Genomic DNA, 67,566 nt, shown 5'->3' with positions numbered 1-67,566 from the left:
GTTCAGTGGTTTAGAGCAGAGGACCTGGGCTCAATTCCCAGCAGCCCTGTAGAGACTCACAACTGTCTGTACCCCAGTTCCAGGAGATCCTATGTCCACTTCTTTCCTTCAAGGGCATCAGACACACATGCAGTGCACATGCATACATGTAGGCAAACACTCATACACATAAGCTTTGTTTTTTAAAAGTTTTACACGGGGTGGTGGCAGCGCACACCTTTAATCCCAGCACTTGGGAGGCAGAGGCAGGTAGATCTTTGTGAGTTTGAAGCCACCCAGTCAAGACTACCCAGAGAAACTCTGTCTTGAAAAACAAAAAGCAAACCAACCAACCAAACAAACAAACAAAAAATTATTAAGCCAGGTGTGGTGGCGCATGCCCTTAATCCCAGCACTCAGGAGGTAGAGGCAGGCAGATTGCTGTGAGTTTGAGGCCAGCCTGGTCTACAAAGGGAGTCCAGGACAGCCAAGGCTACACAGAGAAACCCTGTCTCGAAAAACAAAAAATACAAAAACAAAAAACCCAACTTTACTTATTATGTATTTGCCTGCATGTGTGTGTGTGTACCATGTGCATGCCTGGTAACCAAGGAGACCAGAAGACAGCACTAGATGTGGAACGACAGGTGGCTGTGAGCCATTGTGAGGGTGCATTAGTTTTCAACCCTAGCAGGATCAGGCCTGTCATAGTAATACCCCAATTATGGCCCCAACTTCTACCCTAGTTACTTTCCTGTTGCTGTCACAAAACTCCACCACTAAGGCTATATGTAAAGTGCTGTAGGGCATGGTGGTGCACAACTTTAATCCTAGCACTCCAGAGGCAGAGACAGGTAGATCTCTATGAGTTCAAGGCCAGGCCGGTCTACATAGTAAGTTTCAGGGCAGCCAGGGCTCTGTAGAGAGACCCTGTCTCAAAACAAAAACAAAAGCCGGGCGTGGTGGCACACGCCTATAATCCCAGCAGTCCGGAGGCAGAGGCAGGTGGATTGCTGTGAGTTCAAGGCCAGCCTGGTCTACAAAGCGGGTCCAGGACAGCCAAGGCTACACAGAGAAACCCTGTCTCAAAAAAAACCAAAACAAAACAAGAAAGAACATTCGCTTTCCCCCCAATACCATTTGCTGCCCATGAGTCCTCAGAGAGCGAGCGCTGGATCTTGAGTCCTTCTTCCTTTTATAACTGAGTGTTGACTGTCTCAGTCTTGTGCCTGTCTTGTGCAAGCAATCACAGCTTCGGAGGGTTCTAAAGTGCAGCGGCCACGTCCCAGCTGGAAGACAGCCCCCACGCCACTGTCGCCTTCCTTCAGCTCTTGGTTTCCTTCCACATCCTCCTCTGTGAGAGTCCCTGAGCTTGGATGTGGGCTATAGATAGAGATAGATATCACATTTAGGGCTGCCCATTAAAATCAAACGTATTCTCTCCAGCCGCTTTTCTCTCTCCACTATAGAACACACACACACACACACACACACACATGCCAACATTAAAGAAAAATTTCTGATCAGTCCTGAGAGAAGCAGTAATTTATGGGCATAAGTAGGTGTACCTTTTAAGAAAGACTTATTTAATTTTGTATATAAGCACTCTATTTGCATGTAATGCTGTATGACAGAAGAGGGCATTGGAGTTCATTAAAGGTGGTTGTGAGACACCATGTGGTTGCCGGGAATTGAACTCAGGACCTCTAGACAAGCAGCTAGTGCTCTTAACTGCTGAACCATTTCTCCAGCCCATAGATGTACTTTCTTTTTTGTTTTTTGTTTTTTGTTTTTCGAGACAGGGTTTCTGTGTGTAGCCTTGGCTGTCCTAGACTCACTCTGTAGACCAGACTGGCCTGGAATTCACAAAGCTCCTCCTGCCTCTGCCTCCGGAGTACTGGGATTAAAGGCGTGTGCCACCACGCCTGGCTTAGAAGTACTTTCTTTCTTTCTTTTCTTTTCTTTTTTTTTTTTTTAGATTTATTTATTTATTTTCTGTCTGTATGTACACCTGCGTGCCAGAAGAGAGCATCATATCACTTTATAGATGGTTGTGAGCCACCATGTGGTTGCTGGGAATTGAACTCAAGACCTCTAGAAGATCAGACAGTGCTATTAACCGCAGAGCCTTCCCTCCAGCCCCTAGATGTACTTTCAAAATCTATTTTTATTTTGGTTTCTTATATATCCTTTCCTTTCAGCCCCCCAAACCCTGCCAATACCCCAGTACATGGTAGGAGAGAAAGAAGGTCAGTGGGGAGAAGGGATGTGGTTCTCCTTGGCTACTTCCTGATGGTTAGGGTCATTGGGCTGTTTGGGCAGTACCAATCCCGGCATCAGGATGTTCAGCCAGCAATAGCAAGTGCCGCAGCAGCCTTCTCTCTCTCCTCCGACCATCTTTCCACGTGTTCTCACAGCTCTCCTCTCTCTCTCTCTCTCTCTCTCTCTCTCTCGTATTTTTTCCAACTGACAAAGACAACACTTCTGCATGAGGCAGTTTCCTATTGACAAAGATCACAGGCCACCTCATGAGGCTGTTATCAGCTGTGGACAGACTGGAGGAGCCCCCATATCCCACACCTGGGATTAAAACAAAAACATGTTTACATAACATAACTGAGTTTTAAAAGAAACCAAAACTCCCACAACACATAAGCATACATATTTAGAAGGCACTGTGACAGGCACATCGTGCCCACTAACAAAACATCAGACACCAGGTGTGGGCTGTTGGATGCACATGCCTTTAATCCTAGCACTTAGGATGCAGAGGTGGGTGAGGTTCTGTGGTTCTGAGACCTTGTGGTGGCTTGAATGAGATGGCCCCCATCGGGCTATATATTGGAATATTTGATTCCCAGTTAGTGGGTTGTTTAGGAAGTATTAAGAGGCGTGTCTTTGTTAAAGGAGGTGCGTCACTGAAGGTGAGCTCTCTCTCTGACTGCTATGCACAGATCAGGATGTAAAGTCCTTACCTACTGCTCCAGGGCCATGGCTGCCAGCCAGCTGCATACTCTCCACCATGATGGTCACTGACTAAAGTCCTCTGGAACTGTAAGCAAGCCCGCACTTAAATTATTTCTTTTCTAAAGGCTGCCTTGGTCGTGGTGTCTCTTCACAGCAGAAGAACAGTAAGATGGATGCAAAGAAACAAACAACTTCTGCAGTAGGGCCTATGACATTCCCATCCTCATGTTTTTTTTTTTTTAAATCAGGTTTACAGTACATTTATGTATTTATTTTTATTTAAAGATTTATTTATTATGTATACAACATTCTGTCTGCTCACCAGAAGAGGGCACCAGATCTCATTATAGATAGTTGTGAGCCACCATGTGATTGCTGGGAATCAAACTCTTGACCTTTGAAAGAGCAGTCTTAACCTCTGAGCCATCTCTCCAGCCCTTATTTATTTGTTTTTCAGGGGGGTCCTCTTATAGTTCAGGCTGGCCAATGATAACCATGCATCACTCAGCTTTATTGCCTCTACATCCTAAGTGCGGAGATTACAGGCATCTAGCACCATATGGGTCTACGTGGTTCTTGGGATTGAACCCAGAGCTGTGAACTTGCTAGGCAAGCACTCTACCATCTGAGTGACAGCCCCAGCCCTGATCCTGAATTTTCTTTTAATTTTAACTTTATTATCAGAGTGTGTGTGTGTGTGTGTGTGTGTGTGTGTGTGTGTGTGTGTGTGTTTCCTGGCAAGTACATCCTACATCATGTATATGGAGGTCAGGGGACAATTTTTGGGAGTTGGGCTTTCCTTCCACTGGGGGGATCATGGGAGTCATCACAGGTTTTCAGCCTTTTATCTGCTGAACCATCTGGATGACCCTTATTCTCCTTTTTGTTTTTTTTTGGGGGGGGTATTTATTTTGTTTTTTCAAGACAGGGTTTCTCTGTGTAGTCTTGGCTGTCCTGGACTTGCTTTGTAGATCAGGCTGGCCTTGAACTCACAGCAATCGCCTGCCTCTGTTTCCTGAGTGCTGATATTAAAGGCGTGTGTCATCACTGCCTGGCCTTCTTTTTTGTTTTAATTACATTTTAAATGTGTCTGTCTGTCTGTCTGTCTGTCTATGGTCACATGCTTGACTTGGAAGGTATGTGGAAGCCAGAGACCAGCTTTCCAGAGCTGGTTCTCTTGTTGTTCCATGTGAGTCTGGGAGCTAGACCTCAGTAGCGGCGGGCACTTTGCCTGCCGCACTGTCTCACGGGCCCAGTTCGACTTGTCACTGGAGGAAGCTGGGGTTATGTGGCAAGGATGCAGCCACAGAGAAGGAGAAGCTCAGGGGTCGTGGTTGCGACCAATCCACCACAAGGAGTCTAGGTACCATTTTAAACATGGTGCATGCTCTTGATTTTTCTGAAGATAAGCGTGTGACTTCAAGGCTCTAAAATCAACCTCTTCTAAACAATGACACAAATTAACAGTTTTCCATGAGGACTGTTTAGTTTTGGGGGTCATGCCCATGATCAGGTAAGTCTCTTGTCTTATTTACTAAGAAAGTTTGTGATGGGTGTTGACTCTCTTCACCACGTGCCCTTCATCTACAGAGGACACGTGGTTTTCTTCCTTATCTGCTGCTGTAGAGAGTGGCAGTTTTCCTAGTAGTACAGACTGCACCACCTCACACAATTAGGACAGCATTAACTGGTGCACTGATCACACTATTGAATTTGATTCATTGGTATTTTAGGAGGGCTTTTAGTTTTATTGTTGTTTTTGTAAATAAAATAGCTGTAGTTTTACTCTCTTAAAAATATGTGAGAAGGTCTGGAGAGATGGCTCAGTGGTTAAGAGCGCCGCCTGCTCTTCCAAAGGTCCTGAGTTCAATTCCCAGCACAACAATCTATATAATGTGATCTGATGCCCTCTTCTGGCCTGCAGGTGTACATGCCAACAGAACACTGTATACATAATAATAAATTAATCTTCAAAAAAATATGTGAGAAGATGGGCTGGAGAGATGGCTCAGGGGTTAAAAGCACTGGCTGTTCTTCCAAAGGTCCTGAGTTCAATTCCCTGAACCACGTGGTGGCTTATAACTACCTATAATGAGATCTGGCCTGCAGGCCCACATGCAGGGAGAATACTGTATAAATGATAAATAAATAAATCTTAAAAAAAAAAAAAACAATGTCAGAGCTGGGCAGTGGTGGCACATGCATGCCTTTAATCCCAGCACTCAGGAGGCAGAGGCAGACAAATCTCTGAGTTTGAGACCAGCCTGGTCTACAAAGCGAGTCCAGGACACCCAGGGATGTTACACAGAGAATCCCTGTCTCAAAAAACCAATAATGATGATGATGATGATGATGACGTCAGGAGAGCTGGGGAAATGGCTGAGCAGTTGAGAGTACTGGCTCCTCTTGCAGAGAGAGGGCCCAGATTTGATTTCCAGAACCCACATGGCAGCTTACAACCATCTAGAAATCTAGTCCCATGGGATCTGCTGCCCTCTTCTGGCTTCCACAGGCACCAGGCACTATTACATGGTGTACTGTCATACATGAGAACATCACATTCATACATATAAAATAAAATCGCTGTGAGTTCGAGGCCAGCCTGGTCTACAAAATGAGTCCAGGACAGCCAAGGCTACACAGAGAGACCCTGTCTCTAAAAACCAAAAACCAAAACCAAAATAAAATGAATAAATCTGAAAAAAAATATTTGAAGGACAGGGGCTGGGGAAACAACTCAGTGGGGAAGGGCTTGCCATGTGAGCATGAAGGCCTGGGTTACATCACCAGAGGCCAGTGACACTGGGCATAGCTTGTGCCTATAGCCACAGCACTGACAGAGGATGGAGAAAGGAAGATCTCAGGAGGGTCACTGTTTAACAAGTCAGTCAGTAGTAGACTCAGCCAGTGAGAGACCCTGTCTCAATAAAAAGTAAGGCAGAGGTGTTGGGGACAGGGCTCGGCTAAAGTGTTTGTGAGGCAAGCAAGACCAGAGTTCTGATTGCCAGAACAGGAGCTTCCAGGTGTAAGTCCAGCCTTGGGACGAGGCAGGGTATTCTAGGAGAAAGCTGGCTACTGTTCTGGATTTCTTTTAGAACTTCTGCCTCAAAGAATAAGGTGGAAGGGTTGAAGAGATGGCTGAGCAGTTAAGAACATTTGCTGCTCTCACAGAGGACCAGAGCTCTGTTTCTAGCACCTACATGAGGCGGCTCACAGTTGCATGTGTAGGGCCAGCTTCAGGGGCTCTGATGCTGTCTTCTGGCTTCTAAGGGTACCCGCATACACAAGCACATTTTAACAAACACATAAATTTAAAAAAGAAATTTTTTTGTTAAGGAATAAAGTGAAAGAGGAATTAAAATTCTAGATATTAATCTAGGGCCTCCACAAGCACTTGGCCATACATATTAACACACACACACACACACACACACACACACACACACACACACTATACTCAAATACACATTAAAAAAAATTAAAAAGGAACAAATAAGAAAATAAAGTAATTGACAGAATACACACAGTGTTGACCACTGACCCGCCCCCCCAAAAGATATATACATAGACACTTTAAAAAAAACACTGCAGGAATGGAGAAGCATGGTGGGGCATAGCTGTATCTCCCCATGAGAGGGTCAAGGTCATCTTCAGCTCCATAGTGAGCTGAGGACAGCCTGGGATCCATGAAATCCCATTTGAGGATCCATCTCTAGCACCAGGTAAACAGGGCTTGGTGGTGTGACCTGACCTTGAGAGATGAAAGTCTCTGGTTGTGGTGGCGCACACTGGTAGGATTTGCTGAAGGAGGCAGAGGCAGGAGGATCACGAGTCTGAGAGATGAAAGTCAAGGTCATCCTCTGCTAGATACTGAGTTTAAGACCAGACTATCGCACAGGACCCTGTGTCTCAAGACATTCTGAGACCGAGCTACACCCAGGGTCTCAGTGTTTTCTAGCGTGTTCCCTGGCTTGCCCACTCTTCCTGCCCACTGCTGTGGACAGAGCCCAGGGCCTTGCTGAGCGCGCACTTCAGTACAAGCTACAGTCTCCTCATTTGTTCTTTTCTTTTTCATTTGTTTATTTATTTATTTTTGAGACACTGTCTCATTATGTAGTCCTGGCTTGCTGGGACTAGTGTAGATTAGGCTGGACTCAAAGTGTTGGTTTTGTTTTTTTCTTTTTTAGAAAAACAGGCAGGGCTGGAGAGATGGCTCAGAGGTTAAGGCACTGCTTGCTCTTCCAGAGGTCCTGAGTTCAATTCCCAGCAACCACATGATGGCTCACAACCATCTATAATGTGATCTGATGCCCTCTTCTGGCCTGTAGGTGTACATGCAGGCAGAGCACTGCACACATAATAAACAAACAAACAAATCTTTAAAAAAAGAAAAAAGAAAAGAAAAGAAAAAAAGGCACAGATTTTTAGTCCCAGCACTCAGGAGGCAGAGGTAAGCGGATCTCTGAGTTCGAGGCCAGCCTGCTTTACAGAGTGAGTTCCAGGACAGCCAGAATTACCCCCAAGAAACCCTGCTTTTGAAAAACCAAGAAAAAGGAAATAAAAGAAAAAAAGGTACAACAAACAAAAAAGTCGCACATTCATTAAGTAGCCATAGCCTATCAAGCCCTGTTCACCTGCTGTTTCCTCTTGTTTCCCATGAGGGGCTCTGTGCACAAAACCACACAGTGGGGGACACAGAGCTGATGCGGCTTCTCTGCATGGCCTTCTTGCCAGCTATGGGGCCTCTTTGCTGCCAGAGATTTGTGATCATGAGCTTGAGTTTCTTTTGTCTACTGATAGCTCTGGATGGGGCCCTGGCCCAGCTCTGGCCCCTCCTAGACTTTAGTTTGTTCTGCCCTGTGCCAGCCAGGGCTTCTTGAGCAATACAATGGTCTCTGGGCATCTTTGGCAGTCTAGTAGAGACCATGTGCCATGTAGTGCTCCTCCCATAGGAAGGCACAGAGCTTGTCAGGGATGAGCACTCCCTGCCCAGTGATGGCGTAAAAGAAGTAAGAGTTGGCATTTCCTGCACAGACTGAAAGGTGCCACGGGCCAGGGAAGAGCAGGGAGTAGACAGTGATGCACTTAAGACCAAAGATGTTCCCCGTCTGGATGAACATGGAAAAGATGAGCCAAATGGAAGAAGTGAAACGCGTGGCCCAAAGGATGCTGAAGTGTTCCAACATTTCTGCAGACAGCCCAGAAAAGCCTGATGTCTGGCGCAGGATCTGGACCAGAAGGTGGGGAACTGAAGATTGCAGGGGACCCAGGAGCTGAGAGGAAAGGGGGACAAGTGATCACACACTATGCCACGCTCCCAAGAGAAAGGCCAGAGGCTCTGATTGGCTCCCACAGGTCTGTGCTGCCCCTGGAGGGATAAAGAATTCCTGGGATAGTACTTGGGAGGCAGAGGCAGGTGGATCGCTGTGAGTTCGAAGCTAGCCTGGTCTACAAAGGGAGTCCAGGACAGCTAAGGCTACACAGAGAAACCCTGTCTTGAAAAACCAAAAAACAAAAACAAAAAAAGAATTCCTGGGATAAACAAGGTGTTTGGTGGCAGAAACCGGTATCTTTTTTTTTTTATTTATTTAATTTTATCATATATACAGGCATTTTGCCTGCATGTACACCAGAAAAGGGCATCAGATCTCATTATAGTTGGTTGTGAGCCACCATGTGGTTGTTGGGAATTGAACTCAGGACCTCTGGAAGAGCAGACAATGCTCTTAACCGCTGAGCCATTTCTCCAGGCCCCGATATGTTTCTAAGGCAAGAAAAATAACATTGATGACAGCACTAATTAATATCAAAGTGTCAAATTTTAAAAAATAGTGAGGGTGTTGTGAATGGCACAGGTAGACTTGGCAACACAAGACAAGGCCGTGTAGGAATTTAGCAGAGGCAGGGGGATCTCTGTGTGAGGACAGCCTGAAGCAAAGAACAGGGCCACTTTCTGAATGACATATTCCATTTCCACAGGAGTTCAGCCAAATCTGGGACATGCTAGTCCAGGTCTAGAAAGAGTTTCTGCTTTTCTTCCCCCTTAAAAAATTATTTGGCCAGGCATGGTGGCACACGCCTTTAATCCCAGCACTCGGGAGGCAGAGGCAGGTGGATTGCTGTGAGTTTGAGACCAGCCTGGTCTACAAAGTGAGTCCAGGACAGCCAAGGCTACACAGAGAAACCCTGTTTTGAAAAACCAAAACCAACCAAACAAACAAACCAAAAACCCCAAAGTATTCTATGTATGTGAGTATTTTGCCTGCATGTATGTCTATGTACCACTTGTGTTCCTGGTGTCTGGGGACCCAAGGAAAAGAGAGCTCTATTCATACGCAGAAGAAGGCATTTGGGCCTCTGACCATCACACACTGGCTTTACCAAGTTCAAAGTGACGTATCAGACTTGAGAAGATGCAAAAGACACAAGGCCACATGGCCTGAGTTCCACTTGTGTCTGTTGCCTCAACAGCTCTTTCTTAACTCTTGGGAGTTTCCTGTGACCAACTAATGGAGAAGAAGAAAACGTCAGGAAGGGTGAGCAGAAAGCAGAAGGAACCAACAGCGGTCTGCTTGGGTTCTTCAGTCTCACCCAGAGCAAGAAACAGCAGTGAGGAAGAAAATGTTTACAAACTTCAAGCAACAGACTTGACCACCTGCTTAGTGTGGAAGGAGAAGCAAGTGACCTGGAAGAGGGGTCACTAAGCAGTGGTGAGCACAGGTGGCTAGTCAGGGGCCTGCAAGTGCAAGACAGAGAGAGCAGAGGCAAGTGGACATGGGGAAGAGCTACTCAAGGGGATCTGGGAAAGTGGGGACAAAGTGTGTGCACGCCTGGGTCTCATCTGTTAATATTGTGAGTGCTGGCCAGCTTTTGTGTGCATCCACACCAGTGATGCACAATTGGTCCACAAGTGTAGACACAAGAGATGCAGAGTGTATGTGGCTTTGGTTACAGATGGTGGCAAGCTAATCACATTGGAAGTCCCTTCTGCTCTAGGTTTCTGTGATTGGTTCATATTGGATCCAGTTGGTTCTGGGTATGTGGGGAGTGGAAGAAGGCCTGAGTGACTGTGTACTGCTGTCATGGGCATGGCCACCACTGCCTCAGGCCCATGGGAAGATGGCAAAGCCTTCTTACTCCACTAGGGAGGCGCAGGGGGATGACAAGCCTTCCTCTGCTCCACGTGCAGATGTTGACAGTGTGTGCAGAAAACAGCCACTATAGCTCTCCCCCACCTCCCAGATAGTTACCGCCTACTACTGCTCTCTGCAGAGACTACTCCTATTGAGACAAGCTGTGTGCCATGAACCCCACCTCCTCGATTCAGCTGCAGGCAACAGCCCCGCCTCTCTGCTCAACTGTATAAAATACACCCTCTGGGCGCCTGTCCGCGGTGCTGAGGCTGCTTCTGGGGAGCCCAGCGCACTTGATCCCAGACTGGCTGCCTGTGGAGTCTTCTTTCCTCCATTCTCTTGCTGCTGTAGCCAAGTCAATCCCCAGAGCCCCACGAGGCCTCAGCAGGCCGTGGACACGCCTTCCCTGCTTGTATGTTTTTTTGAAGACTTTCCTGCTCTGCCAAAGTGGCATTGGTTTTTTAGTTTGTTCGTTTTTTATTTTTGTTTTTACAAAAGCACACGGCGTCACAGGAACCACTCGCACAGTCATGTACAGCGCTGCCCCAATTGCTGCTGCTGGCTTGACTGGCTGCTGGAGTGACCTAGGCTGGAGAGCTGAGGTGGCTATCTTGGACGATCTGCGCTGCCTGTACTTAGAGATCTCAACCCTCCTGGATGACTGCTCCTGATGGTGGGGTGGGAGACGGGGGTGGTGAGGGATGTTTCTACCCAGGACGAAAACAAGATTCTGCCAAGGAGCCCATGGCTGCCACTTTGTCATGCTAAGACCCTCAAGCCTAGTAGCCAGGCAACCAGCAGCTAAAGAATAGCTATTCTGGGTTTGGAGGGACAGTGCAGGGGTTACCAGCACATCCTGTTTCTGTGGAGAAAATGAGTTCAGTGCCCAGCCCTCACAACCACCTGTTAACTCCAGCTCCAAGGACTCTAACACTTTCTTCTGGTCTCTAAGGGCATCTGTACTCATGCACACATGTGGATACACACACACACACACACACACACACACACACACACACACACACGTAGCCAGGCGTGGTGGTGCACGCCTTTAATCCCCACACTCAAGAGGCAGAGGCAAGTAGAACACTGTGAGTTCAAGGCCAGCCTGGTCTACAAAGAGAGACCAGGGTAGCCAAGGCTAACACAGAGAGGCCTTGTCTTGGAAAAAAAAAGTGTAGCTGGGTAGTGGTGGCACATGCCTTTAATCCCAGTACTTGGGAGGCAGAGGCAGGTAGATCTCTGTGAGTTTGAGGACAACCTGGTCCACACAGAGTTCCACGAGAGCCAGGACTACACAAAGAAACTCTGTCTCAAACAACTAAAACACATGAGGGCTGAAGAGATGGCTCAGAGGTTAAGCGCACTGTCTGTTCTTCTAAAGGTCCTGAGTTCAATTCCCAGCCACCACATGGTAGCTCAAAACCACCTACAATGAGATCTGGTGCCCTCTTCTGGGGTACAGGCACACGTGCAGGCAGAACAGTGTATAAATAATAAATAGATAAATCTTAAAAAACAAAAAAACTAAAACACACAAAACACCAAAACCAAAAAAAAAGTATCCTCAAAATAATTTAAATTCAGTTTTAAAAGAGGGGCTGGGGGGGGGGGGGCTGGGGAGATGGCTCAGAGGTTAAGGGCTCCGCCTGCTCTTCCAAAGGTCCTGAGTGGCTCACAACCATCTATAATGTGATCTGATGCCCTCTTCTGGCCTGCAGGTGTAGATGCAGGCAGAACACTGTATACATAATAATAAAGAGGGGGCGGGAGGGAGAGAGAGGGCACGCAAGATTAGCTTATAAACCTCTCTCTTTAGGTACAAGTCTTGAGAATCAAGGAATCTATCCGTTTCTGAGAAACATCTGCATCATTAGGATTTGACTTCTATCCTTGGTGCTCTCCTGAAAAAGGCACCTTCCAGTGTTGCAGGATATTTGATCCCTTTGTGAACCTCAAGGCTGTGAACTGGAAAAACTTGTTTCTTGTGTTGTGGCTCAGCCCTAGCACACACCTTAAACTCAAGAGCTCTCTGTAAACAGGAGCTAACAAAGTTGTTTTTGCTGTTGTTGTTCTTTAGGTTTTTGAGACAGAGTTTCTCTCTGCAGCCTTGGCTGTCCTGGATTCACTTTGTCCAGAACTCAGAGTTTCGCCTGCTTTTGACTCCAGAGTGCTGGGATTAAAGGTGTGCACCACCACACCTGGCAAACTGTTGGTGTTTTGGGGGGGGTTTTGTTTTGTTTTTTGAGACAGGGTTTCTCTGTGTAGCCCTGGCTGTCCTGGAATTGCATCCCCCTGCCTTTGCCTCCTGAGTGCTCGGATTAAAGGCATGAACCACCATCCTTGGCTTTCTCTTTTCTTTTCTTTTCAGAGCTAATAAAGTTAACCCTAGGTCAGAGGCAGAGCAAAGCAAAAAACAAAACAAAACAAACAAACAAACAAACAAACAAAACAAAACAAAAAACCAGGCAGAGCAAGCAACCAGTTGACAGGAAGTGAACATGGGGAAAAAGCCATAGAGAATGAGAGGAAGACTGGAGGATGGAGAAACACACAGGAAGTAGAAGGGAGGGACATTTAAGATATCCCAGAGAAGGACAAGGGACTTTTTCCTTCTGTTTTTTTTTTTTTTTTGGTTTTTTTGAGACAGGGTTTCTCTGTGTAGCCTTGGCTGTCCTAGATTCACTTTATAGACCAGGCTGGCCTTAAACTCACATCGATCCGCCTGCCTCTGCCTCCCGAGTGCTGGGATTAAAGGCATGCGCCACCACACCCGGCCCTGACTTTTTCCTTCTGGGACGTACGCTAACTAGGAAAGTCAGCTGGGTGCTTTCTCTGGCTCTCGAGTTTTTATTGATAAAATTGAACGTTTGGGATTTTTTTTCTTTATAACAACATTCCTGGGTCTTGGAATATCCCCCAATACTAGTGGGGAAATGTCTAATTCTAAATTACATCACACTAGAAGAATCACTTTGGGTATTTAAAGAAAGCACAGAGAAGCATCTTTGTGCCTGCTAACTGGTGGGCTTACTTTGTATATGCTCCACCTTAGTCACTTGGCCCTGGGCCCTCATCTCCAGCAGTTACAATAGCCAGTCTTTATTTGGATGGGCTGTGTGCCAAGGTTGAGCTAAATACTGTTCAAATGCTATCACTGCATCTAAGGATTATAGTCAGCCTTTATAGTACCATTAATATCTCACCATTATAGGTCAGATAACAACATTGGATATTAAGTGACATGCCAGGCATACAGCTTGGGGGTGGGGTGGGGAGATGGCCCAGTGCTGTCTGTCCTGACTAGTTTTATGTCAACTTTACACAAGCTAGAGTCATTTAAGAAGAGGTACCCCTTTAACCCCAGAACTTGGGAAGTAGAGGCACGCAGATCACTGTGAGTTCGAGGCCAGCAGCCTGGTCCACAAAGTGAGTCCATGACAGCCAAGGCTACACAGAGAGACCCTGTCTTGAAAAGCAAAACAAAAAAAGAAGAGGTACTCGGAATTGAGAAAACGCCTTCATAAGATTTATCTGTAAGCAATTCTGGATTGCATTTTCTTTATTAGTGATTGATGTGGGAGGCCCCAGGCTATTGTGGGTGGTGCCCTCCCTGAGCAAATGGTTCAAGGATATATAAGAAAGCAGACCAGGCTGGGTGTGGAGGTGCACGTCTTTAGTCCCAGCTCTCTGGAGGCAGAGGCAGGCAGATCTCTGTGAGTTCAAGGACAGGGCTGTTACCACAGAGAAACCCTGTCTCGAAAAGCAACAACAAAGCAGGCTGAACAAGCTGCCAGCCAGCAAGTATCATTCTTGCCCTGATTTCCTTACACGATGGACAACATTCTGTAGGAAATAAACCTTTCCGGGACTGGAGACATGGCTCAGTGGTTAAGAGCACTGACTGCTCTTCCAAAGGTCCTGAGTTCAACTCCCAGCAACACATGGTGCCTCACAACCATCTATAGTGTGATCTGATGCCCTCTTCTGTCCTGCAGCTGTACATGCAGGCAGAACACTGTATGCATAATAAAAATATAAATAAACCTTAAAAAAAAAAAAAAGAAATAAACCTTTCCTTCCCATGATACTTTTGGTCAAGATACTTATCACAGCAACAGAAACCCTAAGTAAACCAATCTAATACCAGAGATATCAGATACGCTCCCATAATTACAGATTTTGGGAGGCTGAGGCAGGAAGGTCATGTGTTCAAGGTCAGCCCGGGACTTAAGAACAAAGGAATATGAGAGAGGGAAGGCAAAAGCTATCTTGTCAACTACAGTTGTTAAAATATGGCCCAGGACAGAAGTGCTGGAGGGAGCCTTAGGGGCTCTATATAGCTCTGGCTGTCCTGGAGCTCATTATATAGAGCAGGCTGGCCTCAAACTCAGAGATGCCACTGGTTCTGCCGCCCAGGGCTGGCGCTAAAGGCATGGGCCGTTATGTTTGTTTGTTTGCTTTATGATAGCTTTGGCTTTTGAACCAGAAAAACAAAACAAACTAACAAACTAACAAAAAACCAAGAACACTATAATTGAATCAGTGTAGGATGGCAAAGGAAGAAAGATTATAGATTCATGAGGCCAAGCTTGAACGGCACATCTTTAATCTGACCACCTAGCTGTGTTCAAGGCCAGCCTGGTCTACACAGTGACTTCCAAGCCAGAGCTTCATAGAGAGAGCAACAGGTAACTGATAAGTAAGTAAGCAAATAAGGGCTAGAGAGATGGCTGAATGGTAAAAAGCACGTGCTGCTCTTCTCAGCACCCACACGGTGGCTCACAATTGTCTGTAACTCCATTTCTAGGGGCCCAACGCCCTCTTCTGGCTTTCACAGGCACTGCATGCACACAATGCAGGCATACATGTAGGTAAAACTGCCATATACATAAAAATAAATAAATAAAAGGATGCATGGAGCCAAAGCAGGAAAGCAAAACTGGGTCCTGTCTGTGTGAGGCTGTAGTGAGTGACACCAGCAATGGTGTTTCAGCCCCTCAGGAGAGGGTCTGGATACTGTGAAACATACAGTGTGCTTGCACAAGCCTGAAGTCATCCACATAGCAAGTTCCGGGCCAACCATGGCTAGAGTGAGACTCTGTCTCAAAACAAAACAAAACAAAACAAAACAACAACAACAAAACTATTAACCTTAAGCTGAACACCGCAGTCTGCACACATATCAAATCCAAGTGTTATCGCTAATGCTCCTGTGACAGCAACTTTTCCAAAAGTGGCCACATGGAGCTGGAACCATTTACACTGGTAACACTTAGAACAAAGGCTAGGTTTTTGTTTTGGTTTGGTTTTGGTTTTTTTGAGACAGGGTTTCTCTGTGTAGTCTTTGCCGTCCTGGACTCCCTTTGTAGACCAGGCTGGCCTCGAACTCACAGCGATCTGCCTGCCTCTGCCTCCTGAGTGCTGGGATTAAAGGCATGCACCACCACGCCCAGCAAAAAGTAAAATTCTTGCTAAGTCCCCACGCCTGCGCAATCATATGCAGACACCTGGCCGGTTCTTTAAATCCTTTCAGCTACTGACTGCCTAGGGTCGAAAAATCCTACTTCCAGCCTCTTAACTCAGGGCGACGCCTCCCGCTACCACAACAAGGAGTGCCGGAACACAGCCGCAGGTCACAGCCAAAACACTTGATCTGCGTGACCGGCGTCGCACCCGGTGGGCGTCACGTGACAGACTAGGCATTCCTCCAATCGCAGTGCGAGTTGTGGAGATTCCATCTAGAACTTGGCCTCAGGGTTACTCCACCCTGTTCTTCCATTCCCCAAACGGGCCTGCTTCTTACTACCAACCAGCTATTGAGGTCTCTCAAGTGTTTTCTCACAAACGCTTCGAGGGGTTCGGGCCTATAGTTCCGGAAGTGACGTCTCCCAGAGGGGCCGGAAGTGGCAGTGGAGGGAGGGAAGATGGCGGAGGTGGTGAGTCCGGTGCCCGGGGCGGGGCGGAGGGAGCCAGGGGAGGTGGGTAGAGCCCGAGGCCCCCCAGTAGCCGACCCTGGCGCCGCGCTGTCTCCCCAGGGGGAGATAATCGAGGGCTGCCGCCTGCCCGTGCTGCGGCGCAACCAGGACAACGAAGATGAGTGGCGTGAGTGACGTCGGGGGGCGGGCCCAAGGAACCAGAGGGCGAGGGGCGGGCGGGAGTCAACGATCACACGGGAGGGGGAGGGGCTTCTGCAATCCTGGGGCGGTCGCAGATACTCGAAAGGAGGGGCGTGGCTTTTAGACGTACGGAGATGAGTCAGGCGGGGCTTGGAGAGAGGTGTCACTTGGTGACTGAAGGGGTCCTGAGGCAGCCCTTCTAAGTGCTGGGCATAGGGATCCAGCCTGGAGGTGGAATTCAGGTCGAAGGGTGGAGTCTCATGACCTGCCCTGACTAAGAGCGCCTGTCTGTGTTGTTCCCCACAGCCCTGGCTGAGATCCTGAGCGTGAAGGACATCAGTGGCCGGAAGCTTTTCTATGTGCATTACATTGATTGTGAGTCCTGGGCCTGAACGAAGTGGGGTTGCCGGAGAGGGTTGAGGGCCGCCTCTGGCATTCCCTCCTGAGCCGTTTTCGTTGCTGCAGTCAACAAACGTCTGGATGAGTGGGTGACTCACGAGCGGCTGGACTTAAAGAAGATCCAATTCCCCAAGAAAGAGGCCAAGACCCCTACCAAGAACGGACTTCCTGGGTCCCGCCCCGGCTCCCCCGAAAGAGAGGTGGTGAGTAGGTCCCCCATTTCACCTTCCTCTCCTGCCTCTTCCTTCTTGCATCTCTTGGCCTCAGGGGTTCCTGAATGGGTAGAAGGCAGCATTCCCCTGCCTTGGCTTCAGCTTGCAAAGGATGGGGACCAAATGGCAGGTGTAGCTTCCAGAGTCCACTGTTGCCTTGCTCTAGTGGAGGCAGAGAGTGGGATTTGATCACTCCATGCCTAGGGGCCCACCCTCCCCTTCGGCCATCCCACTGCCGTCCCCACCCCAGAGGAAGACCCTGACCTATCTCTGCAGCCGGCCTCCGCCCAGGCCAGCGGGAAGACTTTGCCAATCCCGGTCCAGATCACACTACGCTTCAACCTGCCCAAGGAGCGGGAGGCCATTCCCGGTGGTGAGCCCGACCAGCCGCTCTCCTCCAGCTCCTGCCTGCAGCCCAACCACCGCTCAACGGTACCCTCAGCAATTCCAGGGACCTTGCTTTCTTCTCAGGTCCCACTCTCTCTACCTTCTGACCCACCTTTCTTGGTTTCTCTCTGCAGAAACGGAAGGTGGAGGTGGTTTCACCAGCAACTCCAGTGCCCAGCGAGACAGCCCCAGCCTCAGTTTTCCCCCAGGTGAGTCTTTTTTTTTAAAAGATTTATTTTTATTTTATGTGTATGAGTGTCTATATTATGTATGCCCCACTTGCATGCCTGGTGCCCATGGCTAGAAGAGGGCATTGCAGCCGCTGAAATTGGAGTTAGAGATGGTTGTGAAGCACCATATGGGTGCTGGGAAAGGAACCCATGTCCTCTAGAAGAGCAGCCAGGGTCTGAGCCATCTTGACCGCCCCTCCAGCCTCTCCCTCTCCTTCCTTGCTGTCTGGCAGCCTCCTTCAGGCTTATCTCACAGTCACCCATCCTCTTCTGTCTCATCCACAGAATGGATCAGCCCGTAGGGCGGTGGCAGCACAGCCAGGCCGGAAGCGGAAATCTAACTGCTTGGGCACTGATGAGGTGGGTATAAAGAAGCAGAGGAAGAGGAGAACTGGGAGAAGGGGAGCAAATGGTCTTGGGCAAGGAGGGTTCCTTCAGTGACTAAATTATAAGCAAACAAGTGCTGGGCATGGTGGTGCATGCCTTTAATCCCAGCACCGGGGAGGCAGAGGCAGGAGGATCTCTATGTGAGTTTGAGGCCAGCCTGGTCTACAAAGCGATCCAAGACAGCCAAGGCTACACAGAGAAACCCTGTCTCAAAAATAAAATAGAAATAAAATAAAAGCAAATAAGAAGTATTAGGTAGTAAGGGTGTTGATGGGATTAAGACCCAGGCAGACTAACCACCGGGTGTTTTTTATCATGTTACCAGTTTCCTGGTTTTGGTTTATTTTGGAAAATGGAGATCATGATGCAGAAACCTGTGGCACTATTCTGCTTAACTGTGCTATCATCTTGTATTTCCATTTGCCTTGGGCAGGACTCTCAGGACAGCTCAGATGGAATACCGTCAGCGCCACGCATGACTGGCAGCTTGGTGTCTGACCGGAGCCACGACGACATTGTCACCCGGATGAAGAACATTGTGTGTATTGAGCTCGGCCGGCATCGCCTCAAGCCGTGGTACTTCTCCCCGTACCCACAGGAGCTCACCACGCTGCCCGTCCTCTACCTGTGCGAGTTCTGCCTCAAGTATGGCCGTAGCCTCAAGTGTCTGCAGCGCCACTTGGTAGGAGGGGTCCTGGGAGCCTGCCTCCCCGTACACCCTCACCAGTCCCTGCCTGATCCTGCTCTTGTCCTTAGACCAAATGTGACCTTCGGCATCCTCCAGGCAACGAAATTTACCGCAAGGGCACCATCTCCTTTTTTGAGATTGATGGACGGAAAAACAAGGTCAGTGGCTCGGGCAGTGGGGCCTGGAATATGTCACATGAGCAACTTTTTCCTGCCCAGAGCACTTGGCCACTCTGGCTATGGATCAGTTTAGCCTGTTTTTATTGAATTGCTGCTGGAGAGCAGAGGCGGGGGATGTAGGGAATACTAGGATTTGGACAAGTTCTGTTCCTGAGAGGTCCATGGCAGAAGCAGACATAGCACAGCTATTCAGATCCCAGTATGAGAAGTGATGGCAAACAAAAGGGTGGGTTAGCAGAATTCAAAAGAAGCAGTTATCAGCGCTTGGAGGTAGTGTATGCCTATAATCCCAGCACTCAGAAAGCTCGAATTCAAAGTTAGCCTGGGCTATAGTGAGTTCTAAGCCAACCTGGGCTATAAAGTGAGAAAGACCTTGTTTCACAGAACAACAACAAAAAAAACCTACAAAAAAGTATCTCTGTGAGTTCGAGGCCAGCCTGGTCTACAAAGTGAGCTCAGGACAGCTAAGACTACATAGAAAAACCCTGTCTTGAAAAAACAAAACAACAGCAACAACAAAAAACCCAGCTTAGCCAAGCATGGCGGTACATTTGTAAGCACAGCATCCAGGAGGCTGAAGACAGAGGAATTTAAGGCTGAACTACAAACTGCATAGTAAGACGCTTTCTCAAAAAACATAAACAGGATCTTTGGTTGGTTATGGTGGCATAGTCTTTATTTCTAACACCCAGGAAGTGGAGACAGGCAGATCGGCTGCTCGAGAGGGAGTTCCAGGCCAGTCAGAGCTATACAGTCAGACCCTGTTTCTAAAAGTTTGCAGGTTGACCTGTGGGCCTGGGCATGATGTTTAAGGCAGCGAAGCAGTTGCATTCAGAGATTGGGCACTGACATACCAGGACAGTGAATGTGAAAAGGAAAAGAAAAGGGAGGGGTGACAAGGCAAGGTCAGGGACCAGGGGACAGGAACAGGATCAGTGGGGAGGTGCTCGCTTCGGCAGCACATAGACTAGAACTGGAACAATACAGAGAAGATTAGCATGCTCTTCCTGCGCAAGGATGACACGCAAATTCGTGAAGCGTTCCTTTATGTTATACAGAGTTTATTAGATGAGCGTGGGGGGAGAAGGAAAGAGGGAAGGGTTACCCCAGAGAGGAGAGCTAGAGAGGAGAGGGAAGGAGAGAGGAGAGAAAGAGAAGTAGAGAGAGGTTAAAAGATCTAGAGAGGGGCAGAGAGAGAGTGATAGAGAGAGAGCTAGAAAGTAGAAAGAGGGCTGGAGAGATGGCTCTGGAATTCAGGTGTACATGCAGATAGAGCACTCAGAGTCATAAAATAAATAAATCTTAAAAAAAAAAAGAAAAGAAAGAAGGAGGTAGAGAGAGGAGAGGTAGAGAGCTTGAGAAGTAGAGGTAGAGAGATCTAGAGAGGGATAGAGAGCGCGTTCCATATTTTTAAAAAAAAGATCAGTGGGGAGGAGCAGGTTTGGGTTTCTGTAGGTGACTAGTATGGAGCTCATTGAAATACACACTTCTAAAGGTATGGAGGGAGAGTGGCAGGTACCTGGATTGGTGGGGGAACTCACCTTAAAGAGGAGCTACCTCTTTAAGAGAAAGACACAAAGCTCCATACTGCTGTGTATTAAGTGTGGTGTTTTGAGTAAACGGCTAGCGAGTAGTTGCGAAGCTGTCTGAAATACCTCTAGAAATCACATGTGTAGTAAAGCAGCCAGTCCAGAGTTTTCCAGGGAGGACACCTAAGCTGGAAATTTATTTTTTCTTTTCTTTCTTTTTCTTTTTCTGAGACATGGTTTCCTCTGTGTAGCTCTGGCTGTCCTGGACTCTCTTTGTAGACCAGGCTGGCCTCAAACTCAGATCTGCCTGCCTCTGCCTCCCTAGTGCTGGGATTAAAGGCGTGTACCACCACACTCAGCTAAGGCCAGTAGTTTTCTTAACACTTCCTTGGAGAATAGCAGCCCAGTTCCCAGGAAGCATCACTGTGGCTAAGAGCATTAGCGTTTTGACACCAGGACTCTAAGGATAGCCACATGGTTAGAACTTCTCTCCTGAGTGTGACTCCAGACTCCATGCAGAAAATTAAAATAAATTTAAAATAAAATCTATGTATCCCTAGCTCTCTGACTTCAAACTTCTGGCCTGCCTCTTTTTGCTAAGTGCTGAGATTATAGGCATACACCAGCATGCCTGGCTTGAAAATATTCTTGACTATTGTTAAGTGGAACAGTGGGCAGTGCAGACCCAAGGCAGGCTATCCAGCTCACCAGGGGGCAGACATTAGGATGCCAGCATGTAGGCTCCTGGCACTTAAGCAGTGGTGAGAGCCTGACTGGTGGCCAGGTAGCTCATCACCTGTCAGCTAGAATAGCACAAAGAAGAGCTCTTTAGAGCCCTTGAGATGGCTCAGTGGGTAGAAGTACTTGTCACACAAGCCTGACCATCTGAGTCACTCTGTAGATCCCATAGTGGAAGGAGAATGGTCTCCAACAGGCTCCTGACTTCCACTTGCATGTTACACACCTGTAGTCACATATACCATAATAAAACCTAACTCTTTGCCGGGCCTGGTGGCGCACGCCTTTAATCCCAGCACTCAGGAGGCAGAGGCAGGTGGATAGCTGTGAGTTCGAGGCCAGCCTGGTCTACAAAGTGTGACCAGGACAGCGAAGGCAACACAGAGAAACCCTGTCTCAAAAAACCAAAAAAAAAAAAAAAACCAAAAACAAAAAAACAACCAAACAAAAAACCGACTCTTTAAATAGTACCCCAGACCATTGACTGACAGGCCTTTTCCTTTACAGAGTTATTCACAAAACCTGTGTCTTCTGGCCAAGTGTTTCCTCGACCACAAGACATTATACTATGACACAGACCCCTTCCTCTTCTATGTGATGACGGAGTATGACTGCAAGGGCTTCCACATCGTGGGCTACTTCTCCAAGGTCAGCACTCACCAGGCTGCCCCTCAGCCCTGCCCTTAGCTAACTTTACGTCACTAACCCTACCAACTCTTCTTCCAGGAAAAGGAATCCACAGAAGATTACAATGTGGCCTGCATCTTGACTCTGCCTCCCTATCAGCGCCGGGGCTACGGCAAGCTACTTATTGAGTTCAGTGAGTATGTGCTGCCTAAGCAGAAGGGAGGCCTCCGGCCCAGGCTGGCGCGAGTGTGCCCTCACCCGTGCGTGCTTCACGGGCTGGCATGCCAGGCATCAGCAGTGGGCGCCCAGCACCCACTCCTAACTAGCTAATGGTCTACTTGCCACTCAGCTTTCCCCATATTGGAATCATCTGTTCCCATCTGGAGCTCCGGGTAGCTCAATTAGCTCCTTGTGTTCACCTGTGGATGTGTCCCCCTAAACAAGTTATCTGTCAAGGACCAGAGGTCAAGTCACTAGGTATTCCCTGAGCCTTGCAGGCAGAAGGTGTTGAAAATACTACTTAACCCACTAAGAAGAGACTTGTGTGCTGCTGCTTTGTCAGGAGCCTAGGAGGGCTTTGGCCCTTTGTGAGAACACTGCTCATAACCCTGCAGCCACTGTTTCCTAGGGTTCGTCCCCTCATTCCCATTCCGTTCACTTAACCATTCTCTGACCCAGGGGTCAAGGAAGAAGCTTTAGCTTTTTTTGCAAGTAAAAACACACAAAGCATGATCTGTCTGGAATATTTTATTACTGAATGGCCCCAAGTTGTGAATCCCATTCTCTGGAAACTCATCCCAGTAGAGCCTGCGAAAGGACACCCAAAGGACAGGCCACAAGATGTGCCTACCATTAGACGGATCAAAGGGAGGCAGGCAACCATTGAGCAGGGTCAGGGACTCAGCTCGAGGTGAGCATGACATCCAGTAGATCCATGGGACTGGAGGCCCTGTGCACCGAGTCACCCTCTTCCCCGCCTTGTGTCTTCTTTCCAGACACAGCCTCTCTCTGGCCCCTCTTGTCCAAGGGTGCTTGAGCAAAGGGTGAGATGAGCCAACAGATTTAAAGTGTCAGGAGCCATTATGAGGCCAATATAGCTGAGGCTAGGAAGGGTTTCTCCAAACTAAGAGGGACACCCCCAGGGCTGACATGAGAATAAAGAGCTGTTGGCTCTGTACAGCTTAAAGGTCTCATGAACTGTCTGGCAGTCAACAGAAGTAAAAGGGAAGGGACCACTCAAGGCCAGTTCCCTGGCTCTGAAGAAGCACCTCTGTACTTGCCATCCTGTGTTACAAGCAGCTGACACTTGCAGGATCACAGCTAGGAAAACATGACACTCAAAAGGTTCCAGTGTCCTCAGACCACAGAGGGCTCTCTCGCTGCCCTCCTCATACACCAGACACAGGCTAGGAGGGCAATAGAAAACCTAGCACTCCATCGCATCAGCTTTTATTGCCTGGCAAGTACCCAATCAGCAGGCAGGGAAACTACTAATCCAATACAAGAGCGAGTGAGGGACAGAAACCAGGCAGCCCAGCTCACCAATCCCTGCTCTTGGGAATTGCAGTAGACTCTTGTGATGCTTACTAACCCTCTTGTGCTCCACTGCTTTAGGCTATGAACTCTCTAAAGTAGAAGGGAAGACAGGAACTCCTGAGAAACCCCTGTCAGACCTGGGCCTCCTATCCTACCGAAGTTACTGGTCCCAGACCATCTTGGAGATCCTGATGGGGCTGAAGTCAGAGAGCGGGGAGAGGCCACAGATCACCATCAAGTGAGCTCGAATGCCCACCTGGGGGTGCATGGTATGGCCTGTCTGTTCCTGGGGACAGATGACTATCCCTCAGGGGACTTAACTTTTGCCCTCCCACAGTGAGATCAGTGAAATCACCAGTATCAAGAAAGAAGATGTCATCTCCACACTGCAGTACCTCAATCTCATCAATTACTACAAGGTTAGGAGGCATGCTGAGGGGATAGGTGAAGGGTACAGGTTGCAGAACCTATGAGCTGACCACAGGCTGGGTCTGTGTCTTGCCCAGGGCCAGTATATCCTCACGCTATCGGAGGACATCGTGGATGGGCATGAGCGGGCTATGCTCAAGCGGCTCCTTCGAATTGATTCCAAGTGTCTGCACTTCACTCCCAAAGATTGGAGCAAGAGAGGAAAGTGGTGACGAGGCACTACCCACTGCAACACCAAGAGAGCTGGCAGAACTGGGGCTGACATGCTGTCTTGTCCCATGTGGGCTTCGAAGAGGCATGCAAAGGGAGACAGGGCTGAGGACAGCTCCAAAAGGAGGAGAGGCCTACGAAGGGCCACCCAGTGGCCAGTACCAAGACAAGCTCAGGGCTAGGCCAGCTCCAAGGACAGCTGGCTTACTGGCCCAGGTCTGCTCTGAACACAGGGACCAGAGGGATCCAGGCAGCTGTGTACATTTAAGACGGGAGGGGAGCATTCTGTACAGAGGACTGGTGATTGTAAAAATCTCTTTTGTAAAGGAGCTGGAAGGTGGGGTGGGCGCTGGATGCAAAGTTCTGGCCCCCCCCCCTGCCCCCAGCAATAAATTGTTTATATAGGCAGAGCTATCAGAAGTTCTTGCCAGAGTGGGTGCTATGCAATGCCGGCTTCAGGGAACTAAGGTGCCCACAGACTCACGGGTGTTGTGAAGTTCATTTATTGGGATAGAAACAGTGGCTCCAAAGTCAGCGTGTTGCTCCCTTATTGGTATGAAGGGATCTGTGACTTTCATTTTCATGCTCTAGTGCTCAGTCCTCAGGCACCTGTGCGTGAATCTGCAACAGGAGTCACTTCTACTTAGTGTGACTTCTAATACATAGCAGTTGGGTAGGGACCCCTTTTGAGAAAGCCAGATTAGAAAAGTGGGGAGTGTCTCCCGCCACTCCTTAGTCTGGTCCCCAATATGCACATTGCCCTAAACTCCCCCAACCACCCCCCAAATCACCAGAGACATGATTCAGTGCGGGTGGGAGGACCCATGTGTACACTTACCGCCGCAGCGAGGCTGGGCCAACCTAGAGCCCTGTGCACTTTGGCATCGGGGCCAGGGACCGTTTCCAGACCCCACAGGGTGAAGTGGCTGAAGCTGCCGGTGGCTCCGATAAAGCGGTCCTGGGAAAGGCCGGTTTCAGAATCGGGAGAGCAGTTACTGCCCTCACCCCGAGCCTACCTTCTCCCTCTGCTCACGAAGTCCCGCGCCAGCGGCTCCTGTGTTTCGTCTGCGTCCCCTGAGAAGTTCAGCTTCCCTAGCAGCCCCTTTCCCATCTCCTCCGTCACCATCACGAATCCCGCAAAGCCCGGCGGCACAGCTACCTCCTCGCCCCGCAGGCCACGACCACGAAACGACACCTGCAGCCCTGCGGGGGGGACACGCAAAGCTGTCAGGCCCGCCTGGCGCCCGGAGAACGTGTCCGCGGCTTCTCCCGTGGACCACGAAGCCAGACTGCCCTGGGGTCTGCGCGGGGCCTGCCGGGACTCACCGTCTGCACCGTGGCGCACGGCGGGCGTGAAAAAGCGCTCCACTGGGGCGGGCCGGCTCACCAGAACCTCGCAGGGCAGGAGGTGCAGCGTAGCCGGCGCTGGGTCACGCAACGAGCCTGGGCGCAGGTGGACGCGCTGTTTTCCGTCCGCCGCTTCCTCTGGGGTCTCCATCTCAGACACTCCTAAGCTCAGGCAAAAGCTGGCGGGAGAGGCACGCGGGGTCTGTCGGGAGACCAAGCACGCTAGGCGCAGAGTCTTATGGGAATCGTAGTCCTTTCTCTGGCTGCTGCCCTATGCAGGGACACGCGCTGAGTGTGTGTGTGTACGCGCGCGCGCGCGCGTGTGAAATATTTAACTCTAATTGTGTATGATCTCCTTATCCTTCTGCCTCCACTTCCCCAGTGTGGAGTTTAGCTGCGCCACCATACCCAACCCTAACATTTTTAGGGTTCTTACTGTTTGTAAAAACAACTAAACAGATTCCTAAAAGAGTCCTATTTATATAGGTTGCCTGGTAAACTATTTTTGATGGTGATGAGGATTGGACACAGGGCTTTGGACATATTGAGTACGTGCTCTAGAACTACAGTCCTGTAGGGGAATGGCCCAAGGAAAGAACATCCCTCCCTGACTTCACTCCAAGATCAGTGTAATGTTACAGCACTGAGGTGCAAAGTATCCTGGCAGTTGGGAACTAAGGAATACCACAAAGTCACATCTCTACAACAAACCAACCTCACACAAGAGATTTATTGGGCTGGGTGCACTGGTGCATCCCTATGATCCCAGCACTCAGGGAGGCAGAAGCAGGTGAAGGTAAGTAGAGTGTCCCTTAGAAACCACCAAACCAGGGTTGTGGAAACCCTGATTAACAGTCTGATGGCTTGAATCACAGGCCACAACCAGAGACCTGTCATTGGTCTATGAACTGTGACACAGGACACGTAACTTGTTTTGCTGGGTGGAGTTGCTTATCTGGTGGCTAGCGCTGAAGGAGTGGGTGGGTTGAACAGAGGCCCATGGATGGGTGGGAAGATGGGTGTAAGACAGAGGGCTTGTCCTTACGTGGGCTAATTATTCCTTTGTGTGTGAGCTTGTGTTCTGTGGTCCTGTGTGGATGGGTGTGTGTAGAAGGCCAGAGGTGCATGCTGGGTGTCTGGTGGTTGCTCTTCACCCTACTGAGGCAGGAGCTCTCACTGAACTTGGCTTTGCTGACTTGGCTACACTGTGTTGCAATTATCTGTATGGCTGAGGAAGCCAATAACTGATAGAATGAGTCTGTAGTGTATTTTAAAGCTGCAAGCACTATGCTGGGCAGAATCTAAACTACTACTAATCTACTAGTAAACTAAACTAAACTAAACTGAACTATTCTAATCCTATGGCCTCAAAACCTACATGTATCCCAATCACTTGCCAATCTGATCCTCCTCAGATGGCTTCTCTCCCCAACTGTCAACTAACTGTCTAGCAACCAGCTCTTCCAACCTCTCCTCCAAGCCCCACCTTCCACTTCCTGTCCTTCTGCCCAGCTGATTGGCTAAACAGCGCTTTATTGACAACTGCTACATCCACTCAAGGCATCCCTCCACAGCACTGCTTGCTAACAAGCTTCATTAGCAAGCAGAGGTGGTGCACACCTTTAATCCCCCAGCACTTGTGAGGTAGAGACAAGTAGATCTGTGAGTTCAAGGCCAGCCTGGTCTACAGAATGAGTTCTAGGACATTCAAAGCTACGTAGAGAAACCCTGTTTGGGGCGGGGGAAGCTCTGGAGACCTCCTGTCTGCCTCCCAGCTGTGACGAGATGACAGGGCCTCACCTGGCTTCACACAGGTGCAGAGGGATCTAACTCAGGTCTTCACACTTGTCACCTCCTCAGCCTCCTGAGTCTAGATTCTTTATCTTGGACTAAGGTTTAACACACTTCTTGTATTTGTGTGTAAAGAACTGCTTTTTCTGTGTCCCCTCCCTACTATGGTAAGAGAACTGGACGCCATGACTAGGATGGTCTCTAAACCACAGACACAGAGTGGCAAGGCTCTTGCTAGCAGCTGCAGGTCTCTGGCTCTGGGTGTGAGGCAGCAGTGGCAGCACCCCCTCTCCATGCTGAGGCACCAAGACGAGTTGGACTTCAGGCAGGAGAGCTTGGCCTGGATGAGATAGCTCTGGTGGTGGCTTCTGTGGAACCCACTTCTCCAACTTCACTAAGAATTGTAAGAGAAGCCGACTATACCTTTTCTCTACTCAAGCGAGCCGGAGAAGTTTCTAGAATGGCCCCCTTTCTGATTTGACAATGGCTTTTTAGGTGAGTGCTATGTATCCCTTCAGGCTCAGAAGACTCAGGAAACTTGGGATCTGGAAATACAGTGAGGGGGTTGGCAAGGCCTATCCCTCACATTATAGAAGCAGTCAGCAGTTTCCAGGGGAACTTGAGGTGGAACTGGCTGCAAGACCTGTAATGCTGGGGCCGGAGAGATGGCTCAGAGGTTAAGAGTGCTGCCTGCTCTTCTAGACGTCCTGAGTTCAATTCCCAGCAACCACTTGGTGGCTATCTATGATGTGATCTGATGCCCTCTTCTGCACATAAAGCACTCATATACAATAAATAAATAAATCAGCCGGGCGTGGTGGCACATGCCTTTAATCCCAGTACTTGGGAGGCAGAGGCAGGTGGATCGCTGTAAATTCAAGGTCAACCTGGTCTACAAAGTGAGTCTAGGACAGCCAAGGCTAACAGAGAGACCCTGTCTCAAAACAACAACAAAAATAATAAATAAATCTTAAAGAAAACAAACAAACCTGTATGCTCCAGAGACGCAGCTGGCTAGAGTGGTCATCCATGCCAGGTTGGCCTTTTTGGTGATACAGCTGGCTTTGAGTCACCCATACTCTTTTTTATCTCCCAGAGCCGAGGGCTGAACCCAGGGCGGACTCTTATAACTCCGGTCCTTATTGGCTCACTAGCTAGTCTTGAATGGAACACTGTCTTTGGCCCCCTGTAGATGTCCTACCTGGGATGAACAGTAACAACTCACTGCTACAGTGTGTGCCAGAACCTGGCCTTCTGCCACAAACTAGCCCACGTCTTTCCTCTCCTAGAATGCCTTGTAAGAAACCAGGGCAGGGCTAGGAAACAAAACCACAAAAACCAGTCCTTTCTGTAGAATTCAGATCCCAGGTCATTGGCTTTAGCACATCCTGCTGGGGGCTTCAGGGCTGAGCAGGCTGGAGATTGGCTCCTGCAGAGCCCTGTTTAGTGGCAATGGTGGCCTGCTGTGGGATGACAAAACACTGCTACCTCCCAACTGAGTCACCTCAGGAAAGTCACTGAGTTCCTCCACTGAAGGGCGGGGGTGGAGGTGGGGTGGGGAGGAGAGACCCGTAGAGTTGTTGCAAGGATGACACGAAGCAATATGTGTGGAAAATAGCAGCCTGGTGCCTGGCAACACGGTGGCCTTAACATACCTGCATCCTTAGTGTCTTGCACATTTGGAGAAAGAAGGCACAGAACACGTTCTCAAGCTCTTTTTGAGACAGGGTTTCACTGTGTAGCTGTGTAGCCCTGGCTGGCCTGGAACTCACTGTGCAGAGCAGGCTGGCCTCAAACTCAAGAGATCCACGCGCCTCCCGAGCGCCGGGGTTCAAGGCGTGCACCACTACTGCCGTAACACATTCCTATCTGAGAGGGTTCCTAAACACAGACTAGACTTCCTGATGGCAGCCATGAAAAGTTAGGGTTTTGTTTTGGAGACAGGGTCTCTCTCTGTGTAGCCTAGGCTGTCTTGGACTCACTTTGTAGACCAGGCTGGCCTCAAACTCACAGAGATCCCCCTGCCTCTGCCCCGAGTGCTGGGATTACAGTAGTGCAGCACTGTGCCTGGCTAAAGTTAGGTTTGGTTTGGTTTTGAACCAGATCATGTGGGCCCTCCACCTGCTCAGAACCTTACTGGCTCCCTTAAAAAAAAGAAAAGATTTATGATATTTAGTGTTCGCCTGCATGTACACCTGCAGGCCAGAAGAACGCACTAGATCTTATTATAGATGGCTGTGAGCCACCATGTGGCTGCTGGGAATTGGCATCCTTTACAGGTGGTTCCAGCCAGCTCTGCCCAGGGAGCCTTTTCTCCTTACTCCAGGCTGCTGGCGTATGGTCCTCTACAGTTTGAGCTTGGCTGAGGCAGAGTTGGGAGGCCCAGCTTTAAGCTCCAGCCTTCATGAGAAGTTGCAAAGCAGTCTAGGGCAGAGGTAGACCTCATGAGAAGCAGTTTTCAGATTATCTGAGCAGGAATTATGGAGGTCTGCAGTACTGGCATTAGTCTGGATCTTTCTGGAGGTTTATGACCCAACCCCAGGAAGTCTGCTCCCAACAACAGTCCAAAAGAAAACAAGCCAGTCAAGAGCTGTCAGTGGATGTGATTTTATGGGGCAGGAGCTGCGAGAGTATGCTCCTTTGGCAATCTCTTGGACCAGCCATAAGTCCTGTCCCACCTGGCATTACTTAGTGGGCTGCAAGCCCTCGGAGGTAGTTCCCAACCAGGGGCAGTATGGCCCAGTCATCGGTCCTTACGGCCACAGGCACACCATCCACCTGAGCTGCCTCCAGCCGCAGCAGCAGCACGGAGCCAGGGGGAAGGCGGACAGCTATGAGGTAGGTGGTAGGGGGCTGAGCCACCACAACAAAGGGTTCTAGGTGTTCCGACACCAAGGCCTCCAGGCCCCGTGGCCCAAGTGGACACCACACGCGACTTTCTACACCCTTCGGCAGGCAGGAGTTCCAGAGCTCATCAAAGAAATGCAGCTCAGAGCCCTTGGGGAGCTGGGGGAAAGGCAAGAAGAGGTCCGAGAAGTTCACAGACAGGGTTGGCAGGTGGGCATGGCATGTGAGGCCAGCCGGTGTGGTGTAAAGGGCCTGGACATGCAGGCAGGTGGGGGCTGGGCGTCGGGGTTGCAAGGGCAGGTCCAGCAGATGGGCAGGCCATCCTGGACGCAGACAGGGTATGTGGACAGCCTGCAAAGGCTCATAGAGCTGTCCTTCCACGCGGAAGCGCAGCTCCAGAGAGTAGACAGGGGCCTCCAGTGCCTCCGCCTGCAGACGCAGCACGAGGCATGGGCCTTTGGCCTTCTGAGGCCCCACAGTTAGACGGATTGGAGCCAGGGTCTCCTGTACCACCATCAGTGTTGATGCAAAGCCCTGGTTCTCAGCTGCCAGTGATGAGGCCAATGCAGGGACAGCAAGGGAGGGTCCCAGGGCCGTCCCCAACTTGGGACTGGACAAATGGGACAAAAGGATGTAGTACAGCCGGGCATGGTCCCGCCCATCAGCGCCCTCTAGCTGTCTGGCCAGCACCTGCAGCAAGTCGGCCAGCGCGGCTCCCCCACCAGTCCGCAGCAGAGCTCGGCACACGCGCAGTAGGGCCTGCTGTAGGCCCCAGTCGGTGCAGTGCACGGCTGCAGCCTGTAGAAAGCTGAGGGTGGCGCTCTGAGCATCTCCTTCTGCCACCTTTGCCAGCATTCTCAGGTGCCAACAAAGTGCTTCCTTCTCGCCTGGCCTGGCTACCACCTCGTGTTGCAGCACCTCCCTGAGGGGCTCTCTCAGCCTAGGGCCAACTTGATCTAAGAGGTCCACGAAGTGGGGAGCCAGGGAAGGCCGAGCTCGGTAAAGCTGGGCCAGTCCATGGATCAAGGACGTCCGCATTGTAGCTTGCCCAGCCATGCAGCTAGCGACAAGGTATGAGGCCTGAAAACAGAGAGTGGCCAAGGCCCGGGGACCACCATCCATGGCAGCCCTCTGCCGTAGGCCAGCCAGCAGCTCCTGTAGGTACCACTGTGGGCCCTGAACCTGGCCTTTCTCCTCTTCCTCGTCTTCATCGCAGAGCAGACACAGCAAATGCAGGCGGGCCAGGAGGACCATTGGGTCATGCAGGAGACTGGGCATGAGGCCCCGGCATAGCTGGGGCCCCAACAGCAGGGGGGCAGCCTCTTCCCCTTCTGGACCTAGTGGACAGTTCTCAGGGAAGCTCAGAATGCAGTGCAAGTAAAAGAGGTGTGTGGGTGAGGGCAAGGCTGGGTGCTGGGCTGCCAAGGTGAGCCTGCGGAGCAACAGAGCTTCATCCTGGGCAGTGAACAGGGCCTCACCAAAGGCTGCCTTGAGAGACAGGACTGAGTGCAACAGTGTCAGCTGTGCCGTGCCCAGCAGCCGAACTAGCTGTGGCTTGAAAATCACTGGCGGCTGTCCCCGAAGACCCCGAAGGGCCCAGCCCAACAGCCATAGAAGCTGAGCCTGAGCCACAGGAGTGAGCAGGTAGGAAGTGTCCAGAAGCTGGGCCACTGCAGCCTTCAGCTCTCGGGTGTCGCCAGGGCTAGGCTCCAGCACTGGAAAGCCGCGCTCCTCCTCCTCCTCAGCTGGGGGCCAGCTAGGCGCCTGTGGCTTCGGATGGGCATCCCACTCTTCAGCTAGTGTCCAGTCCCAGAGACAACTCCCAGTGGAGGAGACCCCATCCACAAGCTGGCTTTGTAGGCCAGCCCCAGACCTGGACTGTAGCAGCAAGGCGTCGTGCAGAGCGAGGGCCAGCAGAAGGCTGACGGGCTGGATGGGACCCATTTGCCCTAGGAGGCTCCGCAGCATCCCCAGGGAGCCAGCCAGTAGCCCAGGCTTATAACGCTCAAGTTCTCCGAGGCATTCGCACGCTGTGGCCTGTAGGTGGCGCTGTTCTGAGGCGGTCCCAAAGCTGCGTCCCAGGTCTCGGCCAGAAGCTAAGCCAAGGAGTAAGGGCAGGAGCCGGCAGGAAGCTCCTGAAGTGGGTCCAAGAGCACCTCCTGACACCAGGGCTGTGGTGGCCGCCAACAACAGGAGCCTCCGGAGAGCTGAAGGTCTTGAGGGCAGCAGGACGAGCGTGTCCAACAAGGAGGTGGCAGCAGCCTCCGCGGCAGGTGCATCAGGCCACAGTTTGTCAGAGTACTCCAAGCTCAGCGTCAGTAGCGAAACCTGGGGTGGGGGCGGCATTTAAGAGGAACTCATGAACATCAGCAAGCAGCGGTAGGAAGCAACCGTGTGGGACATGGCGGGACACACGAGCAGGACCTACCTTGGTCTGCTCGCTTAGCTTTTCACTCCTTAGGTCACTCAGTAGGTCACGACCCAAATCCTCACCTTCGGCACCTGCCAGGAAGGCCGATGGGCTGGCTCGGAAAGCCCCCAGGCGCTGAGCCCAGGCTTCACGACTCAGGGGCCCCATGGTCAGTCATCCGCTCACTTCTCTGCGGAGGTAAGAAGGGGCCAGTTTCAGGCTCTCGGCCGCGGAGACGGCGGCGAGGACGCATAGGCCTTCACGGCCGCCAGAGGGCGCCCCATGTCCTCCACCATCCCGGAGGGGCCGCTGTTACCCTAGGGCCGTCTTGCAGACCCCAGAGGAGACGTCCCCTCGTCCCCGTCCCCCCCCAGCAAAGCCTAGGTCCCCAGATAAAATCTGGAGACTTCAGGGATGAGGCCCGAAGCAGTAGCTCCAGGTCCCCGCAGGATAGGGCCCACAGCGATCAGGGTGGGGGTGCCCGGGAGGTGCGTGCGGAGAGCTCATTAAGCCGCCCGCCTACGAAGGGCACCGAAACCACAGCGTCGCCCGGGCCCCTGGCGCCCGTGGTAACGGGCCGTCCTCTCTCACCGCTTGAGTCAGCTGCCGCGGGCGCTCGGTCGGCTCCTTCCGGGCTGGCAAGCTGGCGGCGCGGGCCGGGGCGGGGCGCGACGTTCGGCGCGTGGGCGGCGGGGACCGGGCGAGCCCAGGGGCGGGGCGTAACGGAGCCTCCGCCTGCCACGCCCGCCAGGCCGGCAGGTGCCGACTCGCCGGTTTCGCCAGCTCTGAGTAACTGTCTCGCCGTGCAGGCCCCCTGCCCCGAAACCGCCGCAGGCACGGGCAGAGGCGGAGTTTGGTGGGCCGGGTTGCCGGCCCGCTCCCCGGTGGAAGTACGTTCCGGGGTCCTGGAGCAGAACAGCGGCTTGGGCAGATCGGGAAGGCCGCCAGCGCGTCCCCGTGCCGCCCCGCCCCGTCCGGCTCCCGGGACTGCGCGCCACGGTCCGGCTGGTCGAGTGCCGGTGTTCGGGCGGCCGCTGGGGGGCGCGCGGGGCGCAGTCCCTGGGCAGAGCAGGAAGACCAAGGCGCCGGTGACCGCGGGACCAGTCGGACGGGCGCCGCAGGGCTTGGCTTGGCGTCCTCGACGCTGACCAGGCGGGGGTTGGGTGGGGGAGACACCCCGCTCTGATTGGGGGCGAGGAACCGGCGCCAGGGTCGCAGCCGGATGAATGGTAGCTGCTGACCTTTGCCCGAAGCCACACGGATTATGAACAGGGGTCCGGTGGGGCGGGTCCTTAAAACGCAGCGAAGCCGAAAACCAACGGGTCCTGACTCTGGCTGTGCGTTCTGGAGGGGCCTGGATGGTCACTCAGCTCGTAGCACACCCACCTATCATGACCGCTAGAGACCTAGCTAAAGTAATGCACACTCCTTTATCGGAGTCTAGAGGGCTAGACCAGACAGGGAGCGGCCTCGGGAACTGGACCTGAGGCTCAGGAGACCCAGGCTCATTGGCCCGCTAGTTTCCAGGGCACAGAACTTACGGCGTCCAAATCCCACTGTCCCTAAGGCCTCCTGCTAGCCACTTTGAGAATCAAACCCCTGAGCCCCTACAGCTAGCCTTTTGCAATTTGTCTCTCCCTTTTAGCTGCCCAAGCTCCTCCCGACCCCATCCTGACCCCGCTACAGATGAAAGTGGTGAGGTAGAGTTCTAAAAAGAAGAGTGCCCGGGCACCCAGAGCAGGGGTAGAAGAAGTGAGAGAATGGGGTGAGGTGGGGGGGGGGGGGTGGGGGTAAGGGCAGGTCCAGCTAGAAGATTGGTCTCGTCTCCTCCGGGCTCTGGCTCCACAGCTGACTCACAGGCGACAGCTCTAAACCACTTCCCTCTAGGTGCCTCAGTTTCCCCATCTATAAATTGGGAGTGATGACTCCTGTCCAAGGAGCTTTGGGGTGGGGCGCCTGGCTAATTAGGCCTAAGATGAAAGAGGTTGGGGTGAGAGCACCCCTGGGCTGGGAAGACAGGTTGGTGTAGGAGCCTGTCTGGTTTCCCTGTCTAAGGCCCAGAGGGCGCTGGTAACTGCAGGTCCGGTCTCTCAGCTCTCTCGGAGCCAGGAAGGATTATTAAATCCTGTTACAGTTGGGGAGAGAGGCTTCCAGGGGTCAGGGAGTCCAACTCTGGCTGTGTCCCAAGCTTCTGATGCTGCAGCCTCTGCCAACCTCCACCCTCCCTGGGCTTTGGTTCTTTGAGGTGGCATGTGTGGTTTCCAGAACTGTGATGGATGTATCTTCCTGAACTCACCACGGCTCATGGCAACTCTGGGTACTGAGGGTGGGTACCTGTCTCATATCGACTTTCAGGAGCCCAGAGAAGGTATAGTCATTTGCACAAAGCCACAGGACCTCTTGTGAGTAGGACTGGGCTTCTGCTCCATGCTCCACCTGCTACCCTCAGCTTCTCTTGAGGGCCCTGAATGGGCCCTGTTCTCATCTGCCTGCCCAAGTGTTCTTTATTTGAGGTGATGTTTGCTTTGTCCTGGCGACAGACTGGCCAGAAGAGAAGTGCCCTCAGCTCATCATCAGACCCTGTGGAGAGAGTAGCCTGCCTGGTGTAAGGAGACAGGAGCTCCCATTCCCGCCCTCAGCTTTTCCTCCTCATCTGCAGTTCCACTCCTCCCTGTGCAGCAGAGTTCTGAGGAAACCCTAGACATTAGGCTGGAAAAAGGAAAAGTGAGCTCTTGAGTGGCCCTGCACCTTGACCTACAGCAACGCATCCCTATAGCGTCACAAGAGTCCATCATGGACCAAAAACATGGTGGGTGCCGGGGCAGGGGTTGGGGGATGGAGGGTTGCTGCCAGTGTCCACAGAGTTTTCTTTGCAGGGATGGAAACTGTGCCGCCTGGTTTTATGTCAACTTGATACAAGTTGGAGTTATCTAAAAGGAGGGAAGGAACAAACCTCTGTTGAGAAAATGCCCCCCTAAGATCCAGCTATAAGGCGTTTCCTTAATTAGTAATTGATGGTGGAGGGCCCAGTCCCTCGTGGGTGGTACCACCCTGGGCTGGTGGCCCTCAGTTCTAGAAGAAAGCAGGCTGAGCAAGCCACTAGGAGTAAGTGAATAAGCAGCATTCCTCTATGGCCTCAGCACCAGTTCCTCACTCCAGGTTCCTGCCCTGACTTCCTTCAGGGATGGACTATGACGTGGACGTGTAAGCCAAATAAACCCTCTCCTCCCCAGTTTGCTTTTGGTCATAGTGTTTCATCACAGCAGTATTAACCAAACTAAGACAAAACATCCTGCACTTAGCGGTGATGGCTGTATAAGTCCTGAAGGCTAAAGCCCCTGGACTGGACGTTTTGTGAGGATGAATGTAGTGGTACATGGATGATCATAAAGCTATTAGAAACAGTACTAGTTGGGATGGCCATGGTGGCGCATGCCTTTGATCCCAGCACTCGGGAGGCAGAGGCAGGTAGATCGCTGTGAGTTCGAGGCCAGCCTGGTCTACAGAGTGAGTCCAGGACAGCCAAGGCTACACAGAGAGACCCCGTTTAGAAAGAACAAAAAACAAAAAACTGGAGCAGAAGGATTGGAACTTCAGGGTTTGTCTACAGATATCAAGGTCAACTTGGTCAATTTATCAATATGCTGTCTAAGAAGAAAAAAGAAACGGTGGAGGGTTTGCTTAGCACGCACAAGGCCTAGCACCCCCCCCCCATATGGTAAAATAATTCATTTTTAAAAACTGTCTTGTAAATAGGGTCCCCTGGGGCCGGGGAGATGGCTGTCAGTAAAGTGCTTGCTGCACAGACCCTAGTTTGAATATCCCAGCACCCACATAAAAGCTGAATGTGGCAGCAAGGACCTATAATCCTAGTGCCAAGGAGCCAGAGACAGGAGGATCCTGGGAGCTCAGCCTGTCCAGGAAAATCAATAACCTCTGGGTTCAGTGAGATGTCCTGGGGGTGGGGAGGAAGGAAGGAAGGAAAGAGGGAGAAAGAAGAGAAAAAGAAAGAAGTTATGTGGGAAGAGCAGGTGAAGACACCTGCCTGACTCCTGGCCCCACACTCATAAGTACACAGGCATACATACAAAAATAATACAAACAGGATCCTAGAAAAGCTAGTCCTGGGGGGAGGGCAATGACAAACATAAGACAAAGATAACGACATCCAGTGGGCGCGGTGACAATGGGGACAAGAACTTAACTGGGGCATCCGCTCTAGGAAGAGGGGATTTGCTGGAAGCCCGAATAGGGTAGCCAGTTCCTAGTTGATGAGGATCTTGGGGGCCGAGGGAGAGAGCGAGCACATGGGGAGGCTGCAGGGAGGCCAAGGTCCTCAGGGCCAGCACACTCTGTGCTCTCTCTGTTGAAGGAAGACATGGTGGGGGGACCATGGCAGGGCATGGAGCAGGTGAAGCAGGGGCTTGGCTTAGGTGGCAACCAGGGGTGGGAAGAGAGAGGCAGTGACTTGGGGCTATGGGGCTGTGGCACTTGGAGGCTTATGGCTCCAACCTCAGAGACTGGAAGAATGTGGAGACTGCAAACCGGCCATGCAGCCTGGCCCGTGGGGACTGCAGCCGCTGTGGTGCTTCACCTGGCTCTCTGCTGACTGCCAAGAGCAACCAGCTGCACCCCACGGACCACAGCTGAAACCATCTCCTCTGCCTATGGCTCTAGCCTTTTGCTATATGGATGGGTGCCCCCCCGCCCCCCCCCCGACAGGCCTATTACCAAACCAGACTGGGAAAGTGGCAGCTTGGCAGGGTATGGTGGCCCAGGCTGGTAATCTCAGAACTTTGGAGACGAAGGCAGGAGGACCAGAAGTCCAACATCATCCTCAGCCACACAGGGAGTTCGAGGCTAGCCTGGACTATGTGGCACCTGTCTCAGCTGAGGGAGTGCACACGTGGTTGGCAAAGGCCCCCTTTAGCCTGTTCTGAGAGGCTATGGCTACTGCAGAGATGCTGTGCTCCCAAGCGAACGTCAGAATCTCTTAACTACCAAAGCAACAGCTACAACTAGGAGCCCAACATTGCAGCTGGGGAAACCGAAGCCCTGAGAGGGTAAGTGACTTGGTCCAGATCCACAGGCACCAACTGCAGCTGGATTCTTTTCCTGTGTCTTCTCGGCATGTATCTCCCATGACCCTTTGTGCTTTGAAACTCCAGGTTCCACAGTCCCCTTCCCTGTTGCCATCCCATCCTGGCTCCTTCTAAGGACTCCCCTGGGAACAGGAAGGAGCAGTTTAAAACACTCTCCCACTATCCAGTGCCCTTCTAAGTCCCCATGCTCCTTAGGATGGGAATTAAGCACCATCTTCAGAAAGTATGCATGGGGCACCATGGTCCCTGCCTGCTATGGCTCCACTTCCCTTCAGCCTCTTGTCTTCTCTACGAACAGGTGATGTCATTCAAGACACATGATTCATGGCTTGGTTTTCGCTGTGACTCAGCACAGCATGTCTTACTTGGACCATTACATTAGCTCCAACATGACCCTGGTCTCTTTACTGCCACCTCCCTGCCCCTACTCCGCTGAGCACATCACAAGGCATGTATGTCATGGCCTGCCCCTCAGCTTCCTGCCCTCTCAGCATCCAGCCACCATAGTTGTTGGGAGTTTTGTGCACACGTTAGATTGGTTCTTTATCATGTGCCTTGGTCCCAGCTTTTCCTTCGGCTTAGGCTCTTTGCTGCTTTGTCCAGCTGGCTCCCAGATTGCAGCAACCCCACCCTGCCACCATCACATCACCTGGCCCTTCCACGGAGCAGTTTCCTATTGCTTTGTGCTGTAAAATCCCCAGGGCTAGTGCCTTGTGGACACTCAAGAAATATCTGGGACCTGAATTAAGAGACAGGGATGGGTGGTATTTTAGCAAATGGCAAGAGAGCAGACGTGTCTCCTCACAGTGCCCACACCTTGTCTAGCTCCAAGGTGCCCATGATCCAAAGCACACACACAGGCAACCTATGGGTCAACTAACAAGAGTGTTTTGTTTGACACTCGTGGGCTAGCATGTGGCTCAGTGGGAAAATACTTGCTGAGCAAGCATGAGGAGCTGAGTTTGGACCCCTGGTACCCATGTGCACTCGTAACCCTGTGCCAGGGGATGGAGACAGCCAGATCTCTGAAGCTCATCGCTCTGCCAGTCTAACTGAAACCATGAGTTCTAGGTCCAGGGAGAAACCTACCTTTTTCTTTTCTTTTTTTCTTTTTTCCAAGACAGAGTCTCTCTACATAGCCTGGCTCTCCTGGAACTCACTACATAGACCAGGCTGTCCTCGAACAAAGATCCACTTGCCTCTGACTCGCAAGTGCTGGGATTAAAGGTGTGCACCACTACCTCCAACACAGAGACACTGTCTTTAAAAAAAAAAAAAAAAAAGGTGGCCAGGCATGGCAGTGCATGTCTTTAATCCCAGCACTCAGGAAGCAGAAGCAGGTTGATCACTGCGAGTTCGAGACCAGCCTGGTCTACAAAGTGAGTCCAGGACAGTCAAGGCTACATAGAGAAACTCTGTCTCAAAAAAACAGGAAAAAAACAGGGTAGAGATTCATTCCACAAATAAGGGCATCTCACTGGAGCTGCGGCTTCACACAGACACCACAAAGTGTCCTCTCTCCTGGACCCTGCCCTGTCCATTATGACTCTCTGGACCAGCAGAGACACTGGATTGGCCAGCTTCATCCATTTTAGTTCCCCACCTGGCTTTCTGGACATTTAAACTGCTCTCTGATAAGAAAGCGTGGCTTTGTGTCCAGAGCCACCTGTGAAGACTTCACTATAAACTCTCCTGGGCACTTCACTTACTGGGGTCTGCCTGCCAGGGGATGGCACTACAAAAGAGCTCAAGAAATACTATGAAAGACAGGAGTCTGAGGCAGGCAAATCCTTGTGAGTTTGAGGCCAGCCTGGTCTACACAGAGAGATCCAGGACAGACAGGGCTACATAGAGAGACCCTGTGTTAAAAAAAAAAAAAAAAAAGTAAGGAGTTTCACTGAGGGGAAAAGAAAGTCAGACAGTGAGTGAAATAAGAAACAGGTAAGCCAAACCAGACTCACATACCTTTCACCCCAGCATTGGGCACTTGAGAGGCAGAGGCAGGTGGATCTCTGAGTACAAGTTAACCTGGTTTACAGAGAAACCCTGTCTTGAGAAAGAAGGAGGAGGAGGAGAATGATAAGAGAAAGAAAGAAAGAAAGGCCAAGTTCAACTGCCTCCTAGACAATCCATGTTGCCCCCAGAATTTATTCCTAAAGATAAGCATACAAGCCGGGCGTGGTGGCGCACGCCTTTAATCCCAGCACTCGGGAGGCAGAGGCAGGCGGATCGCTGTGAGTTCGAGGCCAGCCTGGTCTACAAAGTGAGTCCAGGATGGCCAAGGCTACACAGAGAAACCCTGTCTCGAAAAAACCAAAAAAAAAAAACCAAAAAAAAAAAAAAAAAAAAAGCATACAATCTGGGCGGGTGGCACATGCCTTTAATCCCAGCACTTGGGAGGCAGAGTCAGATGAATCACTGAGTTCTAGGCCAATCTGGTCTACAAAGTGAGTCCAGGACAGCCAAGGCTACACAGAGAAACCCTGTCTCAAAAAAACAAAAACAAAAAAAGACAAGCACACAGTAGGTGCTCAATAATTAATGTTAGCTGAAGACTAAGGTCCAAGATCAGAATGAAAGGCAGATGAAGGAAGTGCGGACTATGATAGGCAGCTCTCCTGGGACATCCAGGGGAGCTGGCAACCCTTAATGGCTAAGAGGGGACATTTCCCCTTCCCAGCAAACCCCTCAGGTGGGGGGTAGAATTCTCCATCCATAGAGACAGAAGGCCCTTGGTCAAACTTCCCATGCTGTGAGGAGGAGGCTGGTGTCTCTGCAGGGCTGCCCCAAATTGTACTCTCCTCCTAATCCACCCAGGGGAGCTCCCCAAAATCCTGGGGAAATGTATGGGGTCTTGACAAGCACTCCCACTTTTGAAATGCCCTCTGCAGCCTGAATGCCTGGGTCCACACTGTCTCTCTCCTATTTATCGTGCAGATGTGTGCTGAGATGTGTGCGCCAGCACACGCCGGGTCCATGGTGTGGCATGGGTCAGAGAACAGCATGGGGTCAGTTTTCTCCTTCTCTGGTCTTCCCATTTGGTGACAAGTACCTTCTGACATCATTTCTTTTGACTCTTGTTGTTGCGCCAGAGACAGGATTTCTCCAAGAAACTTAGGCTGGCCTCCGAACCCTGTTTTCCTGCCTCAGCTTCCACGTGCTCGGATTACAAGTATGAACCGTCTCCACCTGTGACTACTGACTTTTGAACTGTGTGAATTCATTTATCAGACTAATTTCCTCACACTCTGTTCCAGCAAACGGTTAACGCTGTGTGGGAAAGGTGTACTGAGCTCTGGAGTCTAAAATGTTAGCAGGATTAACTGCAGGTCCCGTCCCTGCCTTTAATAGGTCAGCCAGTAAAAGAAACTCAGCCACGGCCAAAGTGTCACCGTGAAGTGGCTCATGAAGGCCACGCAACACACTCAGGCGGTTCAATAGGGGCGGGGCATCTAGGCTGAAGGTGGGGAGTAGCTGCCGTGCTGAAGTCCCACCCAGGGAGGACACTGGCTCCAACAGGCAAAAGAGGACTGGGCCAGACTTCAGCTGGAGTCCTCATCCTAGAGTCTCTTCCAGATTTTAGGGACCCAAAATCCGGCTGCTTATGACCACGAGAGTTTGGGCGAATGCGCCCGCCCATATGCCAAGGTGCCAGCCTCGCTTAGGTTGGACTCAGGGCAGTTTGAAAACCCGCACAACCGGAAGGCAGGCTCGAGCTTTGAATTCACAGGTGCGTCCGAGCCTCCCGGTCCACACGCTCCTGCCACCTGGCCCTGGCGTGCCTTCCCGCAGCCTTCGTGCCCAGCAAATACCTCTGCGTTGAACTAAGAATTGCTCAGCCTGGCCTTGAGGATCCCGAGCCGCTGGGTTCGGGCCGAACCGCCTGTTCTGGCCTGGCGGCTTTGTGCCTCTCCCGGCGCCCCGGGCGCGCCAGGCTGGGTCCAGGCCTGTTGGGCGAGTTTTATGTCATCGCCCACGGAGTGTGCCAGCGCCGGTGCAAATAACGTTGCCCTCCCCTCCCTTCCCGTGCCCCGTCCCTCCGAAACTCTAGTTTGCAAATGTGAGCACGCCGGGCAGGGGAGGTCCGGGGCAGGCAGGGTGCTTCTGGGTGTGGGGACCGGAGCCCGTCCCCCAACCCCGCCCCGTCGGGCCACCGCGCCTGGGCCGCGAGGCCACCTCACCCGCAGCGGAATGGAAACCGGTTCGACAGGTAACAAATAGGTGGGTTGTCACCGTTATTTCTCAACGCATGCGCCATCGCTCTCTCGGCCACTCCAAGCTAATTAGATCAGATCAACACCCCTACCCCACCCCCGCCCGAGCCACCAACACATACCGCCGCGAGCCAATAAAGCGTGAACCCGTCCGTCCAGCTCGCACTTGAAGACTTCTCGAGCAGCCGCGGGGACGCCAGTCGAGCCAAGAGACGCTCACTTGGCGCTTCTCCGGTCCTGGTGCACCTGGCCGCACCCGCTCTGTGGGCACCGGTGATCTTCGGCGGAGTTGGGAACACTCTTTTCTCAGAACGTGGGCACGTCTCTGTGACTCCTTCTTTGAATTGTCCCTATTCCCGCGCCTCAGCCCCGATCCAGTGGGAGAAAAAGTGGGAGGACCACCGGGACTCGACTTACGGGAGCCAACCGCGCCTGGCTTGGAGGAATCGAAGATGCCCCGCGCGTTCCTAGTGAAGAAACCATGCGTCTCCACGTGCAAGCGGAACTGGAGCGAGCTCCCGGACGAAGAGCGCGGCGAGATCTACGTGCCAGGTGAGGCGCCCCGGGCTCCGGGCTCCGGGCTCCGGGCACCGGGAGGGCGGGGCGCACGAACCAGCGGTCGACGCCCGTCAGTGGCGCGTGGGGACGCTGATTGTCGCCGCAGGCCGACCCCCAGCGCGGAAGGAACGCGAGTAGGGGGAAGGGGCCTCCAAACCCAGGCTCTGCGGCTCTCAGGCCAGGGAACGTCTGCCCGCGTCACGCCGCAGGGGACGCAGCGGGGTGTGTCACCGTTCCGGCGACCCCCAGCTCTCGAGTCGTAAATCCAGAAAACCCGGACTTTCATGAGGCAGGAGAGAAGCATTGGAGCGCTGCCACTTTGGAGGGGAGGGTGAGGACTGGAAAGGAGCTGGAGTTTCCGCTGAGATTTGGGCTACATTGTAAAGGAAAACTTGGCGTTTTAGTCGCCTCCACAACAACATTGGTCGGGTTGAAGAAAGTCAGGGCCACCGAATTTCCCTGGACTCCAGCTGGTCCAGGAGCTGCTGGGAAATACACCTGATGCACTTTGCTTGCCCTTGAGACGAAGTAGTCTTCGATCCCACCCGTCCAGCCTTGCAGAGGACACTAGGCAAAAGGTGGCTCTGGAGCCCACCCACACCTAAGATACAGACTCCAGGAAGCTGGTGTACCTAGTTTATTTAGGGAGGAGGCCTTGACAGCCTGTGCGTCAGTTTAGAATGAGTAACTGGAGTTGTCGATTCCTCCAGCAGCATCTTCCTCCCCAAAGCCCCAGGACACTTCTGCCCCTTCTGTCCCAAAATACAATCCTAGGTCGAGAGGCAAGCAAGCAAGCGCCTTCTCAACTCCCCCTCCCCAGCCTTGGGGGTGGGGCATAGCTTACTGCCCTGCGCCTCCGTGGGGGGGGGGGGGAGGTGGTAATTAACCAACCGACTTTGACCCTTGATCTGCAGGCTCTCTGGCACCACCCAGGCTTTTAAGAAAGTGGGGAAAGGAGGGTGGTGAGTGAGGGGCCCTGTGTGGGTTCTTGCCTCAGTTTCCCTCTTGAATAAGCCGTTGGAGTCTTGTGTGTAATGTGAATTTGTCCCAGACCTGCCAGAATCCAGTGGCTGGTAGGATGTTTTACAACTTAACCTTCTCTCAATGGGCTGTACCACTACTGTGAAGACTTCTTAAACAAGGGAGTGGGCCTCCTAGAATCTCCACCGTAGAGGAACAGGAGGCAAAAAGGGAAGGGTTCCTCCTCACCTGGGGTGTAGGCTTGGGATTTTGTGATTTCTGCCTGGCTGGAGCGACACAGCCCCTTCCTTGCTCCAGCCTCCTCCTCCCCAACCTGTGTTTGACTTGCTGCTTAGCTGCTCCCTGGGATCTGATAAACTGAACTTGGACTGTGTTAAAGGTGAGCTGTGTCTTCAGCCAGGCTCAGGGTGCTGTTATTTTTAGTTTTATTTCACATCCCAGTCAGTAGCACATATGTTGACTTTTAACAAAGGACAAAAGATATTCTGCTTGTTCAAATCATTAAGACCTCCGTGGGTTCCAGAGATTTCCCTAGCACAGATCTGAGGGACACAAAGACCAGAGACTGGGCTCCACGGCCTGCCCCATCGCGTAGATAGGAGAGGTCTCTGGGTGGTCAGACATGCAGGTAGTTCTCCACCTCTAAGGATTGCCCAGGGTGGAAAATAAGCTCTTGTAAGAATTTCTCCTGGTTGGCTGAGTGAAGACAAAGTCCTGTGGGTAGAAGTTACAGGACTTCATTTTTCTTCTGTGAGGTAGGTGGCCCATTGGAGCCAGTTTTCCCACAGTTTTGGAAATAAAAAAGGGAACAGTCTCAGTCTATGCTTCGATGCTTCAGATGGCTGGAGTGCAGGGGGTGTGCTTTGTCTCCTGCCTGAGCCATTCCATCACCAGCCAACCATGACCCCAGGAGCTGGCTGGGCACGTTTCTGTCACCCTACCTCACAGACTCTTGGGGCACGTTTTGACCAGCTAAGCAGTGACCCCATTCCCAGTGGGAGTATGTGAGTTCTGACCTTCCTGCCAGCGCTCTCTGAGACCCTCAGCGCATCCTGGAGACCACTTGGAGGGGAGAGTTGACCATACATTGAGAATGTCGGGTCGCTGAGCCTGACCTGGGAATTGCCTTTACAATCACATCCTCCCCCACACAAGCTTCTGAGATGGTCTTCTCCTGGCCCTGGGGCCGGGCGTCCTTCCTTCAGCTTTGCTGAAGAGAGCTGAGAGCCGGTAGCCTGCAATGGAAGACAGGCATGTTGTGAGCAACAGACCCTCGTTCCCCACTGGAGGCAGCACATTGCAGTGGGTTGTTTGGCTCCTCTCCCCTCCCCTGGCCCCTCCTGGTGCAGGAGTCTCTATGCAGTTGTGTGTTTACTCTGTGGTGACGGGGCGAGGGCGGTGGGTTTTTTGTTTTTGTTTTTCTTAGGGTGAAGCAGGCACCTGTAGCTGGGGGTAAATTCTACTGTACTGTACTGAGGAGGGGCTCAGATGACAGCAGTGCAGCAGTTCCTCTAGGGCTGGTCCTTGCTGAGTGAAGTCACAGTCAGGAAGGGGCCCTGGCGACAGACTGAGCGTGAAAGCTGGAACTCCAGGAGAATTCCAGGCCCCCCCTACTTCCAAGCCTCCCCTTCAGCTAATAGTCTGTCTTGCTGGTCTGTTGGGGCAGCACATGTCCAAAGCTCAGAGCTAGGTGTGGTGCATACACCTGTCATCTCAGCACCTGGAAGGTGACAGCAGGAGGATCTGGAGTTCAAAGACAGCCTCAGACATGTAACAAGGCCAAGGCCAGGCTGGGCTATCCGAGACAAAGAAACAAACATGCTGAAGTCCAGGCCAGCAAGGATGAGGTGCAGGGCCCAGGTTTCCTTCAGACAACATGGCCCAGCCTGTCACAGCTGCTAAACAGTTTTAGGAACTTGACCACTCTTTTGTTGTTGTTGTTGTTGTTTGAAAATAGGGTCTCATTGTGTAGCCCTGGCTATGTGGTTCCGGAGTTCACACCAGGCTGGCCTGGAACTCACAGAGCGCTACCTGCCTCTGCCACCTGGGGTTTCAAGTGTTTGTTTGCCATTTGCCACCACGCTGGGCATTTTGTTTTTACCAGGCTGGCCTCTAACTCATAGATCTGCTTGCCTCTAACTGCTCTTGCCAGACTGAGTAGGTAGGACTGGCTGAAAAGCCCTCTGTGGCTCCCTAGCTCATGTAGCATGTGTGGGAAGGCTGGACTTATTTTTCTTCCTTCCTTCCTTCCTTCCTTTCTTTCTTTCTTTTTTAAAGATTTATTTATTATGTATACAGTATGCATCAGATCACATTATAGATGATTGCGAGCCACCAGTGGTTGCTGGGAATTGAACTCAGGACATCTGGAAGAGCAGTCAGTGCTCTTAATTGCTGAGCCATCTCCCCAGCCCCCGAGGCTGGACTTCTTACAAGAGCATTGTAGCAGCTGCTGAGGGTTCTGGGCAGTGAAGCAGTCAGCCAACCAGGGCAAGTGGATAGAACAGCTGGTCATGGCATTCTCACCTGTCTGAAGAGGCACTGTCACTCAAGCTGCTAAGATACTTGCCCAAACTTGGATGTCCTAAGGCAGAAACTGCCAAACTGTCCCAGAAAAGATGATGATAGTGCTCCAGGCTTGGCGAGAAGAGGGAGCACAGCTTAGCCATGTCAGTGTTTGCATCATTGTCCGTTTTCAGCACGCAACATATGACAGGCAGGTGGACCTTGGCCGCTGCTGGGTGAGAGGGTGAAGGATGCCACAGGAAATACAGGTCTCATCTGGTCAGAGCCATGCCCCGTGGCGGGAGAGCCAAGAGTTCTGTCTAACTTTAGCATAGACACTGAATGAAAAGAAAGCAGTGGTGGGGGGGGGGGTGGAGAGGCTGCGGGGGGGGGGGGGGGGGACACAGACAGATCTTGCCTTGAGAATGCTGACTTACATAGCAGGGCAACACAAGGCTGAAAGATAGGCTTGCCTGTCCTGGCGCTGCAGCAGCGTGTGCCAATCGGCTGCTGTTGCTCCTCTCAGGCAATTGCTAGCTGACCTGCAGGTCTGAGGGAGCTGAGCACAGGAGACGCAGTCCTTCCAGATCCATGTACAAGGCATCCTAAAGCCAGCCCGAGATGAGCAGAACCCAGTTGGTTCCCTTGCACACACCAGCACCTATGTGGTCAGCTGGGGACACACAAGTTCGGGTAGCCACACCTCTCCCCAGAAAGTCAGGGATCAGGCTTCATGGGATTCCTGTCTTGAGGCCTTTTATGAGCTAAGAGCTGGCAATCTGTCTGGTATTCGGGCCAGTGGTGGAAAGAAAGGAGGCCCGTCAAGGGTTAGGTGGTAGATGGCCATTGGATGGGCAGCCTTTTCAGCTCTGCTCTGCTGCTCTAGGCCAGCTCTGTAAGAACTTACCAGCCCCAGAGGGAGGAGGGAGAGGGCTAGCTGGGTTGGCCTTGCCACACTCAGTGGCTGTGGGCGGGGGCAATGAGTAGCAGCCACAGTGGTCACTCCCGGAAACATCTAATTAGGGGACAGGAGCACCAGCAGGACCCAACCAGTTTTGCCTCCTGCCGTTGGGTGACACTAGGGATCGGCCCGATGGCGCACTAGCGAGTACTCCCTGTGCGTGCAGTCCCGGTAGAGACACACTTGTGGGGGTGGCAGGGAGACAGGTTTGGTGGGGTGGGTAAGTTGAGGCAAACGTCCCCACCCTGGCAGTCTTACTGGCCTTTGACTCCAAGTAGAGACAGCCATGGGTGGCCCATCCATTCACGTCCGTCCTTAGCAGCCTTTCCAGGTCTGTGTGGAGGGATAAGGAAGATGGGCAAGGGCTCCTCCTCTACAATGGACTGCGGTCCTCATCTCCTGACTCAGCCTTCCCTCCATAGGGCCAAGGAGCCAAGTGTGACAGCTCACCTCACAGGCTGTCATTCTACTCGCTGTTGAGCCCACACCCAGGCCATGTGGCCTGGTTGCCTTGCGAAAGTCTCACTCATACTGACCCTAAGGGACAGACTGAGGATGGTAGCGATGTCTGTTTTTTCCCTACTTGGATTGAAAAGGGGACATTGTCATCTAGTTTTAGACACTCAGTCACAGTCTGTCTGGTGAGTGGGTACTAGAACCACCGCTCCTCTGAGCCCACTCTCTGGTCCTAGTCTGGAGTGTCACACAGGCCCCACTATAGGCAGACAGGGCTCTGAAAGCTTGAGCCCAGCACTAGTCAGCATGGCTCAGAGAGAGGTGGGATGCCCACTCAGGTGCCAGACCAGGGCGGGAGCTGGTGAATCAACTCCTGGAATGAGGTGCTCATTAAGGGCCCCCCACCCCCCGGACAGACGGACGCCAGCGCTAGAAGAACGGGTTCTGGGCGGCAGGCAGGCGCATTCTTCCCCTGTCAGACCTTTGTTGTGTTTTGAGGGGGCGAGAACTGGGCCTCTCCCGAAACTCAAGTACTTTTATATTTCCCTTCCCCCACAGCCCTGGCGGTCCCCCAGAAGAAGTGAGGGCAATCGCCTGGGCCTGGGTCCTTGCCCCCAGGTGACATCTCTGGCTCGGAATATAGTACTCAGAGGGCCTAGCTTGAGGCCCTCAAGTCCCAGTCGATCTGAGTCAGTTGGACTCACTCACCCGTCCTGTCCCGGGCCTCCTCTTCATTTTTCTTTCTGAAACTAGGGAACTTCCTAATTTATGGGTTTTAAAGTACAGAATTTAAGCCCGGCCTGGTGGCACACGCCTTTAATCCCAGTACTCGGGAGGCAGAGGCAGGTGGATCGCTGAGTTCGGGACCAGCCTGGTCTACAAACCGAGTCCAGGACAGCCAGGGCTGTTACATAGAGAAACCCTGTCTCGGAAAAAAAAAAAAAAAGTACAGGGCTTAGGTTGTACGGACTAATTGGAAAATTATACTTCTTGTCCCAGTTCTGTTGGTCTTAAGACTCATTGCCCGTGTTTCTTTGCCTATCCTACAAGGACTAGAGCTCAGGGTCCCAGCCCAGCCTTGCAGGCCTGGCCCATTTAGTTCAAGGTGTTTTTTGAGGGGAGCGGCCTTGTCAAAGGGCTGCCAGGTATCGGTGATGCCACTGCAGTGCCGGAGGGTGCCCAGCCTGACTGCCACAGTGAGCGGTCCCGTAGTGGGGGAGGGTTGTGTAAGCGCTGGGCAGGGCGCCCAGAGACTGTTACGAGCATCCACCTGCTGCTCCCTGACCTCCTCCCTCTCCACCCACCTGGCCTGTTTGCTGACAAAGCTGTGCCCAGCCTGAGCCAAGGAGTCCAGATGGGTTACAGTAGCAGGGATTGGCCAGGTCAAGGGAGGAAAGGCTAAGACCACCCAACCTCCAAAGATCTGTCTATAGAAGAGCCCCAGAAGAGTCCAGACTGACAAGGACCCTTCAAGGACCAGGAGAGTCTGGAGGAGCTTTCCCTGGCCTGGGCCTTCAGTGGTGCCCTTTGTCCCTAGAATAAGGACATTCTGGAATCCAGAGCGACTGGCCCAGGTGGGGCAGGCAGACACTGCAGCATAGTTGGCAGTGCAACTCAGTCCTCCCAGTTCCGCTAAGACAAGTTACTCAGGGGGCAGTGGCTCTTGGCTGGCGTCACCTGTAATTACCTTAATGGGGCAGGAGGGAGGTACGGCCTCTGATGGCCTAGGGGCCCGCCCTGCTCTGCCACATGCCTACAACGGGAGGAAGGGAGGCTGCAGATTCCAGCCTTCTCCTTGCTTGGGAATCTTCCTGGAGCCCCGGTAGATCTGTTCTCTACCCAGCCCTCACCTGCCCGTTCTTCTCTTTCCAGTCAGCCTGGGCTTCTGCCCACCACAGCCCTACCAGGAACCAGAGCCATCAGTGGCCGAACCCCCTTCTTGCCCCCTGGCCTTGGACATGAGCCTTCGGGACTCCAGTTATAGTATGGCCCCAGGACCCTGCGTGGTGGCCCAGCTGCCCTCTGAAGATGTGAGCCACCTGACAGATTCCCAGAGCAGAGACCAGGGGTTCCTACGAACCAAGATAAAGGTAATAACTTTCATTCTGCCTTGAAGCCCAGGAGCATGCCCATGTCTAACCCACAAACATGACACAGGAGGGAGAATGAAGCCCAGGAGCATGTGTAGAGACCCATGTCTAACCCACAGACATGACACAGGAGGGAGCAATCTGAGTCCTGGATTTCAACTTTTGCAGAGACCCACTTAGCTGGAGCCCATGGAGGAAAGGAGATGGGAAGTGAAGCCATCTTACCCTTTAGCATGTAGTCAGCGAGTGATCTAGTCCCATTTCCGGCCACAAGAGACAGGCCAGCCACCCTTTTACATGGAGTCGCAAGGTGAAGAGCTAGAGCCAGGCCCAGGTGCATCTTGCAGAGGGGTAATTAGCATTGGCATATTGGCGTATGGCAGTGTGACTGACCAGGCTGTGCACAGGGCAGGAGCAGTCCCTACCCCACCCTCACTCATGCTCAGTAGCACCACGTGAGGCAGTCAGGATGGCCTGTTACCGAGGAGAGGAAGCAGCCAGCTGCCCTGGCTGGGTCCGTTCTCCCAAATGCCCCAGGGCCTGGGAGCACCTGCCAACAGAGATCTAGCGGAAGGGAAATCCTCTAGGGCCACCCTTCCTGCCAGGAGACCAGGTACAGCAGGAAGGAGTCCCTTTGCTTAGGACCTGCAAAGACCAGGGGTGAACAATGGGGGGCAGAGCACAACACCACCAAGAGAGGCTGTGATTGGTCACTAGGGTTCTCCTGACCTTGCAGGCAGCACTCAGCCTTCCCTCTGCCCCTCAGACCCCTCCAGATAGGGAGAGCAGAGCACAGGATGGGAGAACTGGGCGTACAGAGGACTAGGTCCTGCTCCAAAGGATCGTAACTGACAGGAGACTGGGAATTCCCCAGAATGACAAAGGCAGGATAGAGGGAGGGGTGCCAAATGCAAGTGTGGTATGGCAGTGCCCAGGGTCTCATGGGGAATGGCCAGTGGCAGGCCCCTGACAGAGCCTAGGCATTCACTGGACGTGAACCTGGCCACATCTTTGTGGTCACAGCTAGAATGTTGCTGCAGCTACTGTAAGCAGTATGTGGTGGCAGCACCAGGGATTGCTTCATAGGATAGGGACAAGAACAGGAGGGGGTGGGTACGGGGCAAGAGCTGCCCTGGACGACACACATGGACCATGACATTAGTCCTTCTACCACTGCATACATGTGAAGTTTCCCATAATTAAAAAAAAAGATGGGGCCGGGTGTGGTGGTGCATGCCTTTAATCCCAGCACCTGGGAGGCAGAGGCTGGCAGATCGCTGTGAGTTCGAGGCCAGCCTGGTCTACAAAGTGAGTCCAGGACAGCCAAGACTACATAGAGAAACCCTGTCTCGAAACAACAAACAAGCAAAGAAACCTATTTCCAAGCTGGAGATCTAGCTCAGTGGACAGAGCGCTTGCCTTTTACACACAAAGCCCTGAGCTCACCCCTCAGCCCCACAGAGACTGGCATGAGGCACACGCCTGCAACCCCAGCACTTGGAAGGTAAAGGCAGGAGGATCAGAAGTTCAGATGACAGCCTTGAAAAAGGGGTTTGGGGAAGCCCGTAGGAAGTTGGACTAATAACCAGAGGCTCTTTGCAGCCCTCCTAACACATGTCACAGGCTATGCTCTCTGGAGGGCAGGCCTGCTTTTCTTGAGGGTGTTGTGGGGATGGATGGAAGGGCCGGCATATGTGCCAGCCTGTAGTCCTGATTTCCAGATAGCTGCCATGAGTAATGTCTTCACTCACAGGTGACCTTGGGGGACAGTCCAAACGGAGACCTGTTTACCTGTCACATCTGCCAGAAGGCCTTCACCTACCAGCGCATGCTAAACCGACACATGAAGTGCCACAATGACGTCAAGAGACACCTCTGCACATACTGCGGGAAGGGCTTCAATGACACCTTTGACCTCAAGAGACATGTCCGAACCCACACCGGTAAGTAAAGTCTGGAGGGAGGGAGGATGCCTCACGCCTGCCTGGGACCTGCAGGTGTACCCTGGAGCTTAGGGCAGAGTCCTGAATTCACCTGTCACCAACAAGACTTTTGACTTAAGAAACTGGCGTTAGGCAATGTAGCCTTGTCGGTCCCTTTGCCAGTCAGGTGTCCTGACCTTTCAGGACCAAGGAAGCGTGGCTGCTTCCTTCAGTCAGGCTCCGTGGTCTCGGTCAGGTCCTGACGCTGACCCTGTATTCTACAGGTGTACGGCCCTACAAGTGCAGCCTGTGCGACAAGGCCTTCACGCAGCGCTGCTCTCTGGAGTCTCACCTCAAGAAGATCCACGGTGTGCAGCAGAAGTACGCATACAAGGAGCGCCGGGCCAAGCTCTACGTTTGTGAGGAGTGTGGCTGCACGTCCGAGAGCCAGGAGGGTCATGTCCTGCACCTCAAGGAACACCACCCCGATAGTCCACTGCTGCGCAAGACCTCCAAGAAAGTGGCTGTTGCTCTGCAGAACACAGTCACTTCCCTGCTGCAGAGCAGCCCCCACCTCTGAGCAGCGCAGGCCCCAGGGAGGACCAAGATCCCTTCCTGCAGCCTCTTGCCAGCACACCAGTGATCGGGACCAGGGCTCTCCTGCCGCACCGCCAGGCACACCTGCACTATTGGGCACGGACTTGTCCCTGTTGGAAGTCTGTCTTTCAGGCAGAGTCCACTCTGAGCTTGGGACCATGGGTGCCTGTGTGGGGCAGGGGTGAGGCCAAGTGATTAAAGCCAGCTGCTGATAGAGACTGGCCCTGTTTCCCTGCAGCAGAACTTTAGTTGTGTTGACAGGAGATCCTGAGTACAAGATGGACAACGGATCTCCATGGACAGCAGAGTCAAGACACCAGCCAAGAGCATCCCTGTGGACAACCGTGGGGGGGGGGGGGCTGGCGGCAGCCCGCGTGCCCGCAGGGCTAACTCTCAGGGTTCCCAGGGCTCTCTGGCTTTCATCTGAGGCCCACATGTGAACAGCCATTTGCGTGCTTGTGTATGTGTTATCACACTGCTTTAAGTGTGACTTAGTCACGTGTGCATGTGCACTCATGGCCTCTCCACATATCACCTCATTCTTAAGAAACCAACCACAAGGTGCCAAGGAGGTTTTCTATCCTTTTTTTTTTTAAGATGACAAATGTACAGATATTAATATATTTTTGGTGCCCACAGTAAGACTTTTTTTTTTAAGGGATGGAGCTGGCTTTTTCTCCACCCACATTGGTTCTATTTATCCTGGACATTTCAAACCTCCTCTGTGCCTTGGTTCCAGGGTAGTTCTGCAGACCCATTCTGTTCCCTGCGATGTTCCATTATAGACCTTCCTCCTGCCCTGCCGAGAAGATGGACTATCCTCCTGTCCTTCCTGGGGACAGTGCCTCACCTCGCTCTTCCCTCCCTGGCTCCACTTCCTTCCACATCCTTCTCAGGGCCCCAGTTTTCCTGCTAAGCCTGATGACAAATGACTGGGTGTGGCCCGAGGCTGTGGTGGATTCTGCTGGGACCCTTCAACCAGAGGGACGGCAATTTGATACCAAGTCCAAGTCCACCACCTGAAGGGCTAAGACAAGGACAGGAACAGGCTGGGAGTCTCGGCTTTTTTCTTGCTAAGTCAAAAATTCTTGAACAGCAGCAAAATTTGAGACAGAGTAATAATCCACATACCAGAACCTTCGGGAGGGAGCCTGTCGGTGGATCAGACAATGTCTTCTTTCTGTTTTCCACGTGTCTTTGGGCTGAGTGGCTTCTCTAGGAGAGTCTTGTCCACTGGTGTGTCTGGGTATCCTGCTGAGACCAGGAGAGGGCTGTAGGTCAAAGGAATGTGTGTCGTGGGTCCAGGAGTTATAGCCAGCCTGCAGAAGTTGAGGGTCAGACCCCCAGGACAGACCCAGGACATAGGAGTCTGGGACACCCCTGAATGCCCCCCACCCCACATGCCTTCTTGGTGCAGTATGCACACAAACCCAGGACCTGACCCCAGCCTCAGGCTCACTCAAGAGGAAGGAATCTCTGAACTAGGTATGGACCGATCTGAGCACTTGCTTCATCTTTCCTTAGTGTGTCTGGGCTGCTGTACTCTTGAGTTCTGGATGTAAAAACCACCGTGTCAGGAAGCACGGTGTTTACACTTCCGTGTCCGTAAGCTCATTGCCAGTCTGGGGCCATCATAAGCTTTGTGTTGTCTGTCTTGTCTTATAAGCTACCATTCAACTAGTGAAGTGAGGAGATTTTCTGTATTTCTGGGGTTTTGTTGTTTGTGTTTTCCTTTTGGACCTCCTTTTCCTTCATGCAGAGAAATTCATTAAAAGAACTGCTCCTTCTTGCCAAACCTTTTCCCTTCTCAGTTGCCTGGGTGTCTGTCAAGACAAGACCCTGACCTAAGATGGGGCATGGTGACAAAGATCTTTAATCTCAGCACTCAGGAGACAAGAGAGGCAGGCGGATTTCTAAGTTTGAGGCTAGCCTGATCTAGAGATTGAGCTGGGAATTGTAAGACATACCCACAATCTCTTACACAGAGGCTGACAAAGTTGGAGATCAGTTTTTGCTACTCAAAAAGTTGGGTGGTGATGTGAAACCAAGTCTCAAAATAACAAAAAAGAACTTGCCCCAGCTGGGCATTGTGGCACATGCCTGTAATCCCAGCACTCTGGAGGCAGAAGCAGGTGGATCTCTGTGAGTTAGAGGCCAGCCTGGTCTACAAAGGGAGTCCAGGACAGCCAAGGCTACACAGAGAAACCCTGACTCCAATAGCCATACTGCTACTACTACTAATAATAATAATTTGCCCCAGTGAGAGGAGGGAGCAGCTGGGTCTCAAGTGGTCAGCATCTCCTGACTCCAGTGCAGCCTGCTGTGCTCTAAGGTGGCAGCAGGGGCCCTCTCTTGGGATTTCTTCATCTGCCCAGTGGGTTTAGGGCCTCCAGGCCTTGTTAAACACTTGGGGCACTTCTTGCTCCAACCTTGGGGCACTTTGCCAGGGTTGGACCAAAGGGAAAGGAGCCACATCCCCAGAGACTGGACACAAAGTATCATTCCCAGTGAGATCCTAAGGGTGAGCACACACACAGCATTTGTTGGTCCCTGGTACACTGGAAGCACTTTTCACAGATGACCCCACCTACTTCTCCAGCCAGCCTCCGGGAGAGTCTGTCACTGTCCCCAAGCCCAGTAAAGGGTAGTCTCATGACTAGGAGTAGGGTCGGGTTAGCGTCACTTAGCCTCATCTGGTTTGTGCCAAGAAGCCCCTGCACACTGCTGACAGAGAACTACACGATGGCACACTTTAGGCAGGGTTCATTATGTTAATAAGGAGATTAATGAGATGTGGGCTCCCCACTAAAAAAGACAACGCAATCTTAGAAGTGTGGTCTCAGCTGGACATAGTGCAACACACCCATAATCCTAGCACTTGGAGTCTGAGGCAGGAGGATATATTGGAGGCTAGTCTGGGCTGGTGGCAGGATTATTGGGAGAAACCAGGGCCTGAAACTCAGTTATTTGCTGTGAAAGGAGGCCATGACTCCCAGGTCTAACAGGCATCCCTGAGCTGGCAGATCTGGATGGAAATATTGGTGAACAGACAGAATGAAAAGAAAAGACTGGGGAGTGTGGGACCTTTTGGAAGGTTGTGCTTTCAGAAAGCAAACCAGCAAACAAACAAGATGTGAAGCATTGCTGCCACAACTGTGAAGGCTTCCATTCACTGCCAGCTGGTCCCCAAGGTCAGTGCAGGGAAAGAGCAGGGCCTGATCAAGAGACAGGGCTTGGGCTCGGCCTCTCCCTGGCTGTGAGACCTTAGGCAACCTTTTGGTTTCTTCATCTATGAAACATGTGGGTCCTAAGTTGGAAAATCCCTCTCTGCTCTGAAGAGTCTGAGAGCTCACTCAAAACCTCTCCGGAAGAAGTGTTCTGACAAATTACAATGGAGATGAGGCTGCCCGAGGCTGGCAAGAAGTCCCTGGCAAGAAGAGATGCCGGGTGTGGTGGCGCATACCTTTAATCCCAGCACTCAGGAGGCAGAGGCAGACGGATTGATGTGAGTTCGAGGCTAGCGTGGTCTACAAAGTGAGTCCAGGACAGCCAAGGCTACACAGGGAAACCCCGTCTCAAAAAAAAAAAAAAAAAAAAAAAAAACAGAAAAAAAAAAAAAAAAAAAAAAAACCCAAGCAAAAAGTCCTTTGAGAAGAGGAAGGCAGGGGAAAATCATGTTACTAGGAGGAAGGAAAATTTCTTTTAAAAAATTATTATTGCCAGGCGTGGTGGCGCATGCCTTTAATCCCAGCACTCGGGAGGCAGAGGCAGGTGGATCTCTGTGAGTTTGAGGCCAGCCTGGTCTACAAAGCAAGTCCAGGACAGCCAAGATAACATAGAGAAACCTTGTCTCGGAAAAAAAATAAGTATTACTGCTGGGCGTGGTGGCACCGACCTTTAATCCCAGCAGTCGGGAGGCAGAAGCAGGATCTTCCTGAGTTCCAGGCTAGCCTGGTCTACAAAGGGAGTCCAGGACAGCCACCTGCCTCTGCCTCCTGAGTGTCGGGACCAGAAGTGTGCACCGCTGCCACCCAGCTTGTTTTGCTTTGAGACAGAGTCTATGTCTCCCTGGAACTCTTTGTAGACCAGACTGGCCTCAGACTCACAAAGATCTCCCTGCCTTGGCTTCCCAAGTGCTGGGCCTTGGTATCACCACTCCCAGATTTTACTGTAGTTTATCTATTTATTTCATGTGTGTGTGTGTGTGTGTGTGTGTGTGTGTGTGTGTGTGTGTGTGTGTGTGTATGTGCGCACGCAGTGGGTACACAGCGGCCTGAGAATAACTGTTGGAAGCCAGCCATTCCTTTCTACCGTGCTCTGGGCCCTGGGGACCAAAGACGTCTTCAGATTTGGTGGAAACAAAACAAAACAAAAAACCTTTATTCATTGAGCTGTCTTGCCAGCCCAAGGAGGAAAAGCTTTTTCAGTTGCTTGCTGTCACAGAACTTGGGCCAGTGAGACACCAGGGTTGGACAGTTTGTGCTGACACACTTAGAGGACTTAAGAGCCTTGCCAGCCCTGCCATGGCCGTGGAGGGAGGAGTGGTGCCCTATCAAGGCTGCTGGCTGAGAAAGCTTCAAGCTTCCAAGGCTCCTTCACCCACAATCCTATGAGACTAGGGACTTCCAGGTCTAATGGCCGTTCCTAAAAAAGCAGAGCTGAAAGGAAACGCTGGTGTATGGACAGAATGAAAGAAAACCCCGGGAAGTGTGGGATCAGTTGGGAGGCTGCGCCTGGCCTCCCAGATTGGGTGGTTAAGGCCTGGCTTACTGTGAGGAGGGGCTTCCATGATCCATCCTCTGGAGCCACTCTCCCAGGTGTTGGCAGTCACCTAACCTAAGCTGTCCCATTCTCATGTCCAAAACCAAACTTGCTTCCTTCCCACCCCTGCCAGCCCCGCCACCCCAAGTTACTGCATTCTGTTGGACACCTGCTCTCTTGCCCAGGCCAACAGGCAGGAAGGCCCTCATTGTAGGCTCTCCTGACCCATCAATGTGTGTACCTTACCCTCTGCCTGCGGCTCCCCTGAGGACACCAGGTTGGAGGCACAAGGCGGCCACAGCAGAGCCAGTACCAGACGATTAACTGAGCCAAGCATGGCGATGCTGGCTAAGGAAGGCAGCTACCTTACAGATCGGATCTTCCTTGAGCCAGTTGAACGATTCAACATTCCACTTACCCACCAAAGCTGCCCCAGGACAAATACAATGGAAAAAGAAAATTGGCTCCTGCAAGGTGTCCTCTGACCTCCATGTGTGTACCATGATGTGTGCATGTGTGCACACAAAAATAAATAAGTGTAATACTGAAAACACAAGTTGGGTCTTCCTAGCTTTCCTTGGGGTCATAGTGTGTGGTAACCAGTTTTCTCCTAATTTATGAAACTGTATATGAATGTGTGTTTGTCCTTGCTGCTCCTCCCTCTTTATCTCAATATACATAATCTTTCATTTAATATTCTTGACTGTAGTGGACTTGGCACCTGAAACTATGAAAAGTAAAGCCCTAGGTAGAAGGACTTCTACAAAATGGTTTCATTTATTCCTACCCTATTCAAACTTTTTTTTAAATTAATTAATTTATTTATTTATTTATTTATTTTGAGACAGGGTTTCTCTGTGTAGCTTTGGCTGTCCTGGACTAGCTTTGTAGGCCAGGCTGGCCTCGAACTCACAGTGATCCACCTCCCTCTGCCTCCCGAGTGCTGCGATTAAAGGCGTGTGCCACCACTGCCCAGTGGGAATCTTCAAAGGCGATCAGGGTCGTGAGTGGTAGCAGCCAGGTCGCTGTGCCGTCTGCTCCAACCTAAACGTGAGTTTCACTTTCGACTGCAGAGTTGAGGCAAGGCTCATAATGGACACGGTTCCTTCCCATCTCTACCCCAACCTCTGTCAGCAACCAAGAAATCCAAGCCGTAGCTGCCCACAGCGACAGCAGGTGCTTGCTACTGTCCAGGCTGCTAAGTCAGGTTGCTGTTTGTCCTCACAACACCATGAACCACTGTGAGACTAAAGCAGGGGAGCCCCTGCAGCACCAAGGGAAGCTGGGTGTCACTTGCTATGAACTTAAGAGTTCATGGAACAAGACCACTTCGGGCGCACACACAAACAGTCCTGTGACTGCAGGTAATCACCGCTTCCATTTATTGAGCTCCTACTATGCGGTGGGCCGCGGTGTGCTGGGGTTCATTTCTGACGTCATCTCGAATCCCTACAACAACCTGCGGAGGTAGCTATTATGGTGGCTATTTTTAGACAAAGATCTGAGACTCGAGGAGATGAGCCATCTTGCTCTAGGTCACCATCGGGAGCGATCACAGCCTGGGCTGGGTCTGCCACACGCCAAAGTTTGGCTACTGTCTCTAGAAGGTCACTGTTTCTGAAACAAGGGGTCCTTTCTGCTTCTTTCAGATGGTTCTGCGGCCACAGCACTATACCAGGTGTGGTGTGGAAGTTTTAGGGGGTCCAAAGGCGAATAAGACTACCCTTCCGGAAGTTCCCATCTTGGGAGAAATATCTCACAGTCCATGCACCACAGAAGGGGTGGGCTCACCTGTGGTTTACCAGAGACCCAGGACATGGAATCCAGTCCCCCATGGACACTGGCCTCAAGGAGGTATCTCAAGGTCCCAGTGTCACTCCACGTGGACACTGAAGAGAATAAGGAAGGGAAAGAAAGGCCCAGTATCCCTGCTGACCGCACCTCCTCCCACCTGTCACCCATGTTACACCTAGCATCTTACTGAGCCATCCTACCCCACGAGTTGCTACTGTCACTTTATACACACAGAGAGACAGGCCTACCAAGATTAAGGAAACAGCCCAAGTCACTAAGTAAGATGCATGCACTCTTTCTAGAGACCAGGTTTTCCTCAAGGTATGCCTACTTCCAGAGGAAAGTAAAGAGACCCAGGGTGTTAGCTGCATCTGTGCCTGGTAAGGCAGCTCCCGTGGCTGTGCTACTTGGTCTACACCTCTAGGTTGCACAGGAGAGGACAACAGAGGAAGCTGCTTGGGAGGTGCCCAGTAGGTCAGAATGTTCCAAGGCCACCTCAGAGCTCTGGTGAACTCCCAGCGTCCGCCCCCAACATACCCTGACCTCCTCCTTACAGTCCCACTTTTCCAAAGTCGAGTAAGAAACTCACTTCCTCAGCTCTGCCAGTCTAGCAGGCTGGAGCCCGGCCCTCTTCCTGCCTCCTCCACTGCTGGATGGGGGGTGGCACTCTGGGTAACAGGCCCGGGCGCCTCCCCCTCCCCACGCGCCTCAGTGGATGAGTCGGATGAGTCTCTGGAAGAGACCAGGAGAACTGGAAAGACTTGAGGCCCTTTTGCCAGTGGCACAGACAACCTGCCAGCGGTAATAACAGAGCGAAGGATGGACCCACCCGGGACTCGAGGGGGAGGAGGGCGGCGGGCTGGCCACCCCAGCCTGTGCAAGCACGACCCTGCCACTTAGGGTCTTGCCCAGCAGCAAGAGGAACCTACAGACACGGGGTCTCTGTTCCATCTCCATAAATATATAATACCCTACACTTCTACCCTACACTCTAAGAGGTTCCAGTTAGGATCAGCATGTGGATAACTGGTGGATAGATCTAGAATATGATGTCAACATGTATCTCTAGGACACATTTTCTTTTCTTTCTTTCTTTCTTTCTTTCTTTCTTTCTTTTTTTTTCTTTTTTTTTTTTTTTTTTTTTTTTTTTTTTTCTTTTTTTTTTTTTTTTTTTTTTGTGGTTTTTCAAGACAGGGTTTTTCTGTGTAGCTTTGCCTGTCCTGGACTCACTAGTAGACCAGGTTGGCCTCCAATTCACAGACATCCACTGCCTCTGCCTACTGAGTGCTGGGATTAAGGGCCTTGGCCCCCACACTTGGCTTTTTTTTAAAAAAAATTTATTTATTATTATGTATACAGTGCTCTGCCTACAAGTACATCTGCAGGCAGAGGAGGATATCAGATCACATTATAGATGGCTGTGAGCCACCATGTGGTGGCTGGGAATTGAACTCATGACCTCTGGGAGAGCAGACAGTGCTCTTAACCACTGAGCCATATCTCCAGCTCTCCCTCCTTTTTTTTTTTTTTTTTTTTTTTTTAAATAAAGGTGTTATTATGTATTCTTGGCTGTCCTGGAACTTGTTATGTAGTATAGGCTGGCCTTGAACTCACAGGGCTCTGCTTGCTTCTTCCTTCCAAGTACTTCCATACCAGGCATGATTTTGTTGTTGTTGTGTGCTTTTCCTGGAGACCAGGATTAAATCAAATATGTGCCACCATACCCAAGTCATCTGGTTAGCAGTTAATGTTTGTAGTCTTAATTTTTGGGTTTGTTGTTGTTGTTGTTTATTGTTTGTTTTTCGAGACAGAGTTTGTGTAGCCCAGGATGTTCTGGAACTCAGAGATCCGCCTGCCTTTGCCTCCCAAGTGCTGGAACTAAAGGCATGTGCCACCATGCCTGGCTAAATTTTGTAATCCTAATATGACAAGTTCTTAGACAAAGCAAGTAAAATCCCAGATAAGTAAAATCCTCTAGTAGGGTGGGGGTGGTAAGAGTTTTTATAATATGTAGCCATAAGAAAAATAAAATACACATCACACACATATGCACACACAAACTAGCAAATAAAGTCACATATGGTAGCTCACAATTGTAATCCCAGCCTTGAGAATGGAGGCAGGAGGATCCGAAATTCAAGGCTATCCTCAGCTACGTAGTAGGCTTAAGGCCAGCCTGGGCTACATGATACTAAAAAAATTTTTTTTCAAAAAAACAAAAACAAACAATCAAAAACCCCCAACAAAATAATCACTCAATAATAAAAATAAAGAAAACCAAAACTATGTAGATGAGTCAGGCCTTCAACTCCAGAGCTCAGGAGGCACAGGGAGGTGAGTCTTTGAGTCTAGGCTACCCTGGTCTACATAGCAAGTTTCAAGCCTGCTAGGACTACATAGTGAGACCCTATTTTAGGAAGAAAGAAAGAAAGAAAGAAAGAAAGAAAGAAAGAAAGAAAGAAAGAAAGAAAGAAAGAAAGAAAGAAAACCAGCAAATTAATGTCCATAAGCTATTTATGAGGTAGCTTCAAATAAAGTCATATTTAAAATTAAAACTTCACTTTCCAAAAAACTTCACTTTTCTTCATAATCAAAGAAATAAAATTGTGTGTGTGTGTGTCTGTGTGTATACAGGGTTGAGATAGGGTTTCTCTGTGTAGCCTTGGCTGTCCTGAACTCACTTTGTAGACCAGGCTGGCCTCGAACTCACAGCAATCCACCTGCCTCTGCCTCCCCTAGTGCTGTTATTAAAGGCATGTGCCACTAAGCCCCACAAAATTATATTTTTTTGAAACAGAGTTTCTTACTCTGTAGTCTTGGTTCACCTGGAACTTTCTATGTAGACTAGGATAGCCCTGAACTCACCTGCCTCTGCCTCCCGAATGCTGGGGAAAGGTGTGTGCCACATGCCTAGTTTATACATTCCACTATAACAAAAGTACATCATATAACTCTTTTTTTTTTCAATTTTTTTGTCCCCCCACCTCCCCCATAACTCTTAATAAAATGAACATGTTGGTGTGTGCTTGTAATCTCAGGATGAGGTAGGAAGAACTAGTTGCCACAAGTTTGAGGCCAGCCTGAGCTACACAGTAACTTCCTGACCAACCTGAGTTACCTAGTGAGACGTTATCTCAAGGAAAACCAAACAAAAACTGGAGGCCAGAGGATCAGGATATCCTTGGCAAGATGGAGTATATGACCAAGCTGGGCTTGAACATAACAACCGGGCAGTGGTGACTCACACCTTTAATCCCAGCACTCAGGAGGCAGAGCCATGCGGAGTCCAGGACAGCCTGGGTTACACTGAGAAGCCGTGTCTCCAAAAAGCAAAAAACAAAACCAAACCCCACAACAACAACAAAATACTGATGGGGTTGGCTTTGGTTCGTGACGATAGTCCCAGGGTGAGGCATGAGGTGTGATGAGTTTGAAGTACTTTACAAGGTCTAGGGTAGCCTGTGACATCTTGAGACCCTGTTTCAAAAACAAATAGACAAATACTAGGGACATTGAGCCACAGCCACTTGATTAAGGTTGACCAGTTGACTCTGAGGAATCAGCTCTGCTTTCCTGAGTCTCAGCTTCTGTAAACAGTAGTGACAGGACAGCAGACTTCGGAGGACTGACTAAATTTTCACTGCTTTGGAACTACAAACACACTGAATGTTACAACTAATGAAATTCCATTTTTATTTAAGTCTGGCAAGAAGTCAAGCAAGTTGCTGAGGTCAAGGTTACGGGAGCCACTGGGAATACAGAGGGCATTGGCAGTGAGGGACAATTTTTCACACACAATTCAGGCAAATTCTTGGATCTCTAGGTCCATAATGATATAAAATAAAAGGCTTGCCCTGAGCAAAAAAGACAGTGTTTGGCAACCTTTGAGAAACGAATGTTAAAGTTCCTGATGGAGCCATCCTGGCTAGTCATGTCCTGGCCAGTCATGTCCTGGCCACAAAAGAAAAACAATACAAAGACCTGTGACCTCCTTCCCCTATACTTGTTTACTGATGCTTTGGCAAAATGCTTGGGGCTGACTTGGGTGGACCAAGGATGCCAAGGCTTGTCATCTAAAGAGATTGGGAGAGGCTGGGCGGTGATTCCGGTTAGATGGGTCCCCACCCTGCACGAGGCAGGTAGGCACGCTCGTGAGTCATAAGCCCCTCTTGTTCAGAGCCGCTCAGCGGGTTCTTACAGTCCGGCTGTCCGCTTTCACAAGGCATGATCCTGAGCCTTCTAAAGTCCTGTGGACCTCAGCCTGCCTAACTGAAATAGATTTGCCACGAGCAACTCACTACGCATCGGCCACACTTAGTTTTTTTTTTTTTTTTTTTTTTTTTTTTGGTTTTTCCAGACAGAGTTTCTCTGTGTAGCCTTGGCTGTCCTGGACTCACTTTGTAGACCAGGCTGGCCTCGAACTCACAGCGATCCGCCTGCCTCTGCCTCCCGAGTGCTGGGATTAAAGGCGTGCGCCACCACGCCCGGCTCGGCCACACTTAGACACTTAACTGTGCCACTCCACTTCTTTCTTTCTTTCTTTCTTTCTTTTTTTTAGTGAGAGGCAGGAGCCACAGCATAATCTCCTTTTAAATTGGATTTGTTTCTATATCTTTAGACCGTCTTGTAGGTCCTCTGGCTTTGGAAGGGTGGCAATCCTCTCATCTCGGCCTCCTGAGTGCTTGGATGAGAAGCGTGTGTTTCCACACCTAGCCTCAAACTTCCTTTTTCCTCTTGCTCTTTCATTGATGCCCCATCACCTTTTCCTATTTGGGAATTTTTCTAGTCATCCCTCTCCTACCTCCTCAGCTTCTCCTCCCTCACATCCCTTCTTCCTCCTCTCTCTCTACATCCGGCCAGTTTCTTCCTCCATGCTCTTCGTGGTCCAGGCACCTACAGCCTGAAGCCATCATCCCCCAATCCCACGCCGGGTGTTCTTAATTCTAGCACAGGAAAGCCATGTGATGTAGGGCGCAGACAGAGGGCCAGCAGCCAGTCAGCAGAATGGGGACCTACCGTTTTTGTCTGGGGCCACCAAGGCTGTGACTACACAAGCCTCCCCACTCCTCCCTTTGTCACTCACTCAATTTCCCAACTCACTATAGCGAGGCTACACTTTTCTCCCAGCCTGCTTGCCAGCTCTCCCCTCTGCTCCCCCACTGCTGCCTCTCCTGTGGGAATCACGGGGTTTCTCTACTCCTTGCTGGTACTGACATGCCCTAGACAGAAAGCAGGCTCTGTGGCAGGTGTACTTTCGCCTGGTGAACTGAGCAGCACAGGACTGATGTCAAGGGAGGAAACGGGCAGCAAGGATCAGTTTAGCGCGCTTGCCTGCTGCTCCCTTCCGGTTCAGCTGCTGTCCCCGTGTTCCAAGCTCTCTTGTCTATCTCCGCTATCAAGCGGAGTGTGGAGACCTGGGCAGGATGGGAGTTCTTCCTGTCTCCTTCGTGCCTTAGAACCCTACCCACGTTGTTTCTTCTAATCCAAATCTCGTTTCGAAATCTCTTGCCAGAGGGATTTCCCAGCCCCTCCCAGTTTTGAATCAACTTGCTGATTACAGCACTCTTGAATAGAGACGTTAGGTGGGATTGGCCTGGCGCGAGGCCCTCAGGACACTCCTCTGTGCAACACCTACCCCATGGAGACCAAAAAAACCTTGTTCTTAAGGCCCTGTTCTCAAAACAGAAACCAGGTAGGCTGGAGCAAAGACCAAGGACTGGCAGGCCAGCAGACAGCAGCACCGCCATGTTCTCGCCGGGGGCAGCAGCTTCAGGCTGACCTGCATCAGGGAATCCTCTCTAGGAACTGACCAGATCTCTTCCCCAACGTGTCTAGTGGTCTGCCTTATAGTCCCCCACCTCCAGCTTAGCAGGTTGGTTTTTAGACCCACACCCCGGCTGCAGTGTTTAGCTGGAGTAAGTACAAACCTGGCTGTCTTTCGTGTGCTACCCCGTTGCCATGGGCCACGCACGTTCTCCACAAGACATGACCCTGAGAGCAATTTGAGGGTTACAAAATCACCTTGGCATCGTGTTTTAGGCAACAAAACATTTCAGACTTCACTCACAGTCTCTCTTCTTGGTTGTTTGCTTATTTTGAGACAGAGTTTCATAAAATCCAGACCGGCCTCGAATTTACCACATAGCTGGAAACAAACTCTACCCTGTTCTAAGCCTTGTGTCTGTATCCATTCCTAAAGAGCCAGCCCTTTTATGCAAATGAAAGCACAGTAAACACAGGGACATCTGGCTGTCCTGGAGGTTCCCTCTCCCTCTCATCAAGGTGAATGCTACTGACTGGAAACGGAAAGTAAGCTTTCTTCTCCATTCCTGGAAGTCAATGACAGACCCTTGAGGCCACCTGTGTCCCAGCACAGGGAGTCACTACTGCTTCGCTTTGGCTATGTCTAAAGCCATGATCACTTCAGGGGAGTAGAACTGTACCCCGCTGGAGTACCGCAGTACAATTGCTGGTTGTCAGCTTTGTGTATTCTTCAACTCCTCCCCCCCCCCCAATAACCTGGAATTCTAGACCCGTGAGTAATGGCCTAGCATGCACAGGTCCCAGGGCCAATCCTCAGCACCAGAAAATAAAAATAAGCTGCAGTATCCTCTGCTGTGTGTTAGCTGCCAGGCGTGTGTGAAGCTCCAGTGTCCCACAGACATGGGGTGTACACCTTCCATCAGTCTAGCACACCTTCCATCAGTCTAGCACTCGGGAACCAGAGGCAAGAGGATCTGAAATTCAAAGTCATTCTCATCCAATGGAGGGTTCTAGGCCAGGGAGGGATAGGTGACAATTTGTCTAAAACAAAAACAATAACAAAATTAGTATTATAAGGAGAGCAATAGAAGACACTCAGGGTTAACCTCTGGCTTCCACACACACAAGACTGAAGGAGGCCCCTCCCCACCAAAGGTGGTGGCAGAAGCCTGCAATGGTATGCCCGTATCTGGCTTGCTGGCTCCCCTGTAACCAAGCATTTGACTCTCATACCTTCGGCAACTCACACGTTTAGCGGGGTTTGGACCTCCCAGATGCCTCGGTACTTAGAGGTGCTCGCCACTGAGTACAGTGATCTGAGTTAGACCTCAAGGGTCCACACGTGGGTCTTGCTAATGGCCCCCTGACTTCCATTTTCTTTTCTTTCTTTCTTTTTTTTTTTTTTTTTTTGGTTTTTTGAGACAGGGTTTCTCTGTGTAGCCTTGCCTGTCCTGGACTTGCTTTGTAGATCAGGCTGGCCTCAAACTGACAGAGATCTGCCTGCCTCTGCCTCTGCCTCCTGAGTGCTGGGATTAAAGGCGTGCGCCACCATGCCTGGCTGACTTCCACTTTCAAACTATGGCATTCACATGCCAGCAAATACACACACACACACACACACACACACACACACACACACGGTAAGTGTAAAGACAGAGACTCCTGTAGTTCAGTCTGGCCTTAAACTCACTATACAGCTGGGGCCAGCCCTGAACCCCTGATCTTCCTGCTTTCCCCTGCTAGGTGCTAGCTTTACAGCACCAGGTCCAGCCGGTATTCTGTCCCTAAGAACACTTTTTGGCACCTAAATGAATGCTATGTTCTCATGCTGTGAATTAATGAAATTACAGTTCATCTTCTCCTCCTCCGTGCTCCAGAGTTACTGTGCTGACTTTATCATTTGTTCCAGCCTTTGCCGCTGCCACCCAGGCCTCACTCATCCCTTGCCAGACTTCTCTCAGTAAACAGAATGAACTCCCTCAGACTTCTGGGGACTCTCAGAGTCTCCTGAGGATGCCCTGCCCCTTCTCCCAGCCTTGTCTCTAGATGTCTTTGTCTTCAAGGCTCTGCTGTGAATGACCCTCATGGGTAAAGCGGCTCTTCTATACTTAGCCATAACATCTGTCTCATACGAAATGCAACTCCATGCCAGGCCTGGCAGCTCAGGCCTCTAATCTTAGCTCCTTAGGAGGCTGAAGCAAGAGAAGAGTTCAGACTCCAGACAGGGAGATGGTTCAACAGGTAGAGATGCTTGCCACTAGGCCTGAAGATTTAGGCTACAAATATGATGAGAGGAGACAACCAACTCCCAGGGTCTCTGTCTCTCTGTCTCTGTCTCTCTGTCTCTGTCTCTCTGTCTCTGTCTCTCTGTCTTCTCTCTCCCCTCCCACCTCCATGGGTCTGTGTGTCTATGTGTCTGTCTTTCACTCACTCACACATACTAATAAACAGATGTTTTGTTTTAAAGAAAGTGGGTGGAGCAGGGTGTGGTGGCACACATCTTTAATCCCAGCACTCGGGAGGCAGAGGTAGGTGGATCTCTGTGAGTTCGAGGCCTGCCTGATCTACAAAGCTACTCCAGGGCAGCCAAGGTTAACACAGAGAGACTCTGTCTCGAAAAAACAAAACAAAACAAACAGACAAAAAATAGTAGGTGGAGTGCATGCTCCTTTAATCCCAGCAGTTGGGAAGCAGAGGGTTGAAATTTCAGGGCCATAGCCCCAAAGGGCTATTCTGGCCTACACATCAAGTTCCAGGACAGCTAAGGGTACATAGAGACTTTCTCTCCTCTCTCTCTCTCCCTCTCCCTCTCTCTCTCTCTCTCACACACAGAGAGTGAGTGAGACAGACAGACAGACAGACAGAGACTCAAAGTCATCTTCAGCTCTGTGTTGACTTTAAGCCAGTTTGAGTGACATGAGAGACCCTGCTTCAAATAACAAGCTATCAGGTTGAGGAAATGGCTCAGTAGTTAAGAGTACTAGCGGGAAAGTCCGGCGTGGTGGCGCACGCCTTTAATCCCAGCACTCAGGAGGCAGAGGCAGGAGGATCGCTGTGAGTTTGAGGCCAGCCTGGTCTACAAAGCGAATCCAGGACAGTCAAGGCTACACAGAGAAACCCTGTCTTGAAAAAAAAAAAGAAGAAGCACTCAGGAGGCAGAGGCAGGCGGAACCCTGTGAGTTCGAGGCCAGCCTGGTCTACAAAGTGAGTCCAGGATGGCCAAGGCTACACAGAGAAACCCTGTTTCGAAAAAAGAAGAAGAAGAAGAAGAAGAAGAAGAAGAAGAAGAAGAAGAAGAAGAAGAAGAAGAAGAAGAAGAAGAAGAAGAAGAGTACTACCTGGGCAGTGGTGGTGCACACCTTTATTTAATTCCAGCACTTAGGAGGCAGAGGCAGGCCAATCTCTGTGAGTTCAAGGCCAGCCTGATCTACAGGATGAGTTTCAGGACATTCAGGGTAACACAGGGAAACCCTGTCTCGAAAAGCCATTTAAAAAAAAAAAAAAAAAAAAGAGCTAGCTGCTGGCCCTCTTCCAGAGCACCCACATGGTGGTTCACAGCTGTCTGTAACTCTAGTCTCAGAGGACTTAATACTCTCTTCTGACATCATTAGGCTCCACCAGGCATGTGTGTGAGGCACAGACATATGTGCAGGCAAAACACCCACACACAGGGAAGAAAGAAACAAAAGAAGGAAGCAAGCAAGAAAGAGATGTTACC

General features: G+C 51.2%; 4 protein-coding genes and 1 non-coding gene across 9 annotated transcripts; 3 read left to right on the top strand and 2 right to left on the bottom strand.

Annotated features, from left to right (window-relative positions):
* Positions 1-15,950: 15,950 nt before the first annotated feature.
* Kat5 (lysine acetyltransferase 5) lies at positions 15,951-24,089 on the top strand. 5 transcript variants are annotated; one of them, XM_051145906.1, is made up of 14 exons: positions 15,951-16,018; positions 16,118-16,184; positions 16,505-16,573; positions 16,664-16,800; positions 17,086-17,241; positions 17,331-17,405; positions 17,712-17,786; positions 18,247-18,495; positions 18,570-18,659; positions 21,455-21,595; positions 21,674-21,767; positions 23,189-23,348; positions 23,448-23,529; positions 23,617-24,086. In XM_051145906.1, exons 1-14 carry the CDS (start codon positions 16,007-16,009, stop codon positions 23,749-23,751), a joined length of 1,542 nt encoding a protein of 513 aa, XP_051001863.1. In that variant the 5' UTR covers positions 15,951-16,006; the 3' UTR covers positions 23,752-24,086. The 5 variants fall into 5 exon arrangements, with proteins under 5 accessions (XP_051001863.1, XP_051001866.1, XP_051001867.1 ...); XM_051145909.1 differs by lacking the exon at positions 21,455-21,595 and having other exon boundaries at positions 15,992-16,018; positions 23,617-24,089; XM_051145910.1 differs by lacking the exon at positions 17,086-17,241 and having other exon boundaries at positions 15,992-16,018; positions 23,617-24,084.
* Positions 19,624-19,732, top strand: LOC127190263 (U6 spliceosomal RNA). Its single transcript, XR_007830759.1, has one exon. It is a non-coding gene; the product is annotated as a U6 spliceosomal RNA (small nuclear RNA).
* A 113-nt stretch (positions 24,090-24,202) lies between the features above and the next one.
* On the bottom strand, positions 24,203-25,277 carry Rnaseh2c (ribonuclease H2 subunit C). The gene is made up of 4 exons (XM_051145911.1): positions 25,076-25,277; positions 24,783-24,952; positions 24,588-24,707; positions 24,203-24,370 (listed from the first exon to the last, which is right to left on the bottom strand). Exons 1-4 carry the CDS (start codon positions 25,245-25,247, stop codon positions 24,344-24,346), a joined length of 489 nt encoding a protein of 162 aa, XP_051001868.1. The 5' UTR covers positions 25,248-25,277; the 3' UTR covers positions 24,203-24,343.
* A 4,138-nt stretch (positions 25,278-29,415) lies between these two features.
* Ap5b1 (adaptor related protein complex 5 subunit beta 1) lies at positions 29,416-32,342 on the bottom strand. Its single transcript, XM_051145904.1, has 2 exons — positions 32,163-32,342; positions 29,416-32,062 (listed from the first exon to the last, which is right to left on the bottom strand). The coding sequence occupies exons 1-2, from the start codon at positions 32,310-32,312 to the stop codon at positions 29,576-29,578; spliced, it is 2,637 nt and encodes an 878-aa protein (XP_051001861.1). The 5' UTR covers positions 32,313-32,342; the 3' UTR covers positions 29,416-29,575.
* Positions 32,343-41,417: 9,075 nt separating this feature from the next.
* Ovol1 (ovo like transcriptional repressor 1) lies at positions 41,418-51,568 on the top strand. The gene is made up of 4 exons (XM_051145903.1): positions 41,418-42,012; positions 48,794-49,011; positions 50,765-50,954; positions 51,218-51,568. Exons 1-4 carry the CDS (start codon positions 41,913-41,915, stop codon positions 51,511-51,513), a joined length of 804 nt encoding a protein of 267 aa, XP_051001860.1. The 5' UTR covers positions 41,418-41,912; the 3' UTR covers positions 51,514-51,568.
* The last annotated feature ends 15,998 nt before the right edge of the window (positions 51,569-67,566 follow it).

Source organism: Acomys russatus, chromosome 5, assembly GCF_903995435.1.
Source record: "Acomys russatus chromosome 5, mAcoRus1.1, whole genome shotgun sequence".
NCBI classification, from domain to species: Eukaryota; Metazoa; Chordata; class Mammalia; order Rodentia; family Muridae; genus Acomys; species Acomys russatus.
This window is presented reverse-complemented; position numbering and strand designations above follow the sequence as displayed.

What these genes read in the sequence shown, in the direction of transcription:
- Rnaseh2c (XM_051145911.1), bottom strand. Translation starts at nt 25,247, where the DNA reads ATGGAGACCCCAGAGGAAGCGGCGGACGGAAAACAGCGCGTCCACCTG. An exon ending in CGTGCGCCACGGTGCAGACG is followed by an intron (nt 24,953 to 25,075) that starts GTGAGTCCCGGC and finishes TCCCCCCCGCAG; the next exon opens with GGCTGCAGGTGTCGTTTCGT. An exon ending in AGCCGCTGGCGCGGGACTTC is followed by an intron (nt 24,708 to 24,782) that starts GTGAGCAGAGGG and finishes GGCCTTTCCCAG; the next exon opens with GACCGCTTTATCGGAGCCAC.
- Kat5 (XM_051145905.1), top strand. Translation starts at nt 16,007, where the DNA reads ATGGCGGAGGTGGTGAGTCCGGTGCCCGGGGCGGGGCGGAGGGAGCCA. An exon ending in CAAGCTACTTATTGAGTTCA is followed by an intron (nt 21,768 to 23,188) that starts GTGAGTATGTGC and finishes CCACTGCTTTAG; the next exon opens with GCTATGAACTCTCTAAAGTA. An exon ending in ATCTCATCAATTACTACAAG is followed by an intron (nt 23,530 to 23,616) that starts GTTAGGAGGCAT and finishes TGTCTTGCCCAG; the next exon opens with GGCCAGTATATCCTCACGCT.
- Ap5b1 (XM_051145904.1), bottom strand. Translation starts at nt 32,312, where the DNA reads ATGGGGCCCCTGAGTCGTGAAGCCTGGGCTCAGCGCCTGGGGGCTTTC. An exon ending in AGCTAAGCGAGCAGACCAAG is followed by an intron (nt 32,063 to 32,162) that starts GTAGGTCCTGCT and finishes CCCCCACCCCAG; the next exon opens with GTTTCGCTACTGACGCTGAG.
- Ovol1 (XM_051145903.1), top strand. Translation starts at nt 41,913, where the DNA reads ATGCCCCGCGCGTTCCTAGTGAAGAAACCATGCGTCTCCACGTGCAAG. An exon ending in CGGCGAGATCTACGTGCCAG is followed by an intron (nt 42,013 to 48,793) that starts GTGAGGCGCCCC and finishes TTCTCTTTCCAG; the next exon opens with TCAGCCTGGGCTTCTGCCCA. An exon ending in TCCTACGAACCAAGATAAAG is followed by an intron (nt 49,012 to 50,764) that starts GTAATAACTTTC and finishes CTTCACTCACAG; the next exon opens with GTGACCTTGGGGGACAGTCC.